General features: G+C 59.9%; 2 long non-coding RNA genes across 2 annotated transcripts; one reads left to right on the top strand and one right to left on the bottom strand.

The window, feature by feature from the left end:
• The first annotated feature begins 45,673 nt into the window (after window positions 1–45,673).
• Window positions 45,674–50,863, top strand: LOC116657895. Its single transcript, XR_004313060.1, has 4 exons — window positions 45,674–47,478; window positions 48,203–48,353; window positions 48,693–48,884; window positions 49,843–50,863. It is a non-coding gene; the product is annotated as an uncharacterized LOC116657895 (long non-coding RNA).
• A 253-nt stretch (window positions 50,864–51,116) lies between these two features.
• On the bottom strand, window positions 51,117–69,359 carry LOC116657894. Its single transcript, XR_004313059.1, has 2 exons — window positions 68,795–69,359; window positions 51,117–53,166 (listed from the first exon to the last, which is right to left on the bottom strand). It is a non-coding gene; the product is annotated as an uncharacterized LOC116657894 (long non-coding RNA).
• Window positions 69,360–69,811: the final 452 nt, after the last annotated feature.

Below are 69,811 nucleotides of genomic sequence, written 5' to 3'. Positions count from 1 at the left end.
GCTTGTGAGTTTCCAAGGGTTCTGCACTGAAAGAACAGAACGCATATACCCCAGGTGCGAACCCCGCTCTGCAGCTCATGAGCTGTGTGACCTTTACAAGCTGCTGGGCCTCTCTGTTCATGCACAACAGTCTGCGGCTGTTTCTGCACCTCATGGGGCTCTTTGAGGGTTCAGTGGGCTCACACATGTGCACCACTGGTGAGCTACCGTCCCACATGGGCTCTGCCTCTGGCAGTTGGAACTGGATCACATTTTGGCCACTTGCTGGCTTCGGGACGGGACCCAGACACTGCGCCTGTGTCACATTTGCTGCAGTGTGGCAGCTTTGATTTTCCAAAGGCTCCCTCCCACCCCTTTCCAGGCCTTGTTTGGCTCCTTGCTGGGCAGACGTTCTTGGAGAGCATCACTGATTTTTCCACATTTCGTAAACAGACTCCCCTCGTCATTTATCCCGCAAAGTATTTACTGAAAACTTGACTGGGCCGGAGGCTGGTTTCAAGGCTCACTGTGCTCACCTCCGGGATCTGGCAAAGCCCCTCGTCAGCACTTGGAATCACATAAATCACAAAGAGGAACGGTGCTTTCGGCGGATTCCGTCTCCAGGACCGCTCAGGCAAGAGACGAGGCTGTAAACCCTGCTCGCGCGGCCGGCCTGGCAACGTGCGAGGTCCGTGTGGCGTTCACAGCATTCTCGGGGGTCCAATAAGTGGTCATACACTTTAGCCTTATTTAGACAAGACAATTTTATAGAAATAAAACCGAGCTACTTGCCTCACGTGCCAAGATTCGATTCTCTGTGAAAAGAGGGAGGGTACATGGCGGTTCTTAGGAAAGAGGCCACGCAGGTCCAATAGACAGAGTCCGTTTCCCCCGGGAAGCTGACTGGGCAAGCCTGTAGATTCCTGGAATGTGCAAGGACGCACTGCCTGAAGAATGCTCTGAGAACCAGCCAGGGGCATCTGGGTCCAGGCCAGGGGTCCTCAGGAGAAGGGTGCCGGGCTGCCCTTGGCCTCTGGCTCAGGCCACAGAGGAGCCGCATGTCCCACTGCAGGAGCACAAGGAAAAGCTGGGCCTGTCTGCTGGGCCAGGGTCGCCCCCTGCCTTGCCTGGCCTTGGCCGGCATCCCCAGACTCGAGCAACGTAGCACAAATGAGAGTGACAGTCCCCACCTTCAGTAGGTGTGAGTCAGAATGTGACACGAGCCCAATGACACAGGGCTACCGCCGTTCCTCTGGGCCCCAGCTGCCCAGTGAGTAGGTGGTGCCCCCGCAGAGGTGCTGGGACAGCAGGACACAGCCCGGCGCTTGGTGCAGTGACGGGCGGGCGGCGCTCTCACTCGTGAGCACAGCCTCCCACGTACCATGAGACAGTTCTAAGGACCATGGTTGTCACTTCTGCCCTGGCTGATTCTCGAGGGAGTGACCCAGAACACGCCAGAGGCAGGAGGTGTCCAGGGTCCATAAGTCAGTGCCACAGCCACCCACCCCACCCCGCCACAGACGTGCAGAGGTGGCACCACCCCGGCATCAAAGAGGCCTGCCTGCCTGCCTGCCTGCCCGCCTGCTGCAGGGCCTGTGGGACTCGGGGTAGCAGAGCTGGTCAGAGCAGAGAGCAGACGGTGGGCGCTGCCGGAGGGGGCCCCCAGCCCGATACCCAGGCCGCCATGAGCAGGGCACGGGAGCCGTGTGTGTCGTCAGAGCCGGCGCTGAGATCTCGGCTGGTGCCCAGCGAGCTTTCCCCACCTGCCCCAGGATCTGGCTCCAGGTGGTCCCTCGGGGTGCGTCCGTCACGCTCCACACTGGGGCCATAGGCGGTGGGTGTCTGACCTGCAGTTGTGTGGGCGCCTGGTCTGGTGGAGGCAGAGGAGGCCGACGGGTGCACGCGTCATAATGTCACCCAAACAGCACCATCGGAGGCTCACGCACCCAGAGACGTGCCCGCCTGGCCCCTGTCAGGCCCAGATCGGAGCCTGCCCATCTCCCCCGGAGGCGGCTGTGGAGCACTGGGACCCACCAGTCAAGTAATGGGGTGTCCACTCTGCTGGGGGGGGTGATGAGGAGCTCCTCGGGCACCTTAGAGTCTGGTCTTTCTGGCCCTCTCTGCGATTTCACAGAAACCGGGAATCAGCCCGAAGCCTAAGGCCAGCGCTGCCCCGGGAGTTCTCCTCTCGTGCTGGCCCCGCCCCTTGGCTGCAGGTGGGTGACCGGACGCTCCGGTGCTCTTCGTTGTCCATCTGTGACTGGCCAGCGTGACCCTGACCCTCGCCACGCAGCAGGGGGCGGGCAGGCGGGGAGGACCGAAGGCCGTCAGCCCACGCCTCCCGCCGGGCGAGGGCGTTTGCTGGGCCAGCGGATGATGGACCTGCTTTGACACCCCAGGAAGAACGGGCAACCGAATGCCGTCCTTCTGAAAACAAACCAGTCTGCCTCCTTGCACCCCTCGGCTTGAAATGACAGAACCCGCCTTTTCCCAAGCCGCTCGGTTTCTGTGCGTCTCCGCCCCTGCGCCCGGGGAAGAGGCGTGGGAGTGAGGACGGGAAAGGGGGCCGGGCCGGGGACTCGGCTGTGACACAGGCAGGTGGGGGACGCGCTGGGGGTGGGGGGCCCACGACCCTGCCCCAGGCGCAGTGAGGGGAAGAGCCCTTTATAATCAGGCATTTCAACTGGGACCGGACTTTCACGACTGACACCCCAAAACCAGCACCGAACCCTGTTAAGACTGACGGGGGTCAGGGTACAGCGACCCGGGGTGTGCAGAGGCCCCAGCTCAATGTCCAGTGGATTCGGCTCCGGGGCTGCCCTGACCCCGGGTGTACCTGCCTGAGTTTGGGCGCCTTTGTCTAATTTTATTTCCCCGGTGGCTGTTCCATCATCCGCTTCGTCCCCACAGAAGCTCTGAGCTGTGTCTAATTTCCATCTGCAGCGATGAGTCACCCTGCCCACGCCCCAGCCCTCCCCAGCCTGGCCAGGGAAGCGCTCCTCTGCGGGACACGATCCGGCCATTTCGTCCGAGCGCCCTGGGTTCTCCCCCCTCTCTTCTCCAGTCCTTTCTAGAAGACAACAGTTGGAAAGTGGTTGGGTCCCCAGACCTGGGGGACGGTACCAGTGCCCTCGGGCCTCGGCCACGCTGTTCAGCATGCCCCAAGGCGAGACACCCCTCCCAGTCAGTGACAAAGGTCACAGCAAAGGCTCGTCACATCTTCCTGACATTGGCCTCTTTGTCTGCGGGAGGAGAGCCATGGCCCTAGGCTGGGTCCAGCTCTTGGACGTTTTTTGGAAGACCCACGCAGTGGTGGTCAAAACATGAGTTAATTGTCAATGTTTAAGAAATGTAAGATTTTACATAAGGGTCTGGGTTTCTGGCTTCTCTTGAAAACTCAGAGTGTCTGACAACGCTGGCCCCACTCTGACGTGGCAACCAGTGGCCAGGCCAGGGTCCTCTGGTGCCGTGTGCGGCTCCTGCAGCCCCGGGGGCCTCAGCCCTGCTAAATACCACCCCTGCAGCCCCCACCTTCCGTCTGCAGCCGCACAGCCGTGCCGCTGAAAGTCACCTGGGGCCCGTCAGGGTTCTGTGCGGATTCCTCTCTGCACGAACTGGGCTGTGGGGAGTCCTTCTAATAATAATGCCACACAAACCCTGGATGGCTCTCCAACAGATGCACTCACTCGTGCTTCGTACGGAAAGCTCAGCTGTGCATCGCTGGCAGTAAACGTCGGGAGACGCCCGGAGGCTGCCCTCTCCCGGGGTGAACCCGAGCAGGTCTGAGCCGGTGACGGCATGTCCGACCCCCTGGCCAGCACCTACACCGGGGCAGGCAAGTGACCCAGGCTGCCCTTGTGGGCTGAGAGAGCTGGGCACTTCAGGAAACTTCTTCTTGCCCTCAAAGGGAGACGTGAGAAATGGTCACCCCACCCTCTGAACGGTCTGAGTGCTGGTGTGCAAAGCTGACGGAGTGTAAACAGGGAAGGAGGCTGGGGCCTCAAAGGCCGAGCCCAAGATCACCCGTTGGAGGCTCCCTCACCCGCCCCGCCGGGCGTGTGCACCCGCCAGGACACACCAGGGCGCCCAGCCGCCCGGCCGTCACCTCCCCCTTCCCGCAGCGCCAGGGTTCTTCTATTTCCCACGGAGGCGCGACTCTGAGATCGTTTTTAAGGCCCACCCCTCAGCGGTCCTCCCCAACCTCCCTTTTTCGTGTGTCTTTTCACAAAGCATGAAAGCCCGCCCTCAAAAACGCTTTCAAAGAACTCACAGCAGCGGGGAGGGTGCAGCTCAAGGGTAGAACCCGCGCTTGGCAGGCACTGGGTCCTGGGTTCAATCCCCAGTCCCTCCACTAAAACAGAATCACAGCAACAAAGGTGGTGACCAGGACAAGCGCAGAGAGGGGGCAGCAGGAGATGGCCACCTGGTCACGCTCGGGCGTCACCGGCCTCTACCACGGCCTGGTTCGGAGCCAAGTCTCTGGCGTGAAGGGTTCAGCGAGTTCTCTGACCTTCAGGAGCAGGAGGGCGGGGCAGAAGCAAAATGCAGCCCCCAGCCATCAGTGACTCTGCCTGGCAGGGAAGCCAAGTCCTGACACCCGAAGGCTCCCCGCGCCCTGGCCCCCACGCGCCCTGGCCCCCACGCGCCCTGGCCCCCACATCCCCTGGCCCCCACGCGCCCTGGCCCCCACGTCGACACTGGGTGTGGTCTGCTTTCCCAGTCATACCCAACTCCCCACAGAGAGAGATGGGCTGCGGTGCAGGCCCAGCCTGGACCAGGTAAATTGGACTCGCCGGGGATGAGGCTGAGGCCCAGGTGAGGACCTGGGACCCAGGAAGGGAAGCTGAAGGGTAGCTTGGGTGCCCCACGTTGTTGGGACCTGAGGGTCAGGGGGACAAAGCCAGTACTGGGGTGTGGAGCGTCATCCATCAGCAAACAGTGGAGAAGGCTGGTCTCCGTCTGTGCATCGGGTCGGCTGAGGTCCTGCTGTAGACGTGGAGGACTGTGTCCAAACCAATGGGAGTAAGGGTATCCCTGGGGGATGCTTGGGGCGGTGGATCAGGGAGGAAAAGCGCTTCCCTGGGGCAGGAACAGGTGCTCCCCACTGGGGCCCTCGGGCTGTGTGAGCGCGGGCGCTCCCTGCCCTTGCAGGGTGGCAGGGAGATGGGGACTGACTGGAAGCGCCTTCCTGGGGTCCCTCCCTCCTCAGCAGGGCCTTCCGTGTCCCGAGGAGATTCCGTGAAGGCGGCCACGTGCCGAGTCTCGCCTTAGTGCAAACCCACCACGGTTCTCACGCCTGGTTCTCCCCAAAACCTCTGCCCGGCTCGGGCCTCTGTCTGGTCAGGAGGCCCAGGAGGACAAGCAAGCAGTGGCGCTTACGAACCGCCCTGGGCTTACCTAAAGCAGACAAAGACCTCGGGAAGTGACTCAAATGCCAGGAAGGAAGTCGCTTTTTTCCTAAGGAGCTCATTTAAAGCCAGGACAGAAAATGATGAAAGGCGAGCTGAAGTCAGAAAAGAAAGCACAGCGCCAGCAGCACGGCCCGCAGTGGCGCCAGCCCCGCCCCGAGGAGCTGGGGGGCTCGGCAGTGGGGGGCGGGGGCGGAGACCCTGTCTGGGAAGGTAGACCAGCTGACTCCCTCGGTGCACTGCTCCCTCCTCCTCCTCCTGGAAGCATCGGGCACAGAGGAGGGACCACGTGCTGACACTTGACGGTCGATGAGTTTCCATCAGCTGAACTCACTCACAAAACCAGCTCCCAGATCAAGAGACGGAGCCTCCCCGGAGGCCCTGGTGCCACGACCCCCCAGGGTGACCCCCGACTGGGACAGTGCCGGCGGTGACTCGCTGCAGTTCCCTCGTGGAGTCGCGGGGGTGCCCCGCCACCCGGCCAGGGCCTGTGGGACTGAGGCACGTTGGTGCAGAGGGCTCACCGACGCCTCCGTGCTGGCTGTTCCGCTGGGCGGATGTGCCTCCATTCTTAAGTCCACGCTGTTGATGAGATCCAGCAGTCAGAGGACTTCCTGTGCGTGATCAGGGAGGAACGCGTCGCTCCAGAGGCCCCTCTCCCACTGTGCCCGCCTCAGTGAGGGCGAGTCCCCTGGGCCCCCACGACGCCCTCAGCTCCCGGAGGCCTGAGCCTGGCCTGCCTTCCTGCGGAAGCCGGGGGAGCGCAGCTGGTGCGGGTGTGGGCGCCCCCCGCGTCTCGCGCCGGACCAGCTCTGCCCCCGCGTCGCCTGAGCCTCGACGCCTCCCGACGCCCAGAGCTCCCTCGTGCTGCCGCTGCTTCCCACTCACCGGCCGAACGCCCCCCTGAACCTCGCGGGCCTGGGTGAGAGGCAGTGACGCCCTCCCGGAGCTCCGGGAGAGGCTGGCGCTGAAAACAGGGTTTGGGGGCAGAGAAAACGCGGCTAGAGTCTGGGGGAGGAGGTGCGTCAGGGAGAGCCAGGGCCTTCGACCTGAGCTGGGGTTTAAAGGGCAACGTGGATGCTGACCAGACCCCTGCCTCGCTCGGCACCAGAAACAACGTGGACAGAGCCAGAGCCAGGCCCATCCTGGGAGTGGGGGTGGCGGTGCAGTCACGTTCCCCCCATTCAAGTGCCCACCCGCCCAGAGGCCCGGGCGGCGTGGGGGGGGGGGGCTGGGGGTGCAGGCGAGGGGCAGAGCTGAGCCCAGGGCCCGTGCAGGAAGCTACGCGTGTGATTGAAACCCCAGCAGGATTTAGGGAGACACAAGCAAGTGCGTTTCCTTCCTCCCCGGAGGGAGAGTGCCCAGCACATCCCCGGGGTGTTCTCTCCGAGGATAAACAGCTCCGGGTAAGCCTCCCTCCCCGCCCAGGCTTTGCCATCAGAAACGCGTCTGGAATTGCCCCTTATCAGCCGCACGGCTCTGGCACTTTCTCCCAAGTCTGCGTCAGCGCCCTGACCACAGCACATTCCTCAGCCAGACCCTGGGAACTGCTTTCTTGGGGCGGGGTGGGGGGGGCAGTCTTTTTCCTATTGAGATTTTGCTGTTTTTCTTACAGAAATGTAACACGGGTATAAAGCCAGCCTCGTGGGGAGGGCGCATTTTTGTTTCTGTTTGTCACTGGCTTTGGGTTTCATTTATGGTGTTGTTCTAACTAAGTAAGTGTTTTTTAACCCGTGCTCGCAACGGCGTCTGTATCCGCATCGTGCTGAGAGAGGGCTTGTCTGGCCCCACGCCCGCGAAGGGAACGCTCCCACGCCTCCGTGCTGTCAGCAGGCTTGCAGGTTTACCTCTGACGTTAAGCCTTCTGTTTCCCCGGGAGCACGCTTGGGTCGGGGGTGAGCCGGAGGCCCTAGGCCACGTCGCTCCCCACGCTCGTCCGGTGGGCTCACTGCATCTCGTGACCAAACCTTCCCGCTCTATTCATTTTAAGCGCCAGCTTTATTATACACTCAAGTCTGATGCCGCTTGAGTCTGCCTTTGCACTGGGTTCTCGTCACTGGCCTGTGCGTCTGTTCAAACCCCAACGCCACGCCCGGTGTCTCCCCGCAGTTCGCGACGTTTCGGGACGTCTGGATTTTAGATCTCGGAATCGCCTCGTGACCTGAATTTCCCTATTTCACTTCATGCTTTCTTTTTCGTAAGAACTTCTCAGAGATAAAAACCAGTTTATCCGGTTGAAACGAACTCTCTATTTTTATTTATACAACCAGAAGCATATAAATTAGCAAGAGAAGAGTCTCCAGCTGGTAATGTGGAGCTTTCTGTCCCAGAAGAGAGAACAGCTTTCCACACGGGCACAGGGTTGATTTTTTTCCCTCCATATTTTAGGTTTTTGTCACAAGGAACGTGCACTTTTATGTTGATTCCATGGTGTTTTTAAAATCACTTTTTTAAATTGCTGCCACAAATGAAATATTTTCCCGTTTTATTTTCTGGCTGATTTTGGTTTTTATAACGTTACTGATTTTGGCAAATCAGATCTGCGCCCAGGCTGGACTGCCCACCGGTCCTGACAGTCACTCACTTGCTGCTTGGTGTCTCTCGTGCAGAATCCGCTCCATCTGCAGGACGAGGCGGTCACAGCCCGCCTCTCCCAGTCTTGAATCTGGTGTTCCTATTCTGGCAAAGCCGCCTCGGGGGCTCTGGTAGAATCTGGTGGATGACGCGGCTTGGTCAGTGCCCTGCTGCCAGGTTTCTGTAAAACCGTCTCTAGCTTGTCACCGTGAAGCATGCATTTCTATCAGAAGCATTTTATCATGTTGTGGAAGCATGCGTCTACTCTCTTCAACTGACTTTAAGTCAGAATTAGGTTGCATTTTACCAAACACCCCTTGACCTCTACGGAAGTGGTGGTCTTTTCCCCTCTGACTTAGTAGGAGATGCTGGTGGCCCCCATTCCAGACCCCCTCAGGGTGGCGACCCCCACCCCCAGAAGGGCCCTCACCCCAGGGACCCTTCCCTGGGGATCCCTGGAAGGTGGGGCCCCGTCACACCGGGCTGTAAGGGGTACAGGAAGCCGGTCCCCTCCCTCCCACCGGGCAGGGAGTGGGGTGTAATTCTCACTCCACAGCCCCTGTGGAAGGGGCCCCAAGGGACCCCCTGTTCTCTCAGCTGCTCCCACCCCCTTCCAGCGTCTCCCAGGAGCCCCCGGGAGGAAGCGCCCCAGGCATCCTCGCCTCAGGCTCTGCCCCCAGGGCCAGGCTGAAGTCAGGGAAGAAGCTGCGTGAGCAGGGACGGCCTCCCCCTGCGCGGCGGGCTTGCCCTTCGGGGGGGGGGGGGGGGACCGGCTTCTCCGACGCTTCCCCAGGTTGCGTTTGCTAATGCTTCCCCCTGACAGTCCCAACAACAGGCGTGCGGGGACCCGCCCATTGTTCTCCTTCTGTGTTTTCTCAGGGTTTCACAACTTACACGCTGGATAAAGATATTCGGAAAGCTTTCTCTCTTTATCGACCTGGAAGCTTTAAAATGGCACCGGCGTCCCCTCCTACTTGAATCTGTCCCAGAGCCTGTCTGGACCTCGCCAAGCTGGCGGGCCTCGGTGACTGCCCACCTCCACTGCTTCAGGGTCACCTGTCTGGTGAGATATTCTATTTCTCCCGAGGTCACGAACATTTTTTACCTAGACACAGAAAAATACAGATTCTGTGTGTATTTCTGGAGTCGCGTGCATTCTGCTCACCTGCACGGGCTGACGCGCTGCCCCCGAGCTGCCCTGCACGCCCCGCTGCTGCGCGCGGCCCTCGCCCTCGCTGTGCCGCCGTGTCTGGCTTCCGCTCCACCTGCCGCCACGAGAATAGTTCTGTTGTGTTTTCTTAGTACGTAAAAAAAACGCAAAAAACACCATAAAAAAAGAATGAAGTAAAAATAACTCCAGATCCCACCGCTCTGAGATTCGGCCCCTTCCCCCTGCACTGAATTCAGCGCCGAGTGCCTGGGTCTCCTCCATCGCGGTCGGGGCTTCTTTAAGGGAAGACCCCACGGCGACTGAGCCAGATTAGCACCAATTTAGTGGCTCAAAACAACACAGATGGACTCACTCACTGTCCGGGAAGGCAGGAGGCTCCTGGGGCTACAGTCAAGATGACGGCAGGACTGTTTCTCCAGAGGCTCCAGGGGAACCGCTTCCTGGCCTTTCCCGGCCCCTGGCTCCTCCATCCTCAAGGCCAGTCATGGAGGTTCAGCGTTTCCCTCTCTCTCTTACAAGGACCTTGTCACTGCGCTGCACCCTCCGGTTACTGAAAACACTCTCCTCATCTGAAGATCAGCTGATCAGCAACCTTAATTCACCTGCCGCATGTTCCCCTTGCCCTGTAAGGAGACGCTCCCAGGTGTGGGGTTTGGAAGCCAGTGTCTTCAGGAGGGGAGCACTGTGTTGCCCGCCACGTCTCCCAGACATCTTTTCGCAAGTCCACTCCCTCACTCCTGGGGTTCGGGGCCCCTGACATTTGCTGAGCTGCACTGGGCCTGGGCAGCGGGTGCGAGCAGGGGACCCTCGGAGAAGTGGGCTGGGGGAGGGACACAGTCTGGAGGGAGTGGCCATCCAGGGCCCGAGCTTTGGGCACAGCCAGCCCCCCTCCCCCAGGGAAGGCTCCTTGAACCCCCTCAACAGCCGTCCTAGGGAGCTCTCTTCCTTACGCCCACGAGGAAGGAGCCGAGGCCCAGAGGGGCTCGGGGTCACAGAGACCCTGCCAAGAATGAAGAACCTGGAACTGAGGGCCGCGTCCTGAGCTCCCCCCGCGCGCTGGAAATACCCCAGGAACTTCACTCAGGGGAACCCTGCAGGAAATCACTCCTCTCCGCCCTTCTCAGGCCTCTCAGCCCATCTCCAAATATGGCACCAAACACAGCCGGGGGCAGGGAAGTCACTTCCTGGAGCACCAGCGGGTCACCGAGGGATGTTTCCTCGCAGGTTGCTGGGTCTCTGTGGGACACAGGGGGCGCCAGCACCCCCGACCCTCGACCTGCCCTCCCTGCACGCCAGCCTGACATCAGCCGCCCCCGGCTCCGCGCTCAGCGCAGGCGGAGGGCGGAAGGGCGCAAAGGCGCCCCGGGCCGTGCCCCTCCAGCAGGAACTCTCTGAGCAGGGCTCCCAGCAGGACGAGGCTCCGCTCCCAGGGTCACCCTCTGATAGCTGAGTCCCCTCCGCTCCAGTGACGACAGTGCCGGGCCCTGTGCCTGTGGCCCACGCCTGGGGAGAGCCAAGCCCGGGAGGCACTCCAGCCCGGGCTCCACCCCAGCAGCCCTCCGCTCCTGGCAAGGGACGCCCCCCAGGGACAGACCCCTCAGACACTCTCGCCGCCCTCCTTATCCGTCTCTGCCCACGGAGACTCCACCTCCGACTTGTTTTTAAGTTACTTGTTCTTGGTAGCAAAAAACGCCAGGCATCAGGCTAAAATCATGGCGGTCTTACTGACTCGGGGGAACTAGTCCCCCAGGTGAGAGCTGGGGGATACTCAGAGGCTGAGCCCCGGAGTCGTGGAAGGCTCCCCATCATTCCAGGAAAGCCGGCTCACGCAGCAGGGAGGTGCTGCCCCAAGGAAAGGTCAGGGCTCCCACAGGTAACATCCTCCACGAAGTTTGGAGGCAACCACCGGGCAGAAATCTGTCCCCAACTCATCTCTGAGAATCCAGGCTGACATGTGAAGGCTTTGCCCCGCTCCACGCCTGTGCCCAGGCCCACCAATTAGGGCACTGCTTCTGCTGTCTCCCCAAAGAGCACGGGGTCACAGAAGGGGGCGTTCCACCCAGAGCCTGAGCTCCCACCTCAGGACCACGCTCTGGGCACCTGGCATGTCCAAGGCCAGGCAGGTCTTCCCTGCCCAGCCCATCCATCTCCCAGCCGGGGGTCAGCCCTGGGTGTGTACGCCCGTAGAAGAGCCCTGGCTGTTTGTGGGGTGTTTGTGGGCAGGGTCTGCACACTGGGCCCCCTGGAGGTGCAGGATAGCGGGGTTGGAAGAGCAGGGGGGCCGAGGGCCACGGGCCAGAGCAGCTCAGCCCTCACTGCCAAGTCCCCCCAGGAAGAGGGGTCAGGAGCTCTAAATCCAGCCCTGGGTCTCCGGGCTATTGGGAGGGTACAGTTATCAAGATAGCAAGATAATCTCCATTTTATTCAACAGTTGGTTAGCTCAGGTTGGGAGCTAACGTGTTTAAACCCGCAGTAAATGGCCCAACCATCTCTGGGGGTAGGGTCACCAGCAGCAGGTGCAGAGCACGGGGGCGTCGGGGCTCGGAGCCCCCGCACAGCCTGCCGACCTCACCCGGGCTGGGGGCACCCGCCCTGGGGCAGCCCCTGCCTGCTCGGCACTTCCTCCCCAGGGGTCGGGTCCCCAGCTCTGGATGGACCCTGGCTCATGACCCCCTGTGACAGACGTATAGGCTTCCTAAGAAAGCACGGCCTGGAAACACCATTGTGAGTGAGGAGACCCGCGCCTCGATGGGCGAGGGCGAAGTTGCCCACAAAAACCAGCTGGAGCTGGAAACCATGGCGCACGGGTGGCCCCGTGGGCGCGGGCGCGGGAGGGACTGAGCGAGCCCGCAGTATCTGCACGCCTGGCCCCGACAAGGGTCCAGGGCGACCCAGCCTCCCCCTCCACCCATCGGCAGCGCCAAGGGGCTGTCGGTCGGATGACTCGTCCTCGCTTTGTCGGGTCCTGTCTAGAAACGACTCACTTCCGAGAAATCCCTTCCCTGGTGGTGAAGCTCAGCCCGGAGTTGCACAGAGGGATGCGCTTCCTTCTGCGGACAAGACAGATCCGGGCGACGGGCCTCCTCGCCCCCAGTTCTGCCCACGTGAGCACTGTGCAACGGGGAAACTGGTGAGGCAATGGTTCAAAGAGGTCTCGCTAAGGTCGTGCCTTGTGGTTGAACCGAAGTTACAAAATCGGCAAATGGAGTCACGCTGGTTTTGCGGCCTGACGTCTCACACTTCAGGAACGCCCCCCTCGGGGAATATTACGCCAGAGGCTCTCAAACACCAGTGTGCATGGGGGTGGCCAGGGTGGCTCCTTCAGAGGCAGATGCCACCCTCCATCACCGTGTGCGTGAGCCGACGCCCGGGGGCCGGAGCAACGCACCTGCTGGTCCCCTCAGCACCACAGGTGATGGTGACTGAAGCCGTCAGGACAGCCGCACCCCCAGTGCCCATGTGGCACCTGGGTGCGGGGCACGGGGCCAAGTCTGGGGGACCAAAACCTATGCTTTTGAGGTACCGTGAGAGGAAGAAGGTGGCCCTGGGTCACCAAGGATTCCGTGGTCCCAGCGTGAGCACTGAGATTACAGGCACCAGAAATGCTTACTTCTCGGTATGTAAGTTCATAGCGATACGATAGACTTAAAAGCCAAAGTTATTAGAAGCTGGTGGACAGGCCCTGAGGCTTTCAACGGCAAAGAAGCAAGTTCTGCCAACACTGTGGGTCAGCTCTGAAGCGGATCCCTCCCCACCTGCGCCTCTGGACAGGACAGCAGCCCTGCTGACACCTCGACAGCAGCGTGGGGGCCCCGGAGCAGAGGCCCCGCCGGCCACGATCAGGCTCCTGGAGAACGGAAGCCTGAACGTGTGCCGCGGGGGCAGCTGAGGTCGCGGTCACTCGTCACCCAGCAGTGGTGCTTCTGCCTTTGGGACATTCTAGAGAAACACTTCTTTTCTGGCCTGGTTGTATTTTTAAGAAATTAATTGAATAAAAGAAGCGAGTCAGGCACGTATCCTGCTTTCCCAACAACAGCTGTACGTTAGGGCAACACAGCAGTTGAAGAAGCCAATCTTCTCTCTGTGAAAATACACCAGCTGTTAAATGAAGCAGAAATAATAGAATTAAAATACCACTGTTTTGCTGGCCCTGATCAGGTAGTAGCAACGATCATCAATGGCTGTTAACGAAGAAAAAGGGGGAGAGAGAAACAGGTGGCTACTCTGTCCCTCCTGAGACAAGTTCCCTGCACCTGCCGGGAGGTGTCATTGCAGGTAAGTGACCACACAAGCAAGCCGCTCGTTCCCGAGGCTGACCCAGCCAGGAGCTGTGGCCACCGTTCGCAGACAACACAGCGGGCAGGAGGACATGGGAAAGCACACCAGGGAGGCGCAGCCTGCAGCAGCCAGCTCGTAGAAAACTCTGCAGGACCAATGACCAGCTTCCTTAGCCAAGCAGAGCGAGAGATGTCCACAGGTGAAAGGTGGCTTAAGAGACACGTCAGCCAATTGCCGTGTTTGGACCCTGGTTCAAACCGAGCTGTAAACACCACCCATGGGAAATCTGGAAGAATAGGGACCCCAGTTGGCTATTTGATGATGACGGTCATTTTCAGGTGTGTTCACACGATTGGACTGTTTACTTCCAAAGGGTCTTCACCCGTTAGAGATCTTTTCTGAAACACTTGCAGATACACTAGCATCCTTTCTGGGACTTGATCCCTGCGGGCTGGGGGCCGGGTGGGCTGTGGGGGAAACGGGGATGGCTGTGTGTGGTGAGCTTAGGAAGCCGGGTGGTGGGCACCTGGAGGTCATTGTGTCATTCCCGTTTCCGACGTCATTCCCCTGACTTTCACATACGTGACTGAAAACGTCCACGTTAGAAAGTTAGAATTGCAAGGACAGGAGCTGGAAGGCGCTGTCCTGCGGGACCAGAGTTCAAGGGACTATGGTTTCTTCTCGTGAAAACGTCCTCCTGCACGTGGATACGGAAGCGAAGGAGCAGCCGAATCTGCCCTGAAGAAGCACGCCTGCGGCCAGCCGACCCGGAGCGCGCTCAGCAGAGCCCGGAGTGCGGCGTGGCGGGGCCACGGCTCCGGCGCAGAACCAGGTCTCCTCCCGGCCTGCTGTGACTCCTCTGTTTCCTCCTCATCTAACCGCTCTGACTTTTAATGTGGCCTGTCAAGTAACAGCACGTCTCTGCAAAATCTCACTTCGGGATGAAGGGAGCTTTTGTTGAAATAAAAAAGGCGTTTGGGAAATGTCACGTTTGTTTTGGTTTGGAAGCCGAGTGCAGATTCAAACGCCCACTCGCTGGTCAGCGCAGCAGCGTGGGTGCCACGGAGGCAGCGCAAGACAGGAGGCCAGAGCCCCGGGCAGGGCGGGGCAGGGGGCGGGGGAGGGAGGCGGGATGAGGGTCTCTGTGCTGATCTGGGTCCACACCGTCCACTGCTCAACCCTGCAGAGCACGCGCCTACCTGGCCGGACCCTGGGCTCCCTCCCCTGCACGCCACCTCTCACACCCCGGACCCAAGGGCAGCAGCCCCCACGAGGGTCCAGGGCTCAGCACTGGGTATCAGAAAGACCAATCATGACCACTTCGGACACTTTCCTCTCGTGCTGGCCACAGGGAGGCACAGCAGTGGCAGCAAGCATCCTCAGTGAGAAGCCCGGCAAAGCCCTAGCTCCCTGCGCTCCAGGGGAAGAGCCCCTCGGAGCAGGAGTCGCCTCCCTCCGTGCTGCGAGTACCTCATCGTGGCCGCTTTCCATCCTCCAACGACGCTGCCAAGCACAGAGCAGGAAAGAGACGGAGCGAGGGGCTCACCTCTGGCCAGCAGGGGTGCAGGCAGGTGTCACCTCCTGAGCACCGTCGGTCCTGAAACAATCAGGACATCAGAAGTTTTCAGTGGTGAATATAACCTTACTCGGCTCACTCAGGTTACTTTTAATAATGGCTGTGTTCTTGCAGTTTCCCCCAAATTCGCAGTGGCCTCTCACAGGCGGGGGGCCTGGCTCCAGCTCCAGGGAAGGAGGCACCCAAAGCCTGGTGGGGCCTGTTTCAAGCGGAGTCACCTTTGGGTGGCCATGCAGAAGGGTGGATGCTTGAGCCTAAGACACCGAGGCCAGGGACACCTCCCTGCAGACTCCGGTGGGGGCCAGTGGCCCTGGCAGCCTGGCAGGGCCCAGGGACGGGGCTCGTCCAGTCACCCATTCCGTTAGAGTCAAGGCCAGGAGGTGGTGCGCCTTTGTCACGGCACCACAATACCTGCCCTCAGCGTGTCTGCGGGGCCAGCGGGGCCTCCTGGGCACTGGGGCATCTCCTGCCTGCACCACTGCCGACCACTGAGCGGAACGGGGGCTGTGCGGGAGGGGGCGACAAGGGCTCAGGACATAAACTAGAAACACACGTGTTCTGTGGCCCAGGAACCCGGAGAGTTTCAGGAGCAGGAAGGCCCATGTGCAGGGCTGGGCAGCGCAGCGCCAGGGCTCTGGGCCTGCCCTGCCCTCCCCGAGGGCTGCGTGCACTCTGCACAGTTGCCCTCTGGTCCAACATCACTTTCAGAGCGGGGAGGGGAGGGTTGGAGGAAGGTAAGGTCTCCAGTTACGAGGTAAAGAGGCCCTAGGGACGTACACAGCACAGCGACTGCAACCCACGCGGCTGCGCGGGACCAGGGGGGCGGCAGAGTCAGTCCTGGGGTTACCACAGAGAGGAACTCTTCTCTCTCTTTGTTGATGCTAACGGAACCCACTGTGGTCATCAGTTCACAGCACATGCAAATCAAGCCATCAGGCTGCACACTTTAAACTTACACAGTGATGATGTCAATTATTTCTCAATAAAACTGGGAAAAAATCTGCTTTCAGAAAGACCAGATTAGGAAGCAGACATCTGGGTTATCACAAACCTGGCGGTGACTTTAAAACTTTGGGGGAGGCTGGCTTCCACTCTGAGCCTCAGTTGTCAATGACACAACTCAGGTGTTAGAGAACCTGACTCCGCGACGCTCCGAAACCCTCGCTAGCCAGGCGAGGACAGGCTTTAAACCCGGCTGAGTCCAGACTCCTTGGTTATTCCCAGCCTCACCACCACTCACACCTGAACCACCTGCTTTTGACCTGGAGCAGGACTACTGAATCTCCCGGGGCCTCAGTTAGGCTGTCCGTCGGGAAGGCTTCCGTGGGTCCCATCGGGTTCCAGCACTGCTGGGTGGACGCAGCCCCGCGGACGTGATAAGCAGGGTGACTCCGCAGGCCCAGATCCCGGCCTGGAGGCAGGGGCGGCCAGGCCTCTGTGCACAGGACCGGCCACACGGGGACAGTCTGGAGTCAGTCACGTCGTGGCTGGAGAGTGGGACCCTCGGACCCATCACAGGTGTCGGGGTCCAGAGTCTGGGGGGAGGGTGGCTCCGAATCCCTGGTAAGCGGAAGCCCCCCACTTCCCACCCCTCTGACGTTCCTGAAATGGGGGCTCCCCGGCCTGCAGCCGGTCAGCGGGGCTCCCGAGACTCACACGCGCAAATCCACAACCACACACGCCTACCTACACTTCGTAGCTCCTGGATGATATTTGTGATTTAGCCTGTGGGTTTTTTCTTTTCTTTTCTTTTCTTTTTTTTTTTTTGGAGTTTTATGCATTTTATTTAGCAAACTGAGACCATAAACTTAAATGTCTTCTATATACTATATGCATGTATCCCAGAAGAAGCCGGACGCGAATGCTTGATAGAAAATGTTTTTCCATGGCTCCTTTATAAAACCCTGTTTCTCTGTGTTTTACATGCGGGTTGTGTCTGAAGAGGCCGCCAGCAGGAGTCGTCTTCTGCGTGCTGGTTTTGCGCCTCCACCTTCTGTCTCAGCCACGCTTCCCATTCTGTGTTCTCTCGAGCATGATGAGCTATTAGATCTGACCCTCCAGTGATGTGTGGACGTTCTCCTGCTCCAGGAAAGGTGACCTGTTTGAATTTCTTGAAACCCTTCAGTTGACCATGATAACTGTTTACACTGGGTGCGTTTCTGGAGGCAGAGTCACCAGCCACCAGCGACTGGCTTCAGTCAGCAACGCCCCCTGGGAAGCCCCTCGCCGTCACCTGCAGCCCCTCGTGGCCAGGTGGCTCTTCAGCTGACCGTAGCGGTTCTTTCCTGAGCTCGCGTTGCTTCCTAGTTTCACCTTCTTGAGCGATTTTGTCACTTTCTGGTGTTGCTTCATCGTCAAACATGCCGTCTGTTTCCAGGTCCTGGCGTGGCCTTTTCTGATGTGGAAGTCTTCCTCTTGTTTTTGACTTTCACTTCAATTTCTGACTCTGGTTTTGTTCTCGAGTAGCTGCTCCAACGCGTCATCTTCTATGGCTGCATCATCGATCTCTCTTCTTTCTTCTGATCTTAGTTTTTCTGTAGAAAGAGATTTATTGGCAGAATTCTTCACAGTGAACTTTAAATCTGTATCTGCAAATCAGTTAAACCTCGTCCAGGTTTAAAGCGAGGCGCCTGGGGAACTCTGGAGAACGCTTTCATTTCCGGGCCTTAATTCAGGGCTGTGTGAAAAAGTGGGTCAAAACTGAATGAGAAGTGGCGATATCAGATGGTCTCCAGCCGGCCGCGCACCCGCCTCGAACTGAAGTCACCGCGGGCCACGCTGGCCGCCTGCAGGCGGGGAGTCCGGGAGGACCAGGCCGCAGTCTGTCTCGGACACTTGAGCTCATGACAGAACTGGCTTTTCTCCTGGAAACTCTCAGTTGTGGTTTTTGAGCCGCTGCCTTTCCCGAGCCCGTGGGCCTCAACACTGGGTGTGAGGGATGCTGGTCTCCGTTTTGGGAAATCCTGGGGGTGCCAGCCACACCGGGGCCACACACTGGGGAGCAAGCTGCTGGCTGTGCTATTTTCTAACTAAAAAAGGAGACAAAAACTCAATTTTACCACGTTTGAATATATGGATTGACATTAGTAGCTGGTTGTCATTTATGAACAAGAACACGTGCACTGGGAGGGGTGTGAGAAACGGATAAGCAGAGGCGGCTACTCAGACACACTCAGAGCTCACACACACACTTCCACACTCGCTCCAGCTGGAGGGAACTGGAGGTCACTTGCTCTGACCCCCCATTTCACAAACACAAAGACTTGGGTCCAGAAAAATTAAGTGACTTGACCAAGTGGAAACATCTGGTCAGCAGCAGAAGCCAAACCAGAATCCAAGACGTGTGTGTGTGTGTGTGTGTGTGTGTGTGTGTGTGTGTGTGTGTGTGTGTGTGTGTGTGTAGAGCAAAACCAGTGTTCTGCACTAAGAATCCTTATCGAAACAAATAAACAAAAATGGGAGATTGTCCTATCCAACAATAATAATCAGGCTAAGCCAGCTCTCCCGTGACCACGTGACGATATGCTGAGCATAAATCGTGCTCACGAGGAGTGCACGCATGAGGGAGATGTCTATTAACTTTCAAGGTTTAAAACTTTGCCAAGCGACCTCGTTACATCTGATGCTGCACGGAAATCCTGGATCCACCTGCGGGGAACTTCTCTGGGTGGTGGCATGTGGGTGACGTTTTTGTCTCCAATGCTTCTGTCTTTCCCAGACTCTATAATAAGTGTATATACTACATTTTTAAAACTGGAGAGAAAATGAGAATGTGTAACTGGAGATTTTCATCACAGCCACTGACCTGGAGAAGTTTGGGGTGACACTGACCGTGTCCCAGGTTCTGGGCAGCTCTGCACACTCTCCGGTGCCAAGACAGGGCTGCCGCCTGAATCAGCCTCGTTCTCTTAACACCTGCAGATTTTGTTCCGCATCCACGTGTGTGGCGCACAGGAGAGTTCTGAGGTTGGAAGCCCCATTTTCCTGATTTCCTCCCCCACACTGTCCCCGCCCCCCCACCCCGTGGCCACACATGGCCAACCCAGCAGGTACTCAGCAAGCATCTGCCCCAGGCCTGGGGGAAAACGGTGGCCTGAGCCTCCTGACCTTGAATTCCTCTCTGTTTATTTCCCTGAAGCCCCTGGGGATAATCTGATTAATTCGACTAGAATTCAGTTTTCTTTAAAAAAAAAAAAAAAAAAAAAAAAAGCTGTCTATTCTGCTGTGCAAGAAGAGTTGACTACAGCCACTTCTCCAAAAGCTTTTTCCAGAAGAAACACTGACAGCCCAAACTGAGTAAAACGTTCTCTTGAGTTCCCCAAAGTGGTCCTCGTGGCCATGGAACAATTTATAGTTGGGGTGCCCACACTAACACTGAGGCTCTAAATCCAGGAGGCAGCGTCTTCCATAAAGCAGCCCCACTTTCCTTGACCTCTGATTATACTTAAAGTCAGTGTTGTGTAGTTTACAAAGAAATGAAGGCTCAGAGAGGTCAAGCAAGCTGCCCAAGGTCACACAGCAAATGCATAATGGATCAGGATGAAGCTCCAGTCTCTCCATTCCCAGTGTGTTGCTCTTGCCTGAGTTAGTTAAGAGGCTGGGCTTGCAGAAGAAAGGAGTCTTCGAGGAGTGATGTGTCTTTCAGAAAAATCGTGGCAGGGGTCTGGGTAAGAGGAAGCCCCAGAGGGCACCCGGGAGTGAACCATCGCAGAGTCCAAGTGAAGGCTTCAGAACAGCTTTCCTGTCAAAGGGAGCCTGGCTTTGACTGAAGCAGGGAGACTCTCAGGCAGCCCAGAAAACGTCAGGAAGAGTGAACGCAAATTTTAGGTCTATTGCACTTGACTCTTGAGCTTCTAGTGTTCCGGAAAAATGTGTTACAGCTCAGCTGTGACAGCAACCTGGATCCGGGCGAGAAACCAAGCAGCACTCAAGATTTAGAGAACTCAAGTTTATCACACCAACAGGCCCAAAGAAGTTAACACTTCAAGCTCTGCACCTCGTCTGTACGGTTACACAGGCCTTTATAGGCTGCCAGTTTTACACTTTGCAACATCGTATGCAAATAAAGTACAACAGAAGTTGACCAACCAGGAACAAGCTTTGTAGAAATAGACCAATCAGGAGTGAGAGAAATAACCAATCAGGAGTGAGCTGCATGCAAATGAAGTACTATAAATGGACCAATCAGAAGTTAGGGAAGTGGACCAATCAGAAGTGAGAGTAATAACCAATCAGGAGTGAAGGAAATAACCAATCAGAAGTGAGCTCAGGGAACCAATAGAATTTTAGGAGTAAGTTAGCCGCTTTAGAGGCAAAAAGTGCGATAGAGCTTTCCGGCCAGGGAACCGGATGGTGCCGGCAGGAGAGTAGTGGCCCTGCTTGGGGGTCCTGCCGGTCTTTTTATGGGGCTTCCCGCCTCACTAGCACCTCGCCCTCCCCACCCACCCCGAGGCTGCTCATGCTCCTCCCCAGGTACCAGCCCGGCTTTCCTCCAGGTGCAGCGTCGGCTCACCCCCGCGACTGTGGTTCCCACCGCAGGTCCAGGTCCACCTCCTGCCTCTTCACGGCCGTATCTGGTTACCAGCGTGCAGTCAGGTAACCCGCCCCAACGCCCTGCAAGGCTCTCCCACGAAAGAGACTGAACCACGACCTGGTGGTAGGTCAGAGCACCCCTGCACCCCCGCACCCCCAGCCCCGGGTTGGTGGGTGATGGAACGGTCTCTGGAAAGCTGAAGTTAACCTACTGCAGCTACGGAGACAAGGAACTAGATCCTCAGAACCAGCACATCTGGTCCCAGCCAGGGCCCGGCTCCCAGGTCTTCCATGTGGACTTGAATACCCAGCTTCCCTGGAACAAGGGACAAGGACGCATACTTGGAGACCCAAGCAGGGACCAAGATCTGAACATCAAGGCACCAGACACTTGACCACGGAGACCCCGCGTCTCAGGAGGGAGAGGCAGGCAGCGTCACGCCTGCTGTCTCTCACACTGTCCTCAGTTCCGTCCCTGCAGCCAAGTCCATCCTCCTACGGCCCGGAACCCCCCACCGTTCCTGCCGCGCGAATCAGAGCGAGTCTAACAAGACGCTCCAAAGCGCGGCGGCTCCAACAAGCCAGAAGATTCCTGCTCCCTGGTGTAACCGTGCGGTGGGCGCTGCTGCCCGCAGGGTCACCTGGGAGTCACCCGGGAGTCACCCTGGACACCCAGGTGTGTCCATCTGGATGCAAACATCCTCTTTGCTTCTCCTGGGCACCGGGGCCCCCCCTCCCGCCCCTTGAGTCTCGGCTGGACCTGGCGATGTGATCAACCAAGAGAATGGCTGATGTGGCGTCCGAGGACTTCCAGGGTGCGGTCTTGGGAAGATGACGGCTCTGCCTGGGCTTCAGAGGACGCTGGATCTCGAGGCCCTGAGTCACCTGAGGCAGCCGTCCTTACCTGGGTCCAGCGTCCTGCGTCCCCACCAAAGTGCCATTCGCCCTCAGGAGGCCTGGGAACACCAGGAGCCACTCCACCCACACCCAGGGGGACAGAACCTGCTGGGATTCCCGACCCCAGGCTGGACCTAGGATGTTTTAAGACCTTGATTTCACAGCAGTTTTTTTCTACAATAAAAATGTACGGACTGGGAGGCAACTCTGGAGAAACAGGTCCAGAACTGAAGGTTTTTTTTCAAAAACTGACTTCAGGGGCTCGGGTTGGACCAGGAAAGGTTACCCAGGAGCCTCGGTGCAGACCATGTGCAGACCACGTGGAGCCCTCTTCCTCCATGGCCTCACAGTCCGGGCTTGAGATGGCCCCACAGGAACGGCCAGCACTCAGAGCTGTGTGCTCAGTGGTGGGTCCTCGGAAACGGGGGAAACGACAGTGGCGGGGGCCGGACCAGGCTGTGGCTGGGGAGGAGGGACTGGGTTGGGACAGGATGTGGGGCTGCCGGAGTTACAGCAAATCCAAGCAGGTGTTGGACCAGCAAGGGCCTCGGTAAGTGTAAGGGAGGAGGTGAATGCGACAGGACGGGTGCCAGGAGACCATGGGCGTCCTCATGTGCCCAGCTGTGGAGTTAGGCAGACATCCTTGTCTGTCCCCAGCAGAGGGAGCTGAGCAGGGCAGGGGCCTGGCAGAAGCCGGTAAGATCCTGAGCTCCTGGGCTGTGTCTGCTCCATCGGGGGCAGGGCCAGGGTGAGGGAGGGTTTACAGTGCTGCAGGGAGCAACGCCCCATCCTGCTGCACCTGGGGGGGAGCGCTGGCCCTTCCATCCACTTCCTAGCAACTCCCCCCCCCCCCCCGCAGAGGATTAGAACCAGGAAGAGAGCAGTGAGGCCCGCCCAGCCCCAGAAGGAGCAGTGAGGCAAGAAGAGGGGCAGATGTGCAGGCGGGCTCCCCAGTGCAGCAACACGTCTCCCTTCCTGCTCTGAGCGATGCAGCCTCCACTCTGAGGACAATCGTGGAGGCTGAGTTACGCAAACTGTGGGTTCAGATCCATCTGCGCCCAGTGAGAGGACGAGAGGGACACGGCCTGCCTGATCCCCAGGCCCCTGAGCCCCGCCTGCCCACCCACACGGATGCCCAGTCCCCAGCCCAGGCTGGCCCGGCCGCCGAGCTCCTTCCCGTGTCCCCTAGAGCATCACACAGGGACAGGAGCAGATCCAGTGTGGCCCCAGCAGTGACCGCCGAGCTCTCCTGCCCACACCACGTGGCACCCCCCCCCCTGCTGCTCTGCCCCACTGCCTGCTGCTCTCTCTGCTCCCTGCTTCCCCCTACCAGCCAATCCCAGTGTCCCCACCCCCATGTCCACTTGTCACCACCCACACCACTCCCACCCTGCCCGACACACCTTCCCAGAACCAGCAAGGCCAGCCCATGTCTCCTCGGCTCCCAGACACCTGCTCGGGGCCCTCCTGCCCCTTCTCCTCTTTGCTTCCCTTCCAGGTGCTCTCTCCCCTGTTCACTGCCCACCCCCATCCTAGAACGAGGACCTTCATGGTGGCCCTAGACGCACAGGGGTCCCTCCTTCTCTCATAGACCGGAGGGGCCTCCAAACTCAGGGCCCCCCACTGCCGGCTGGACCTCTTTGGCTGCTTCTGTCCGGGGCAGCGGGGTCAGGGGCAGGCACCGAGTCAGTGCCAGGAGACGTTTGTTGGTGGAATAAATGGATCCCGTGACCTCCGTTGTGGCAGCCAGCCCCTCTCCTCTTCTCAGACCCCCAGGCCTGCCCGCTGCCCTCCCGTCGGTCCCCCTCACTCCGTGTCCCAGCACCACCCCCCACCCCCAGGACTGTCTTCTCTGGCACCTGGTCCTCCGTCCCTGGAGCCCTGATGCCACCTCCCAAGTGCAGGATGAGGGGTGAGCTGATGGATCAGCTAACAGAGAAGAAGACACAAGTGGAATTTGCTCCAAAGCCCAGAAGCCAAACTTCCCTTTGGGAAGTGTCACTGCAGACAGCGTGCAGGAGACAGGGAGGGCCCCTGAGCTCAGGTGAGGTTTGGAACGTTGGTCCCGATGCTGCCAGGTGTTGTCCTGCTCTCAGAGACCTCGCTGCCCCGCAGCCCAACGTCTGTCTCCACATGCTACCCAACAGTTGGCGGGTCCCTTCTTCCCAGGCCCCGCGCCTGCAGAACTACTGCCATGTCTCCCTGCTGCCCCGTCCCCTCCCACACACCTTCAAGGGTGTCTCCAAAGACCCGTCACCCTGGATGTCTGAACTCAGTGGTAAATCTCTTCCTTTTTGGAAGCTGGTGACACTGTTCATTTTCTCCCTCATAAAACGGTTGTGCGCGGCAGTATCTTATTTCCATTATATCAGTCAGCAATCGCTGTGTAACAAGCCATCCCAAAACTCAAGCAGCACTCTTTGTTGTTACAGCCCTGTGTCTGAGAGGATCAGGGTCGGAAAAACTTGTTTTTCAAAGCATGAGTGAGCAGCAGCTCTGCGACAAAGGGAGCTGTGTCCACGCTGCATCTGGGCCCCTCTGGACCCCGTCTCCTCGGGGGAGTGGATTAGGGGGAGGGAGGCTGGGGCAGCGACCCTGAGCAGGGCAGGTGGGGCAGCTCTCAGTCCTCTGGGAGGGGCCTCAGACCCAGCGTGCTGGCCCAGAGGAGCAGAGCCAGGTAGGCCCTCGCTGACCAACACCAGCGCCGAGCTGCCACTGGCCCGGCTCAGGGACACTTGCCAAATGAACGAAAGGTCGCAGGACCCGCTCTCGGGGGACGGACTCCTTCCCGCCCAGCCGTGCCCCCGTGCCCGCTCTGCGGCCGCACGCCGCTCGGAGGGGCCGCGCTCGCTTCGCCGCCCGCCGTGGCCACCTCAGATGCTTGGTGATTTGTGAACAAGGACCTTGACGTGCACGAGGCTCGCCCCCCAGTCCCTTTTCCGTAAACCGGGGTGGCAGCCGGGCGGCCTCTCGGGGGACGGAGGGGCAAGCGGCAGGCACGCGGCGGGAGCTGGCGCGGCGCCGGCCCTCGGCCCTCGGAGCGCGCTTCGCCGCCGCCGCCGCCGCCGCTGGGCTTCGCGCCGAGAAGCGGGCCTCGCTCGCTCCCGGGTGGGCGCTCCCCCGCCCTGAGGGCTTCCCTCCGGGGGCCGGGGGCCCGGAGCCCGGAGCAGCCCCGCCCGCGCCGGCGGGGCCTGGGCTCGCTTCCGCCGCCTGGGGGCCGAGACCAGGAGGAGACGGAACCCGGGCCCCCTGCACGCGGGCCCCTAGAGCGGTGGCGACGCAGGGCACGGGGCCCCCCCGGCCGCGCGGCAGGCCGGCCCTCTCCCTTTCTCGGGGCGCGGGCAGCCGTGCCGGGGGGGGCGGGGGGGCGGGGAGCCGCCATCCTCAGATTTCCACGGGGACTCTCCTGACAGTTCCCGGAACTGAGAAGCTGGTAGGGAAGGTCACGGGGGCGCGAGGTCCGGAGCGGCCGAGGTGGGGCCCCGGGGCAGGGGCTCGTCAGGCCGCGCGCCCACACAGCCGGCCCTCCGGGCTTCCGCAAGGCTGCAGAGGTTAGGGAAGCAGGGAGACGCCAGCCCTGCCAAGGGAGGGGGCCTTCTCTGCCCCCAGAAGCTGCTGCCTTCGCCCTGGAGATGAGGCTTTGAGAAGACCGCGGCAGCGTGAGGCCCCCACACACTTCCACGACGGCGGAAGCATCACCTTCGGCGCCCGGGGTGGGTGCCTCCCGCGGCTTCTCGGTCCGGGACTTGATCATCTTTGTGGGAGGGGGGCGTGTGGCTCTTGCGTGAGGGGCTGCACTGTGACTGCAGCGAAGGGTCTTTTTAAAGCCTGTTTACCTGTCGATCAGTTTATTCCGAGGCCTGGAAGAGGTGAGCCAGGGCTTAGGGAACATCAGACTCGGTCTTCGGTGTTTGTCTTGTTCGGGCGCCGCCGGCTCGGCGCAGTCACTTTGAACGTCAGGGCGTCGGCAGGAGGGCATGTTAAGTTTGCAGCACCCTTCCCTGGAAGGCGCAGGCCCGGGGCGGGATGTGGGGTCGGCTGGAGCCGGGGTCCTCCTCTGTGCTCCGTTCACGGGATGGAGGCAGTGTGCGGCTGACCTCCCTGAGTGAGGGTCCCTTCTCTGGAAACATTCGAGCCCTAAGCCAAGGCTGTCGGGGCTCCAGCTGCACAAAAGCAGGTCCTAAGACGTCAGGGACAGCGCCAGACCGCACTCCATGCCCGTCCGCAAGGAACACACTGCCAACGAGCAGGCCGGAAAGGCCATTAAGAATTCAGTTTACAACAGCACCAAAGAGACATTTAACCCCGGAGATGAAGGGCTTGGACGCTGGAAGCTACAAAATGTTGCTGAAAGAAAGTAAAGACAGATAAATGGAAAGACATCCAGTGTTCATGGATGGAAGACGATGTTTTTAAGATGCTCATACTACCCAAAGCAAGCTGCAGATTCAACATAATCCCCCTCAAAATCCTGATGGGTTTTTTGTAGAAACAAAGATTCATCCTAAATTTTATGTGGAATAAGGGACCCAGAATAGTCAAAACAATCTTGAAAAAAAAGAACAAAGTTGGAAGTATCACATTTCCTGATTTAAAAACCAACTGCAAAGCACTGCAGTGTGGTCCTGGCAGACAGACAGACAGACAGACAGACAGACAGACCAGTGGAACAGAATAGACAGCCCAGGAGTAAACTCACGTACGCGATCAAATGGTTTTCAGCAAGGGTGCCAGGATCACGCAGTGAGGAACCCAGTCTTTTCAACAAACGATGGGAAAACTGGACATCCACGTGCAGACACGTGAAGGTGGACCTCGCCTTACAGCACAGACAAACACTACTTCAAATGGACTGGGACCTAAAACTGTGAAACTCCTAGAAGAAAACAGGGGAGGCTTCACGACACGGGACTTGAACGTGATTTCTTAGACAAGCCACCCAAAGCACAGACAGCCACAGTGAAAACGAACAGCGTGGACTAGGTCAGAACGTAAGCACTCTGTGTGTCACACGCGGACAGTGAGGAGGCCATCTGCGGAACGGGGGGAAGCACTGTGCAGACATGACGTCTGACGGCTCCGTGCACGCGGGCAGGAGCACAGAGAACACTCTCTGTGGCCTCTGCGCGGGGGCTGGCCCGCCGCACATTCCTCTCCACCCTGGGCTTCTCTGTGCCCTGCTTTCCACACTCAGTGGGGCGACCTCTGCGGCTGCGCCGTGGCTGACAAACGGTGGGTGTTGGCTACTGTAGACACGCGGACCCATGTGCTCGGGGACGGGACAGGAGACGTTCCTGCGTGTGCACCTGTCCTGCAAGTGGCGTTGGCACTTGTAATTCTGGTCGGCACCGCCAACTGCCCTGAGAGAGGCTGTCTGCCCGCACCGCCCCAGCCCAGCTTTGTCCCCGGGTGTGAAGGTGCCCGTAGGTCCTGACCCACGGCCTGAAGCACCACCGGCTCGTTGCACTTTGATGGCGTTCCTCTCTTCTGCTGCGAGTGAGAGGCGTTTATTTCCCAGTTTCTGCCTCTAGCTGCCCTGCCCACGAGCTCCGGGGGGTCCGTCTTCACATCACTGATGTGTGAGGATGAAATAAGGACACTGCCCCCTTTTGAATTTGACGGGTGATGCCCGTGGCGGTCACACTGGGGATTCTTCTTGAATTGCGGTGCCTCCTCCTCTTTAAGGTAGAAGCCCCCCCCACCCCGCACTGCGTGTGCAGGCCGCGCGCTCCCGCCGCGCACTTAACTCGTGACCTTTCCTTCTAGGGCCTCCGGTGCCTCGTCGCGCTTCTCCCCCAGCTCCAAAGCCACTCACCTTCCCAGCCCTCCCATGTCTCCTTCTAGCAGTTCCGGGTTTAATTTTTAGGGGGCTGCGTTTTGCGCTTAACCGCTCCACTCGGGGCAGTGGCAGTCGGAGCGCCCCGCCGCCGGCTCTGCCCTCGGGGCCCCCCGGGCCGCCTCGCTCGCTGCCTGGGCCCTGTGCTGTCTCTGCTCGGCTCTGGGTGCGTGTCTTGCCCTGGACCGTTTCAGAGTTTTGGATTTCACTTCCGGTTCATCTTGCAGCTACTGCCCTGGCTGCGCGGCTCTGCGAGGGGACAGGGCAGGGCTGGTCAGTCCCCTCTGAGGACCGCGTTTCTGCTTCCCGCCTTTACCCAGTTGGAGTTCATTAGGTGGTTTTTAAAAACTCTTCTGCGTTTTCTTCTGCTTTAAATACGACTTGATGTTCTCAGCTTTTGAAGACGTCTTTCCAACCCCAGGGCTCGGTGCCATCACCTCAGGGATGTTTGACTTGTAACCAGGAGCTCAGAGACTGTTTACTTGACAGGAAAATCAAAAAAAAGTACTTTAAAAGTCGTTAAATGGGGAGGCATCAGCCGAATGACCTAATGTTATTCTCTGGAGCTGGGAGGGGTCCTCGGGGTCAGATATTCCAGGAAATAGCGCTGCCTGCCCCCACCCCCGCCAGGGCGACCTCGGGGGATCTGGGTCAGCCTGAGCTCAGCGTCACTGCGTGCGGACCGGACACCCCGGTACCATCCACTGACCTCCCCGCCCCTCAGCTCCCAGGGTGTGGCTCTGAGCCACCCTGAGGCAGCCTTGTCCCCGAGCCGTCCTGTGCCCTGAGACCAGAGGGGAGGAAGGCGGGAACTCGGCCCTAAACCTGGGCCCCGCCCTTGGGTTAAGGAGGCCCAGCCACAAGTGCTGGTCCCGTCCCTCCGCCCTGCCCGCCGTCCCACCCAAGGTGTGGGACACCAGCTCTGGTCCAGGGCCAACATGACGCTCCCTGAGCATCTGTGTCCTGGGCACCGAGGTGACAAGGACACCCGCACGTACCCGGCAGGCACCCCGGGCTCACGGTATTTTGAAGGCAGACACTTGAATAAGTGACAAAGGGCAGAGGGCAGTGACAGTGAAGGGAGGGACACTGGCAAGACAGGACTCGCTTCCAGGGGACCCTGAATGAGGAGGTGCAACCCAGCTGAGGCTGGAGGGCCCCTTAGGGGATAACCGGGTGGTTACAGGGGGTCCGCTGCCCCACCGTGTCCAGCAAGCCCCACCCCTGCTGCCCACACCCTCTCTGCATTCTCCAGATGGGCCCTCAGCAGCCCAGCCGCCCTGGGGACTTGAACCCTCATCTCCTGAGGGTCACCAGCCTCCGCACCGGAGCTCCGGGAGCAGGGGCCCCATGTGGGCACCTTTCATGCCAGTGGACGGATCGGTGATGTGCTGGGGACACGTGACAACAGACTGGGCCGCTCCCCACCTTGGGCCCACCTTCCAGCCAACACGCAGTGAGACTTGGGTGCGGGGCCTGGTCACCAGCGCTGCGAACACAGATGCAGAAAGGCAGGGCTCCAGGCAGTGGGGCACTGACACTCGGGCAGGGCGGGCAGGGCTGCCTGGGGAGGGGGCACTTCAGGCCCAGATGTGCAGAGCTGACGGAGTGGTCTGACCGGCCAGCCCCTGGCGGGACTTCTTTGCGCCAGCAGCAAAGCCCGTGAAAAGAACCAAGCTCCAGGCTCTTGAAATCAAGCCTTGTGGGTATCTGCTTCCGAACGCAGGAGGTGGTCACAGAGCGTGGGGAGGCCCTTGCGGATGGATCTCACGCTGGTGGATGCCCGTCTGGGAAGGCGCCAGAGCAGGGCTGCTGGCCGGACTCCAGACCCACAGAGGCAGCGCCCGGCCCCAGGCTGGAGGGCGTTCGGCTGAAGCCTGTCCCGGGAACGCGGCAGGGAGACCGGGCGCGCTTCCCTGGCCCCGCGTAGGCGGCCCATACGTGTTTGCTGGACAAGTGGACAAGCGGTCCCTCTCTCCTTCTGATGACACTGGCTTCCCACGCCGTGGCTCACACACTAGTGAGAAGCAGGGCTCACATCATCTGAACGCTGTGTGTGGTGGTGATATTTGCTGGTTCCTGGTGGTAAATTGAGGCAACAAAATGTGCCTCCTCTTGCGTCTCGGTGGCAGGGATTACGAGCCCCGAATCTGTCACCTGTGAAGTGGTCGCGCCCTTCTGGAGGTTGGGGGTCTAATGTCTCGCTCTCCTGTGTGTACTTGTGCACGTTGAGGTTTTATTTCAGCATTTATCATTTAAAAAGGAAGCTCTTTTCCTGAAGGTAACACTTCTGCTTTTCCTAAATCGCAGTCTGAAGCAGGAAACCTTGAGCGGCCAGGAAACCTCAGAAGACCCGGGACCACTGGAGGTGGCCCAGAGTCGGCCAGCCGCCCGGCCTGCCTGCCGGCAGCGTGGTGACCCAGGATGTCAGTGGGCTGGGGACCGTGTGGCCACGTGCTTTCCTAGGAAGGACACAGGAGTCCAGGCAAAAATGAACCTTTCGAGGGAAGAAACACCAGAAACTCACTGCATTTTGTGGGGAAACTTGAAACCGTTACCTTGATATAGAACGATTTTGAATCATCAGAAAGGTTCCATTGTCCTGGGACTCTGTCATGTGATAAATAACAAAGAGCGATCTGCGTCTCTGTGTGCGTGATAGTGCTCCTTTCATGAGCTGCAGAACCAAGCTCTGACGTTGTGCAAAGTTGTAAATCTTTACAGAAAGTACGTGACTTGTGGGCAATGGGAATGATTCTATTCAAACTGAAGGCCAGGTACCAGTAAAAATCTAAGCATTTTGGATCCTCAGAAGCTACTGAGACTGGGGGTAATTCCATTTTCAAGGAAGAGGGGGAAGGAGAAAAGGAAGAGAGAAAGAAGGAAGGGAAATACATAAAATGTGTGTGTACATGTATGTGTGTGCTTGAGTTACGTGTATACACGTGTGTGTATATGTTTGCACACGTGTCCATAGATGTTTTGTGTTCATGTGTATATATTTGTGTGTGCATATGTGTGTACATAGGTATATATATACATGTGCCCTGTGCACACACGTGTGTTGTGTCCATGTGTGCACATGTGAGTGCATTGCGTGCATTGTGTTCATGTGTGTGTGCATGTGTTGCTGTGTGCGTGTATGTGTGTGTGCAGTGTGTGTGTGCTTGTGTGCACACATGTGCATGCATGTGTGTCCGTGTGTGTGTGCATGTGTTGGTGTGTGCATGTGTGTGTGTGCTTGTGTGCGTGTGCACCTGTGTCTGTATACGTGTCCGTGTGTGTCCACATGTGTCATGTGTGCACCTTGGCGACACCATCCTGTCTTACTGTCAGCCCCGGTCCTGCCTGAGTCGTACCCACCGCCCTCCTCCTGGGCAGGGAGCTGGCCTGGCAGCCGGGCTGGTGGAAGCCTGGAGAGAGACTGGCCTCAGCAGGTCCGTGTCTGACTCCCGGGGCTCCATCCGTCGGGCTCTCTCCCACGATGCCAGTCAGACCTCCTGCCTCCTTGCCCTCAGGAAGGCTGGCATGTCTGGGGGCGGCTTTGATGGACTCACCTCGAGAGGCCTGGTGGCCCCGTAGCCGCCCACCCGCCGCCCGCCGGCTCACAGTCTAGCGTCCAGAGGAGCCATCGTCCCCGGCACAGTCAGACTCACCCCGGGGTGTCAGGGCCCCAGGTGTCAGCTGCTGGCCCTGGAGCAGACTGTCCCTGCGGGAGGTGGTGCCAGTGTCCTCCCAACCGCTCGGCGTCCACCCTGAACCCGTGCCCCCGATGCCCCCATCAGGGCCGTGGTTGGGGGGACGGGCTACCCCCGCAGCACGCGGCATGCCCAGGCCACGGAAACACATCCACCCTGTCATTTTTCTTCTTCAGACGGGTTTGCCAAAGTTTGCTCCCAGGACAAAGTCCTTTGCAGTGCCCTGGGGGACACAAAAGCTCCTTGGCCCCCAGAAACACACAGCCTCCAGGGTGGAGGTCCAGCCTGAACCCCAGCCTCTCCCAGGCTCCGAGGAGGCCCTCCCACCCCATGATGGTCCACGCCCTTCCTGACACTGACCTGGACGCCCCCTCAGTGGGGCCAGGAAGCAGACTAGCACCCGGTGGGGGTGACCCGACGGCAGGGGTGGGTCGGCTCCCCGGGGCTGCCCTGCTGGCCGGTCAGGAGGGTTAAGGCTTAGGATGGAGGAGTGCTGCACGGACCGCCCACATCCCTCCCGACCCCCGGGGTGGCTCCCGGTCCTCAGAGGGCAGCCCAGGGGCTGGCCCTGGGGAGGATTCGCAGCCAGCGGGTGCTGGAGGCGTGCAGGGCTCTCAGAAGGCTCGGAGGGCCGGAGGGCAAGCGGGAGGTGACAGGAGCAGGCGCGACCGCAGGCAGGTGGGCTGGGCTGGGAGGGGCGCCTTCTGGTTCGTTTGACCTGACACTGCACAATATAAAACAAGTAAAATAAAATTAAAATCTGAGCAAGAGTGCCCCGTGTATGAAAGCAGAAATACGCGATTTGTTTCCGAAAGGAAGTACTCCGGGAAGCCAGCTTTGACGGAGGCGGGAAAGCCTGATGTGGAGGGAAAGCAGGTTTCTGAAAGCCGAGTGTTAGTGAGGGTGAGTAACTCTTGTCTCACCCGGTCAGTTATGTGCTGACGGCAGACACAAACCGTTGCTTGCTGTTGGAACAGTTGTGAACCACATCGCTGACTCCCTGAAGGACAGTGAAGCTCGCGTGCGATGACTCAGCCAGCGGATGACCAGCGACTGTCCTGCACTGGCCGGTGTCTCACAGATGAACAGATAAGCGTCATCAAGCCAGTGAGAGCCCTACCCCAGGAGCTTGGACACAACAGACCCGTGTACGAGCCGGCCCTGGACCTCGGAAGAGCAGGTTGGCTCCCCGAGTCCCTCCACTTCTCAGAAGCCAAAGGACTCAGCGTGAGGCCTCCTTATCAGAGGCAAGTTGCCGCTGGGCAGAGCCAACACAAACCCTGAAGCCATCTGCACACACTGGTCCATTCAGGCCACACAGATTTGCAAAATCTTCCTCACGGCACCCGGGAACACCCGCTGCAATCAATCAAGCCCTCAGTTTAAGGGCCCCCCCAAAATTTTCATCACTTTTCCTGCCTTTTCTCTGCGGGCTCTGTGCTGGCCTGGGGGGGGCAGGTCTCAGGGGACACACAGACCCTCCGGGGCAGAGGCATGAGGGCGGGTGGTGGGGAGAGGACATTCTGGGGGGGAGACACGGGGTTGCGTTTGTCCTGTGGGACCGCAGAGGCCAGGGAGAGTCACACAGAAGGACTTGGTGTGGAGCTCCGGGAGTTCCTCCTCTCTCCTCTCCCTCCCAGTCCCGGTCACCCCGTCACCCCAGGCCAGGAGCAGGGAGCAGTCAGGGCGACGCCCTCCTGGCGCAGGGCCCCCCGCACCTCAGCAGCAGCACCGCAGGAGCGGGGCTGGAACAGAACCGCTTTCGCCTCTGCTGAGCCTCGGGGCGCTGGTTTACAAGCACGGCGAGGGGGCTCCCCCCACATGCGTGTTCAGTGCAGAGGAGCGGTGGGGGGCAGGACTCTGCATCCTGAGGGTCACCCCTCCCAGGAGGATGGCAGCGGCCGCACTTCAGTCGACGACCTGGGCGCGGTGCTGAAGCCATGTCACCTCCATCCCCTTCATTCTCTTGTCTCCAAAGGACGATGGTTGGTGTGGCTGGCCGTGCAGGGCACTGCGTGGCCTCGTAGCAAAGGACCACGTCCTGGAGCCGCGCTGCCGGGGACCAGCCTGGAGATGCTGAAGGAACCAGGTGGGCCGGTCTCCTGGGGCCCGTTTGATGGTGGGGGATGGAGTCCCGTCCCCTCTCATGGTCAAGCTTTGGGCAAGATCCTCCCCACCTCCCAGGATGAGGACTGGCAAGTGAGGTGTGCTGCTCCGACTCCCAGAGGGCAAGAAGGCCCCTGCGCAGCTGCCGGACATGGGGACAGGCAGCACCGATGCCCGGGATAAAACGGGGAAACGCAGCCCAGAGCAGTCAGATAACCTGCCCCAGGGCCCCCCGATGCCTCACCTGGAGCTCTCGTCTCCACCAATCGCCTCCATATCCAAACTGCACGTGGGCTCATTGAGCAGTGACCCCAGGGTCCCCAGGATCAGCCAGTGCCAGGTTCCCACCTGGTCGGGAAACAGGAGGGGACGGACGCAGGAGGGCGTGTGCACACTTGGTTTAGACAGATTTCTCTCAAAGTAGTTACCGTCTTAGAAAAATCTACACTCATGCTCGAGGGGCACTGAGCAGCTTTAAAAGCGATGACATAAACTTATCAACATAGAAAGACACGCTCAGTGCGTGTTCTACAGAAAAGCATGTTACAGTCGAGTTTGCCGGTGGGATCCTGTTACTGCACCAACACACGTGCTTGCACACGCGTGCACATCAGTGCCCAGGAAAGCTCCGTGTCAGCTCGTCAACAGTAAGCTGCTCCTGGTGGTGCAGTTTAGGGGCATTTACGTATTTTGTCTTGGCTTTGCCATCTGCGTTGCTGACTTTCCTCAGACAAACGTGTCAGTTGTGCAATAATTTATAATTTCTTTTTTAAATAAATGGAACCAAGTGTGGTTCTCGTCTGTTACTTGGTTAAAGAGGTGGGATTCAGTCATCTAGAACATTCATTTGTCCGAGAGATGACCCCTCCCTGGGACCGCCCCATGGTGAGACATTTGGGCCCTAGACGTCCTTTGCTGGCTCCCGAGCCTGGTGACTGATGACTATGACAAGGGTGACGCAGTGACTCACGAGGACAAGATCTGGAAGTTGTCTCATCGCCCCCGGGGTTTCGTGTGTGGTCTGCACCGGCAGGTCTCCCGGCCCCTCCCCTCCCACGGCAGGACGTCAGGGAGCCCGGGCGGGTCTGATGCAATGATGGATAGGACTCACCAGGGACTCAGTGTTTGGTTGTCAAAACACGAGCAGTGACCAGAGGCCAGCACCACGAAGGAAGGGCTGCAGGACCCCGTAGAGACATGGAGGGCAGGGCGTCATCTGTCACCTGGCCGCCTGAACACTGCCTGGTCACACTGACTGCTGAGCGAGGGAGTGACTGGACTGCACCCCTGCCTGTGTGGCCATTTCCTTCGCCACATGCCTGACTGGTGGTGAGGCAGCCTGCTCTGGCACGCTTCTGGGGACAGGGCACCACTACCATGTGTGGAAAGGCAGGGCAGTTGGACAGCCGTTTCTGTTAGAAAGACCTTTTCCTTGCACAGTCACCTCGATATGCGAGGGGGTTGGTGCCAGGACTCCTGCAGATGCCAAAATCCGGGATGCTCGCGTCCGTAGGCGGCCCTCCATACCTGCAGCACGGAGCCCACAGACACAGAACCCAAACACAGAACCTGGGCACACGGAGGGCCGACTGCTCAGAGGAGTGGTCCTCACACCCGGTCACCTGCAGGGCTTGTTGTCCCCCAGACTGCTGGTGCCCCACCCAGAGCCTCTGCTCCCTTGGGAGGCTGGGCCCAGGAAGCTGCCTTTCTAACACGTCCTTGGAGAGGTCAGTGCCCTTGACCAGCATCATGCTGAGGACCACGGGGTTCCCACCAGGGTGCTTCACATTAGTTGTTTGCCCCTACTTCCACCCCATTTTCAGAGCCCCCAGGGAGAAGGTGGGTCCCTGACCCAAAACAACACACACTCACACACAGAGGCCAGCTCGCCCTGCCCGTGGCCTCACCGAGCCCTTGGTCCAAGGTTGGTGGTGCAGCTGCTGCCAGGCTCCCTCCCACTGGATCACAGGCCCCCTGCCACAGTGACACATCCTTTGTCCTCTGGAGACTCTCCTGCCTCTGGGCTGGGACCTCCCGGCCCCCAGCTGGTCAGTGGGTGGCAGGATCCTGGCCCGCTCCCTACGAGCTGCTCCAGGAGGGATGAAGACAGCCCCTCCTCTGGGTGGGGGATGCCCCACAGACGTGCCCAGACGCCGTGGCCCTGCAGCCCGGCCCTCTGTCCAGGGGCACAGATGCAGGCTTGTCTTTGCTCAAGTCCTGGTGAGTTAGGGTGAGGAACCCGCTCCTCCTTCCACGCTGAGAGCTCAGGCTTGGGCTGTGGTCGGGAAGGTGTGACCAAGAGAAGAAGCCCTGCTCCCCACACGCCACACCACACACATGCACACACACATGCACACACACATGCACACACACATCGACAGATATACACATGCACACACACGCACACTATACACATACACGCATAAACACATATACGCACACCACACACGCGCACGCACACACACATTCACAAACCACACGCACAGCGCACACCCCCCCGGACACCCCGCATCTGGCCTTGCAGGGCCACTGGAACCTTAGGGTCAGCCCCAGCTGTTTAAAACCTCTGGTGGGGAGGGAGGCATTAGGCTTATTTACTTACCTGCTTATCTTTACGGAGCCCCGGGGACCAAGCCCAGGGCCCCAGGACCTACCACGGAGCTACGTCCTCCCCCCAGCCCCCTGCTTTCTGAGCACTGGCGCAGGAGCGTCCTCCCAGCAGGGAGGCTCGGCGGGGAGGCTGGGCCCGGAGAGCTGGGCGGAAGGCCCCGTACCCGGTAAAGCCGAGGCCTCGCCTCTGTGAGCCGCAATCAGCCAGGCCCAGGGCTCCCCGCCGCCCCCCGCGGACCTGACCTCGCCGTCCCGGGAGTCTGGTGACTCCCGCCTCCTGTGCAGGGGAGGAGGCCATGTCACCCGCGCCGGAGTGGACGGGCCGCACCGTGGGCCCCACGGCCCTGCCGCCCAGGACGGAGGGTCAGCTAAGCCCAGGGCACGTCTGCGCCCTCCCCCTCCCTCGGGCACCTCGTGCAAGACACGTGCCTTCAGACAAGAGGAATTCACTGCCTCTCACGAGGCGGGTGGGCCACCTGCCTGGGACGCCAGCTGTCTGGGGCGGAAGCCCACTGCAGCCCATCACCTGCCAGCACCTTCCGTGATGGCCAGACGCTGAGCTCAGCCAGAAGGAGCCTGAGTGAGGTCTCAGGACCCCCAAAACACAATCACAGGCTGTGTGGGCCCAGAGTGAAGTCGCCTCCCCACATTCCATCAGCCGTGAGGCCCAGAACCACACGGTGGGGACCACACGGGCGCCAGCAGGGTCTGATGGTCCTTCTCTCAGCTCAGATCTCAAAGTAGACCCTACAGTCCATGGAGGGACCGAGGCCGGGGATGTTGTCGGGGGCTGCCTGTCCTGAGGGAGGACGCAGACACCAGGAGAGACAGTCCCCCACCTCGGCTCCCCGGCAGGTCTAGTGAAGACCCTGGCTGGGGCCCGGGCGCGCCCAGTGCCACGGACAGCTGGCCCCGTCCCAGGAAGCACCCCCCTCACTGTGCCTCGCCATCTGACACGGCCCCCATCCGGGGCGGAGGGAGCCCGCTCTGTCAGCGGGGCTGCTGTCCAGCCCGGGCAGACTCTGAGGTCACTTCCCTGGGACTGGCTGAGAACAGCAACTCTTAGTCAAAGTCACAGGCGGTGGTGTCCCAGACGTCACCCTGACGTCCGGGCCTCCCTGGGGACAGGGCCTTCCGTGCAGGACAGCCCCCCACCCAAGCACAGCACCTTGTCGGGTCTGACTAAACGCTTCCGAAGTTAGCCTTTGGAGACACGTCTGGGTTAACAGGCATTAATCATGTCCCTCTTAAGTAAAACAGTTGCGCCAACCTGTGTTTTCAGTTAGGGATAGGACCCAAGCGCTGGCACACACAGAAGCCGCGTTCGGTGAGTGCTACGTTACTGTTTTGGAAAAGCTGCGTGTTCTCAGGCCTCAACCCCAGGCCCCGGGCAGTGCCCGGGACCTGCCTACGGGGCAGGGGCAGTCCGGGAAGAAGGGTGCAGTGGACGTGGGGGGGCCCTCAGCAGCTCAGCCCTCTGCCAGGATCCCTCCAAAGGTGGCTTCCCCGCCCCTAACCACACACAGAAAACACCTTGTTGTGGACACTTGAAGTCTACCCTAGAATTCAAATGTTATGAAACTTTTCGTGGATGACTCAGGGATGTGAGCAGCACAAGGAAGAGCACGTGGCCCTGAGTCTCCGTTACTTGTGGTCAAGAGAGGACGCCCAGGAAGGCCCGGCCACCCCACCGACACGCAGCTCCACCGACCTAGCAGCCATTTCCGTTTCAAGAAATGGCCAGAGTATTTCCTGGGTGGAAACACAGTTGAGCTGATCCAGAGCGACGAGGAGGGAGGAGCCCTGGGCGGCCTCCTGCTGCCTCTGACGCTGCTTCCAGCCCAAGTCCCCGCCCCGAGGAGGCAGGTCCAGAGGGCAGCAGGGGGGAGGCCAGCCCGCCAGGGCCTTCGGAGCACAGGGGACACGGCCGTTCGGAGACGCGCCCACTTCACACCCAGGGAGGCCCCATCTTGTAACCCTTCTCGGTGGGGGAGACCAAACCCAGGGACCACACGCCCCCACTGCCCCACCCCCGGCTGTGTCTCCTTGGGTAAGGAATCAGCTATTACAATTCTCCACCAGGTGTGGAAGCAATTCTGGAAAACCTGCTGTGCACCGGCGCCATCATCTGGGGACAATGCGAGGCAGGGGTGTCGAAAAATTGAGGGCATGCACATTGCATCAGTGTCCAAAATTTGCCTTTGGCCATATTTACGTTTTAAAGAAGAAATGGAATCTAAAAAATAGAAATCACGTTTTTAAAATTGTTTTTTGGCAATGTTTCATTTTAATATCTGGGGCTGGAAGCTGTTAAGCTGTTGTCGCATTAAGAGTGACTACAACTTGCGTGCGGGTGGTGTGTTACCCCAGACTTGGCCCTGGAGGCAGCCGCTCCTGCAGCCCGTGCAGATGCGAGCTGGGTGGGAGGGAGCCCTGTGCTCCGAGGCTTCCCAGGACAGGCTCTGGGGTGAGCAGTAGGTCCGTCCCAGTATTTGAGCACCCGAAGCAGTTCTTTCCTTTGTTAACTAGCGAGGGTGAGGACAGAGAGAAGGGCTTCGTGTAGCATTTCCCCTCTTGGGCTGGAGTCCTCCGTGACCAGGAAACAGGAAGGGGGTGAGGCCTGTTTGGAGCCCGGGATGCAGAAGTGCGGGCAGGGGGCGGGGAAGGATGTTCGCAAAAGGGCTCCCGAGGCCCCTCCTGGCCCAGGAAAGCAAGCCGCAGGGGTGTGGGGCACCGGCCTCGGGACAATAGGGGAACCCCTCCCAGGGCTGTTTCCCAAGGACAGTTTACAGTCCCCATTGTTGGCCTTTCCTCTGGGTGATGAGGCACAGAACGGGGCAGGGGTGCCCTGCGTCTTGTCACCAGTTTCAGTTTCCGGCCCGGGCACAGCAGCTCTTCCAACCGCAATGCAGGGGGCCTGGCGATGCTGGCCCGCCGGCCCCCCAGGGCTCAGCCCAGTCTCACGGGGCTGGGAACACTCTGGGGTGTCTGCAGCGGAGGGGGCAGGGTCTCTCTTCTCATGGCTTATTTCTGAAGCAGCTTCCCTGTGAAATTCAAACCAGAGAAGACTTCCTTCCTTGGCCGGGCATCCTGCCTTTTGAAGGCGGCTGGTGGACAAATGCCTTTGCCGCAGAGAGGAGCATAAATGAGTCAGGAACAGGAAGAAAAGTGGACGTCCATCCGTCGGCGAGACAGACACAGGCCCTTAATAAACGAACAGGCTGTCGATGGAATGTGTTCACGTGTTGTGATGAATAAGGCTTCACACCACCTGAATTCCTCAGAACAAAGGGAGGCTCGGAGGGGGACCCCAGCGGCAGGACCTTCCTTCCCTCCTGTCCCCCCACCACCCTCAGGCCATCCTCCTCTCTCCTCTCCCCAGTGTCTGTCCCCACACCTGGCGGGTCAACATCCAGCCCTCTGGGGGGAGGGTGTGGCTCAGGGGTAGAGCGCATACGCATGAGGTCCTGGGTTCAATCCCAGTGCCAGCATTAAACAATGAATGAATCAATCAATCAATCGATTGAATTCCCTCTCCCCAAATAAATAAAGACAATGAAATATTTTTAAAAAATAAAAAGCAAACAAAAAAACCATTGAACCCTCTGGACCAAGCAAGGGCTGAGGCTGAGAGCTAACATCAGAATTCTCCTTCTGAGGCCTGTGGGGTAGGGAGAAGGGCGGGGGGCATAATTTGGAAATGTCATTGCTCGTGTGAGTAAATCTGGTTGCCATAGCAACAAGGAAAGGGAAGAAAAGTGCCAACCAGGGGGCACCCCGCACTCACAGAGACCCTTCCACGGGGGTCGGAGTGCCCTCTGGGGCCTGGAGGCCCTGCCCCGTCCCAAGTCTCCCCTTGCTCCCCACAGGGCTCAGGGCTGTGTCGGGGGGGCTCTCCAGGGTGTGACCACGAGGCTGTGTCACCCAGGAAGCATCCCAACCTAACACCGCCTCTGTGGCAGGGGCGGGGGGCGGGGGGACAGCTCACAAGCCAGCCCTGAGACAGGGGCTAGGGCCAGGGCTAGGTCTAGCGTTACCCTCCAGCCCCCGCCCTGCTTTCACAATCAGGGGTTCACTGTGTTCGGATGCCAGGGTCTCCGACCAAGGGGGAGTTCCTCATGACTGTGCGGTTCAGAAGGTGTTGGGCAACCCCAGCACGATGAGCCCTAACACAGGAAGCGTCTGCCGAGGTGAGCACAGAGCAGGCCTTTGGCCTTAGAGGACACGGCCTCCCCGAGCCCTCAGCTTGAGATGCCGGCCTCCCCGAGCCCAGCTCTCTCCCCGCTTCCCCTACACAGGCCTCTCCCCCACAAAGTCCCCACGCGCGCTGATCCCCACTGCAGCATTGGCGCTGACAGGAGCCGCTGGGCTGGCTGGGGCAGCAGCCTGATAAACAAACCCTGAGACACCCGTACCCTCGGGCGGGGAGCACCTCCTCCCAAGGCCTTCACAGCCCAGGCAGAGAGAGCTGGGCACGCACACCGCGCTGGTGCTAAAACAGGGCGAAGGAGCCTCCGGGGCTGCGGAGGAGGGGGTGGGCAGCCTCACAGCGGCAAAGAGCGAACTTGGGCCGTGAAGGGCAGGAGAGGAGAGGAGAGGCCAGGCCAGGCCAGGCCAGCCCTGCTGAGGGGCAGTCGGTGTAGAGGTGTCACCTTGGGAGAAGTGAGGTCAGGCCCTGGCCTCTGACCTTCTGGAGGAAGGGGGCGTTTTGATCACCCCCAGCGCTGGAGCAGGTGGGCCCCCCTTCCCTCCCTCGTAGCCGGTCTTGTTTCCCCTGCACGCGTCACGTCTGTAATTTGGAGTCACTGATGCAGTTGCGTGTTGAGCGCCTGTCTCCACGACCAACAGGACTTGTCACCATGAACCTGAAACACCTGGGCTGCTGCCTTCCCCGCGGCCTCGCCTCACCTGCCCCATGGCCAACACAGAGAGGAGGGAGGTCGGGTCTCTCCCTGAACTCTCCAGGTGGATAGACCTGAACTCCCAGTGGCCCTGGCCTGCTCCTGGGGCAGAGCAGCCTGGCAGAAGCTGCAGCAGACGGGGCCCCAGGGCCCCAGCGCAGGAGCTGTGCGTCAGCACCCCCCAACCCCGGGGAGGGACCCACTGCTGTGAATGCCCTCAGCCCTCCTCCCCACCTGCCTCTGCAACCTCCCACTGGCCCTTCCTTCTCCGGCTCCAACAGCACAGAAGGCTGAGCCTGGAGCAGAAAGGCACTGGGAGGTGGCCCTGGGCCTCCTGACTCGCAGACAGAGGGGACCGTGCCCTCTGCTGGCTGGCCTGTGCAGAGCTGGACATCAGATGCGGGGTCTTGAGCATCTATCTGCAAACCCGACTGGCTTAGAACCCCTGCTCGGGGCAGGCAGGGCGGCGGGCCGGCCGGCCACACATCGACTCACCGCACACGTCCCTCACCTCGTTAGTCTGGCATCACCTCTCTCACAAGCCTCAAAGGAGAAGCAACACTGATCCTTTATAACCAAAGTGCCGACATTTCCCGAAACGGCATCACCCAGCCCGTCTGACACTCCGTTACACACGGTGGTTTCCCAAAAGTAGATCCAGCCTTTAAAGGTCAAGGCTGAGCCCAGGGCGAACATTCAAAAGAAGCCATGAATCTGACAGCTGGTCCCCCAGGGGCTGCAGAAGTGTGGTGACCGCCCGCAGCCCCCAGCGGACAGCTGTGCTGGGAAGGCGGAACGGGCTGGGGGCGCCCATGAGGGGGACGTCCATCTATGGGGGGTCGTCGTTGTCCCCGGAGCATGGAGGGCAGCAGAGTGGGCCAGAGGTGACGTAAACGGGCCCAGGGACACAGTGACCTGGAGATTCAGCCCAGAGGCACGTTCGGTCCTGCTTTCCTCAAAGCCGTGAGTCTCAGCCGGTCTGCTCACCAGAATCACTGGCAAGTTTACAAAATGCTAGTGCCCGGGCCACGCCCCTAGAGGCTGGTTTCTCAGGCCTGGGGCGCTGCCTGGGCCCACAGATTTCACCCGGATGATTTGAGGGCACTGCCCCGGGAACCTAACGCTGCCTCTGACCGGGCTGGGTGACGCCTGCCGGCTGCACGTTATGGCCCCGCGGCCACAGGGACCACGGCCTCCCGCATCCACCGTGCACGCGACAGGACGCGGGGCCCCGTGCTTCTCCTCTGTGCCGTGCTCTGGAGCCCGTCTGGTGGCAGATAACGAGCCCCCCCCCTCCAGAAGTGGGGGAAGGAAGCTCAAGCGCATCCATCAGAGTCCTGCCCGGGGAGGCCGGTGAGCGGGGTTCCAGGGCCGCGTGGCCCCCACCCCCCTGCAGAGCGGGGCTGGCCGTGGGCCCCCACCGCCATCCTGGGCACCTGGCCCTGTGGAAATGCCTCCTTCCCCGACTGTCTGCAGGGTCAGAGGCCACCTCCCCACCCTCCCTTCCCAGGTGGCGGCAGGGCTGCCGGTGGGCTGTGCCCAGGTCGGACCCTGCAGCTCTCGTGTCCCCAGCTCGGGACTTTTCCAGGGGAACCAGGACCCGCTGAGAGATGCAGCACACACGCCTGAAACAGCTGATGGATGAGTGATCGTCCTTCATCCACTGGACCAGGTGTTCTGGTGCCGGCTTTCTGGCTTCTCCCCGGCTTGTCCGGCTTCTCCCCGGCTTGTCCGCTACCACCCGCACCTTCTGTCCTCCCTCCCTGTGTGTCCCCTACTCCCACCCCATTCCACCCCCGTCCCAGGCCTTTCAAAGAGGGCTTCTTAAACTCGCATTCCAGCTGCCTTGGCCGCACGCTGAGGCTTTGAGGCGAGAGACTCAAATTTCTCATCAGAACCAGTCTGAGGTGGCCCCTGGCACACGAGGGCAGGGGCTGCGTCCCCTGTCACCCGGGCCCCCACCGCCTCCCCGGGGACCTCGTGCCTCCGGCTCCTCCGCACACAGACCCCCGCCGAGAGTCGGGGCCAGGCCACCCCCAGCCTCTCCGCAGCCGCGCTCAGCGGAGGTGAGCTGCCGGCTCAGGAAGAGGCCGGCGTCTGGGCCGCCGCCTGCTTCCGGAAGGCCCGCATGCCGTGTTCTGTGCACTTCAGAACAATGTCTGGAAGCGGCTCTTTACTTTCTCAAGGGTTCTTACGTTCCTGAACTTCAACAGCGTGGAAAATTTTACTCAGCACCAAAGGATGCCGGACACGGGGGCTTGAGTGCCGGGTCCATGCCGACGTGGTGGTTTTACCTCTGGACGTGGGAGGCTTTGAAGGATGGTGGCCACGTGTGTCCGGGTGCTGACTGGGGCCACAGAGACCACAGACAGAGTCCCCGAGCCCACGGGATTGTGCTCGGCAGGGGTGCAGACAACAAACCAAACACGACCGAACGGGGAGAAGCCGGATGGCGGCGGTGGGACTGCGCTGGGCGGCAGGGGTGCCAGGGAGACAGGGTGGCCCCTGCCCTGCAGCCGGGGCACTCGGCTGCAGAGACCCTGGGCAGGGCTTCTGTGGTCGGGGGGAGACGAGGCCAAAAGGGTCCTCCTGGGGTGGGCGGTTGCTTTATTTTATTTTGCAACTAACTTTTCAACTTCACAGAGGTTCTATATACACGCAATAAAATATACCTTACAGTGAACTGAAGGGGCAAAACCCACAAGGGGACCAGCAAGACCTCCCAGGCAGGGCCACTGCCTTCCTGCTTCCGCGCTTCTGTAAAACGGCTTGCTTCTGGGAAAATGAAACTTACCCCTAAAATTCCGTGGGTTCCCAAAAGCTCACTCCTGATTGGCCCATTTCTAACACCTCATTTGCATATGGCACAAACTTAATCAAAATCCAAAAACCTATAAAAGCCTGTACGAACCTACAATCGGGGTCCAGAGCTTGGAGTGTGAACTCCTCTGGGCCCGCTGGTGTAATAAACCTGAGTTCTCTGGCCCTCCGCGTGTCACTTGGTCTCTCGACGGGATCCAGGTTGCTGTCACAGTACAATTCAGGGAGTTCTGACAAGCTTATGCTTTGGTGTAACGCCCAGCCTGATTAAGATACTGACTATGTCTATCACAGCCAGAAGTCCCCCACGTTCCCTCAGAACCATCCAAGACCCCCCGACCAGGAAACCACTCATCTGAACAGAAACTGGGTCCAGTGAAAATGAATCTTCTTAGTGCGACACAGAGGCATGTGTGGGTGACCAAGGGGAGGGGACAGGAGCTCAAGCAAAGCAGGTGAGGAGGGAAAGGTGATGGCAGGTGGAGGAGGTGGCGGGAAGAGGAAGTTACAGTGGCAGGAAACCGCATGGAATCGGGGCCCAGGGAGGAGGCGGGGGCGAGGAAGGGCGGAGCTCCCAACCTCAGACACAGCATGCGGGAGATGCTCTGAGCCCTCCAGCCACGCCAGGGTACCGGTTCCAGAAGTCCCCAAAGCATCTCAAGGTTATAAATACTGACTTTTCCTTCTCAATAAAAGCAACTTCTTTGGTGTATAGTCAATACGTCGGCTCATGCCCCAAGTCCCCCCGGCTGCCTGAGATTTATGCCCCTCCCGCCGAGTCTGCGATTAGATCCCCGCTCTGAGTTCTGCTCCTGAGAACCCGGCTTCCCTCATTCCTCCTCTTTATTCCGCAAATATGACGGAGCACCAGCTGCGCACCAGACGTGGTCCAAACAGCAACAATAAATGGTAGAGAATGTCTGCCCTCACGGGGACAGAGGAGGAGACAGACAGACAGCAAACAACCAAACCAAGCAGAACGGATTCAGTGTAGCGTGGTGAGAAGTGTTGAGAGGAAACCCAGTGTGACTGCTGAGGGTGCATAAGAGACGGAGCTCATAGCCATCCCCTTCCTCCCTCCCCCCTCCCCCCTCCTCCCTCCCCCTCCTCCTCCCTCCCCCCTCCTCCTTCCTCCATCCCCCCTCCCCCCTCCTCCTCCCTCCCCTTCCTCCCTCCCCTTCTTCCCTCCTCCCTCCCCCTTCTTCCCTCCTCCCTCCCCCTCCTCCCCTCCTCCCTCCCCCCTCCTCCTCCCTCCCCTTCCTCCCTCCCCCTTCCTCCCTCCCTTCCTCCCTGTCCCTTAGACTCCAAGCCTCCGCCCCCTCCCTCCCTCCTGTGCTGCCTTATGTCCGCCATGCACGTCTCTCCACACCAAGCAGATCTGTGAGCACAGCTTTTCTGGGGAGCACAGCTGTCTCCTGTTAATCTCCCCAAAAAACATCTTCTCTATAAATAATTTGGGCAATTGAGTTGTTTAGAAAACCTGAGGGTTTGCCGAGAGTAAACATCACATTGTTCGCATTTTGACTGGCATGATTACCGAATGAGTCCTGTTTCCCCATCTGATTGTTAAACCTGATACGTCAGCTTATTTTTGTTAACAAAATTGCTGGGTTCCGCCTGCTACGTGATGTTCAACTGAATTAACAGAGACTGGAGGCGAAATCTGGGCACAAGGAGCCACCGGGCTCACAGCAAGCTTCTATTCACAGACTAATTAAAGTGGCCGTGATGGCTTTAGGAAACTGGGCTCCTCAGGATGTGCAAACGAGGCCTTCTGACTCGGGAAGAGCTACGAATAGCTCCCTTTGGCCGCACCGCCCATCACACTGCTCAGCCCTCAGGAAAATATTTTTCTTTTGAAGCTTTCTAAGCTGTTTTTACTCTGTGGGGCAAGGTTAATAGAAACAGGCTCTCTCCTCTCTTCACACTTCCACGTTTCCCCAAAGGGTCCTTTGGAAAATACAGTGACACCAAACGAGAAAGCATCACCGTGGCCGCCCTGCCGTCCGTGGGTGTGGGGACCGGCCCCCCAGCTCTGCTCTCTGGGCTGGACACTGGCCTGCAGTGAGGTCACGGGGTGGACTTGTCTGGACCGGTCAGCTCGCAAGCAGGCTCTCTATAAATCCTTGGAGATGTTAAGGGAAGTACTTAAAATGTGTAAATAGGGCCAAAAAGTGGGTGGCACCACCTTTAATGACCCCACTGGGCGATGTTCGCCGAGACCACCCAAGGAGGCTTCAGTTCCCTGGGGGGGACAGAGCTGAGCTTGGCCAGCCATTTCCGACGATTTGAGGTTCGACCCTGTGAAATTACATGGTCCATTAGAGACCAAATCCAGTGCAGATGTGTGTGATTTCCGCTTTGCAGGAAATGAGCGCGGATGCTGCAGACACGCCGCCCCCGCGGGGCACTAACTCGCCAGTGCCGCCCCGAGGCAGTGAACTCATCTCCAGACAGCACTTCCAGCGAGCTGGAACCCGGACCCTCGCTCAGTGTCTCCTGCTTCCTTCCACTAGTGACCCAGAACAGCGACTTTGAGAGCCAGGGCTGGGACCCAGGACACCAGCTGCTACCGGGGTGGAGACGGCCTTTTGTTCCAGGTTCCTGTTTCCGGACACAGGGCACCCCGACCTCAGCGGGACTTGCTCGCTCCCACGGCCCTGTGGGCCGGCCCTCTGGAGCCTCTGCGGCCGGTCCGCCTGGGCTCGTACCTGCAGCTGCATCGCTGGTGGCCTGAAGGGCCCGGATGGCCCTGGACGGCCCCGTCACGGGGCTGGCAGCTGCCACTGGCCGGGGCACCTCGGCCCTCCCCCCCTCCCCCCCCCGGCCCTCCTGCAGGCCAGCCCGTTTCTTCACCACCTGGGGGAGGCCTCAGGATTCCAAGAAGGGAGGGCGGACACTTCAAGGTAACTTGAGGTCTGGACTCTAACCACGTGCTTGTAGAGAAAGCAGGTCAGGAGACCCACCCAGAGTCAAGAGGTGGAGAGGTCATCCTCGTCCCTGTTCTCCTAGAAACGGCCACGACTCTGCGGGCGCGGCACCACGACCATGCCGACTCGCTCCCGCCCGCTTCCGCGCAGGCGGGCCGGGGTCTTCCACCCTCTCTCTTTCCTGCCTCTGTTTTAGCCCCATGAAGAGGGGAGGCCAGGGGCCCCTTGGAGGAAGCAGAGTGATCTCAGTGAGAGGGCAGACGTCACCCCCAGGCCGGCCCCGGGGGCAGAGGGAGCCACAGCCTGCCCTCCAGGTCAGCAACCAGGGTGAGGGCGACACTGGCTTCAGGGGTCATCGGCCTCGTCCCTCCCAACCCTGGGAGGAGCAGACCACATGCTGGCCCAGCCTCAGGGCCACACCGACCACGAGGACTCCAGAGGCTAACCTGAGGCCAGGGTACACCGCTGTCAGTGCGGTCCCCGCAGCCCTGGAGGTGGACATGAGGCCTGAGGGCCGACTCTGGAAGGCCGGCCGTCTCAGAGCAGCCTCATCAATCTGCAGATGCCCCGGGCAGCATCGCGGGGTCAGGGCTTCCAGGGTTGGTGACCATGAGGAGCTGGCCCTGCTGTCCCATGGCTCAGAACAGAGCAGCGTGTCTGCCTAAACCCAGGGGCCCTGCACCCGGTGAAGAGATGGTGTAGACCTGCTTGAGCTGCCTCGGAATCCTCTGTGGAACAGAGACAAGGAGGGAGGGATGGGGAGGGATGGGGAGGGAGAGGGAGGGAGGGGAGTTGAGGGGGAGAGGGGGAGGGGGAGGGAAGGTGAGGGAGGAGCCTCCCTCCCTCCTCCCCACCCCCACAGCTCCCTGCCCAGCCACACGTGTGTGCAAGTCCAGGGAACGGGATGGAAGAATGAGCAATGCAGGGCTCGGTGGCCCTGCACATCCCGCCCCTCACGCCCTCCTGCCGGCTGCTCTGCTCCACGTGCTCTCCTCCCTGGTCCCTGCAAGATGGTGAAATGACCCTCTTGCCCAACGTGCCTGATGGGCTCACCCACCATCAGGCCACCAGGAGACGGACTTCCTGATGACACAACCTCTGCGCAAGCAGGTTGGGACCAGGCACCTCTCCACAAGACCCAGCACAGAGCGGCCAATGAGAGGTTACGCCCGGGGCACAGGCTGAGGTGGAAAAGGGCGCGGCAGGGAGGGGGCGCAGGGCTTGCGGGAAGGGGTCATTTGTCTTGACGGGGAGGCTGCTGAACGCAGCAAATCACGGGTGAACCCACGCAGTCCCAGCACACCTTCCTGCCACCCCCTCCAGGGTCAGGCCTTCCAGGGAGCAGGCCGCCCGCCGGTGCCGCCACCCAAGGCTCGGTGTTGGATGTGTGGGTGCAAAGCGGACTCACGGGACCCTGGCCCCCGAGGTGCGGCTGAAAGCACAGGGCCTGTTACCAGGTCCAAACTCGTTCTGCTCGCCGCACCACAGGCCAGTAAATCGGGAGATGAGGCGTTGGGACAAGGAACAGCGACTTTATTCAGAAAGCCGGCAGACTGAGAAGATGGCAGACTGATGTCTTGGAGAACCATCCTGCTCCAGTCAGAACACAGGCTCCTCTCACACAAAAAAAAAAACAGGGCAGGGGGTGTGGTTGGTTGCTGCAAACTTCTAGGTGTTGGAATCCCTTGTTCCTACAGCCGTCCGGGGGGTCAGGTCACGGTGTCCCTGTAAACCTCCAACAAAACAAATGTTATTCTCTGTTCTGCAACTTTGTATCTTTACGTGAGCGCAGAGCGAGCAAGACTAAGCCTGGGGATCAGGGCACAGTGGCCAGAGCGAACCGAACAGCCCCAACATGGAGTCAGATTTGTTCTCCTCTGTTACAGGCCACGTGCCCTCCTGCGTGGGAGGCTGTGTGAGCCGGTTTCCCATCGCGAATGGTGCTCATAACAAGATAAGGCAGGACGTCTGTGGTGTGTGCAGGTCAAACGAGACAAAACACAGAAGGCGCAGGCCAGTGCCGGGTGACCATAGAAGGTGAGCTGCTGTTGGATTAGCTGCTGTTTATTTCTCCAAAGGAAGAAGGGGCTGTACCTTGGAGGCGTATAAATAAAGCCGTGGACACCACACGGCCCTGAGAGTCTGGTGAGGGGTGTTTGGCGCCATCACACCAGCCGAGGGTGCAGCAAGAGGAATGGGGCGCTCCCATGGGGGGCATCGCACGGGACCTGGAACGTTCCCCAGCCCTGGGATCCCAGCCCTGCCAGTGATGGCTCCTAGACTGGGGGGGGGGGTCCCCAGACATGCCCAGTCACCACTTCCTTGAGAAACCCTAGCGTCTCCCCGGGAAATCCACTTTTCCACTTCTGCCTGCAGACGAGAAAGGGGCTGCTGCAAACTGTCACCTTCCTGCTGGCCGCTCACCCACCATCAGGCCACCAGGAGACAGACTTCCTGACGACACAAACTCTGCGCAAGCAGGTTGGGACCGGGCACCTCTGTGTGTGAGGTGCAGCATTCTCTGCTCCCACGAGCCGGCAGCAAAGGCCCTGCTGGTGGTTCCAACAGGTACTCTCCACGGCGAGCAAACCCGCAGATTGTCCTCGTCTTGAAAATCAGGAGGTGGCCCTGTTCTCCCTCCAGCGCTAATGGGCCTGGGTTCTGGGGCCGAAGCCAAGTTCTGCCAGCCATGAACGGAGATCCAGTGGGGGCCAGGGGATGGGGTCAGAGGACGGGGTGGGGTCAGAGGACAGGGGACGGGTTCAGAGGATGGGGGCAGGGTCAGAGGACAGGGAACAGGGTCAGAGGATGGAGGACGGGGTCAGAGGACAGGGTGGGGCACGGGGTCAGAGGACAGGGCATGGGGTCAGAGGATGGGGAACAGGGTCAGAGGACAGGGGACAGGGTCAGAGGACAGGGGGCAGGGTCAGAGGACAGGGGATGGAGTCAGAGGATGACGGATGGGGTCAGAGGATGGGGGACAGGGTCAGAGGACAGGGGACGAGGTCAGAGGATGGGGGCAGGATCAGAGGACAGGGAATGGGGTCACAGGATGGGGGTGGGGTCAGAGGACAGGGGGCATGGGGTCAGAGGACAGGGGATGGGTTCAGAGGATGGGGGGGTCAGAGGACGGTGGCGGGGTCAGAGGATGGGGGCAGGGCACAGTGGGCAGACACTGGTTTTGCAGCGTGGATGATGTCCCAGGAACACCAGCCCCCACAAGTGCATTTAGACGCTATAATTAACCACTGGAAAAAATAAATGTAATTTTTCCAGATATTTTTCCTCTCAGCAGAAATCCAGGATGTGTTTTTCTAGGTCCCTTCCCTTGAAGTGTGTATATTTTGAAGGAAACTTTGCCCGTGTGTTGCTTACTCGTGTTTCACACAAATGCTCTCAGGGAGTATTTACTCGAGGCCCCAAAACAAATTCCATTTGTTTGTGTTTTTAGAGAAACTTCCTAAACTTAAAAACAGGAAGTCCTCGCTGGTCGGGTGTATGATCGTAAGCTCTGTGGGTTTTCTAGGTTTGAGATTAGGTGTCCATGACGGGGCAGGAGGGATTTCAAACCACTGCCACCCGCATCGGCCATGCTCACGGGTGGCAGTGCCTGGAGGGGACCAGGAGAGGCCAGGCCTCGTGAAAAACCGGCTTGGACCCACAGCCCTGAAAGGCTTTGGCTCTGAATGCCCGTCCTCCTCCGCCAGCCTCGAGAGGGAAGGGACAGGGCATCCTGGAACTGCCTCTGTCAGGTGAGGCAATGTGTCCTTGCAGCACAGTGTAAGACAGCTCTGCCTTGGCGGGGCCCTCCTGCTGCCAAAGGGAAGTGGGGAGGTCAGCGGGAGGAGGTGACGTGGAGGTGAGGGACTGGGGGACCGGGGCGGCAGGGGGTGCCACCCCGGGTCTGACCTGCTGCCCCCATTCTCCACCCGAGGCCTCAGTCCTACCACCCGTCAAATGGGAGTAAATGCACCTCCCTTATAAATATACGCGCATCAGAAATGGCTTCCACAGCCCCTGCACGTGCCTGGGGACCCGTCGACGGGCACCCTCAGCAGACAGCACAGGAGGTCAGGGGCGACCTTCCCTGGCCGTGTGACTGGGTGGCCACACCTGCCCTGACCAGTGTACCGTGGAGGTTCTGGGTCAGTTTCCAGAGGACGCTGTGTAGACATTGACTCTGAGTCTGTGTCCATCACCGCTCAGCTGGATTGGGGTCCCCAGAGTGGGGCACGTGACCCGAGGGGGGTGCAAGAATGTCCAGCGAGGCCTGGGGAGGACACAAGGGCTTGCTTTATGAGAATGTCTCCAGATGTGAGAAAGTGCATCTCGCTGTACTTGGGGTGAGACTGATCCCTGCGGAGCAGCCAGCACTGCAGCCCTGAGCCACCGGGGACAGGGCGGGAGGCGGGGGTGCGGGAGCCCCAGCCCGCAGTCTAGCCACTCAGCCTCCGTCCAGCGCTGTGGTTTGTGTGTACCTGGCGCACCGGTGGGGACCCAGAGGGACCTTGGCAGTACTTTGATGTGAGTCGGGCGTGGCCGTGCAAAGCTTGACGCCACACGGCTGGTGGGGACCGGTGCACACGGACCAGCGGTTCTAGACACCCGGTGGGCGGCCCTCCTGCAAAAGGCAGCCTCTTGTTTGTCTACACTGTCCTCTGCAGACAAAGGCTGTTCATCGCACGCAGCCTGCCAGGGTTTCTGAAAAAATAAACCTGTGGATGCTGTCTTTTCAAGGGAAAAGTGATGTTTTCAAAGTGGAAGAGAAAGAAACTCATCTCATAGAGAGACTGAAAAATGTGGAGTGTTTTCCATCCTCAGGAGATTTTATTACGGGAAACAATTGAAGCACGTTGCCTTAAAAGCCACCATATGTGTCCACCGAGGAAACTTGCGAACAGAATCTGGTGCCTGTGTGTCTCCAGCCAGGGCAGGGTCCAGAGAACCAGAGCCCAACGTGCCCCAAACTTAGAAGCTTGAACTGCTGCTTCAGAAAGTCCAAGCAAGGGAGGGGGTGCAGCTCAGTGGTAGAGCGTGTGCTTAGCACGCACAAGGTCCTGGGTTCAGTCCCCAGTCCCTCCATCAAAAAAGGAGAAAAAGGAAGTCTGATTAAGATTTCTAAAACTGATGGTGTGTATTTAATCATATCAATGCTTCCAGTATCACTTTAGTAAGGAAAAAAGAGATTGAAGTCCACAATAAAAAATTAATGGAAATTATTTTAACTATTGTTTATATTTCATCTTTGTTGCAATCTTTTTATTTTGATAGATACTCTGTTATCCAGATAATGTGCCCCTTCAGTGTCGTGGGTATGGGATGTGTGTGTGTACACATGCACACAAAGTCTGTTAGTATTTTTGGGTTGAGTTTTTAGATTTGGGGGTATCTCCCTGGTCCCCCTGAGTAGGAGGCCCACGGAGCCCCAGCCCACCCCCCAGCGGAGTCCCCCTCTGCCCACCAGCCTGCACCTCACCTGGGAGCTGGCCTCTCTGCTCCTGCCCTGCTCCTGCCCAGCCCCAAAACGCACGGAGCCTGTCTTTTGGCAGAAAGGCCAACGTGGAAATGGCACCTGAGCGGGAGCCTCGGACGTGAGCCAAAGGAAACAAGTGCCTGTCCCTGGAAACCAGGACCGGGAGCGTGATTCCTTGGGTGTCTACGGGGGCAGGGCACACGCAGGTGCACACACAGGGCACACGCGGGTGCACACGCGGGTGCACACGCCACTTGACAAGTCCAGTGAGCAGATGCTCTTCATCACGGTTTTAATCGCCCAGAAAAGTGACGCTGGTGTGCGGTGTGGCAGAAGGAAAACAAGAAGAGAACGTGAAACCTGAAAGTGTACAATCTAACTCGGAAGGAAGAATGCCTTCAGACATCAGGGAGTCAGAACAGGATAAAACCTTCCTGAATAAATAAAGTGCACCAGAGCGGCAGGCGCACCCCCAGAGCCAGGCCAGGCAGGTACACGGCTCGGGGGGCAAAGGACGCCCCCAGGTCGGGTGACGGTGAGCGACACCTGGCTCTCCGTCCCATCGCGGGGCCAGCTCCGCAGGCCCAGCGGTTTCTGCTCCTGAATACCCCTCTCCCACCCTTTCCCCCCACCTCCTGCCTCCTGGGACCGCCCCAGGGCACCTCCTGCCCCCTCCCCGTCCTGCCTTGGCTCTGCTCTCAGGGATCTAATTAAACACACGTGGTCTGTCTGGTGGGCACAGCCTCCCGCCCAGGGGTCTGAACCACACGTGCCTCTCTCCTTCCAAAAACTGTAGCTTGTGCTGCCTGTGGCCTCGTGGTCCCGGGCTCTGCGTCTTCCGGAAGCCTGGGGACGTGGGGGAGCAGCCCCGCCACCAGCTCCCGTGCGTGAGGGGCCGAAGAGCCCGTCTGGCCCCCGCAGGAAACGGCCCCGCATCTGGGGCACAGGCTTCCTGCCGCCGGCCCCTCCGTCCCCGGCGCCTGCTGTGCCTCCATCCAAGCCCGCGGTCTTCCACCCTTTACACAACGTACTCGGGGGCAGCTGGAGCTGCACCAGCCAGGCCCAGGGTCCCCGTGCCAGTTAGGGGTCTCCGTGGGCTAGAGCGCCAGGCAGGCCAGCCTCCGCCGAAGGGGCCCATGCGGAGCAGAGCAAAGCGGGCGCTTCTGAGCTTGTGCGCTGGCGCTGCCTCCCGAGCGCCCTCCTCGTGTCGCCGTGGAGCCGCCCTCAGAGGGTCGCTGCAGAAGCTGGGCAGGTGACGGCCGGGAAGCGGCCCCCACAGGACGGGGCGCCCGGGGATGAGAAATAGCCGTGCTGGCTGCCGGCCCCGGTCCCAGGGAGGAAGCAGCGTGGACGAGACTTCAGATTCCGGTCCACACGCTGAGGAGGAAGCAAACACGCTCAGCATCACCTTTTCTCTTACTCATTCGTTGTTACTTTTGTGACCATGACCGTGTGTTGGGCACGTGCGCCACACTGCCCATTTGCTCCTTTTCTCCCCGAAACGTCACCTCATTTATTCCCTGAAACAAGCCCTTTGCGGGGGTTGTATTGATACCCCCACTCAGCCAACGCGTGTGCCCCCCACTCACCGACACCCACCTGTGGTGACGCCCATCGCAGTGCAGTCTGTCCACAGAACCACCCCGGTGACGCCATCCCGCCCCCCCGCACCGCGCATTCCCTGCCAGGAACACAGGGACCCCTGCCAGGAACTCACACCCTCCCCACCAGGAACTGCCTGGAACTGGAGGAGAAAATTCACCCCTTCATTTTTCCAAATAAATGTGGGTCAGTTAAGTGACCTCGGGATGAATTCTGCCAAGAGTCAACTAGCCCTGACAGCGGTGCCCTTCGGTCCCTGCCCCGCTCCTGGGAAGCGGGTGGTCCAAGGTGACTCAGGGGACATTAGCACAACTGGCGAGGAGCCAGGTTCTTGTCTCAGGTTGGTTTGGGCAAAAGCCAACTTCTGCCCCAATTCATTTTCTTCCAGCAACAGATCGTATGTATCCCCTAACTCGGGCGTGTTTACTGAGAAGAAACAGGCTGTGTGGGTGGAAACAGGCCGCCGCACCCACACACCAGGCCTTAGGGCACCTGCCTGCGGCCGGCCTGGGCGGGGCCGGTGCCGCAGCTCACACGGGGGGGGGGGGGGGGGGGCCGAAGCCCACCCGTCTCCCATCCACACACTTGCTCTTGTTTTTCCTCCTGTAACACCCCACCCAGGGCCTCCAGGTTCTGGGCAGACGACAACGTGATCATCATCGTGGTTTTTTTAAACAAGTTGGCAACAAATAGAAACGAAGATTAACCCAAAAACCAACCGATTTCGGATAAACAGAGACGCCCCTGCAGGGACCCCAGGCGGCGCCTGCCGCCGGCGTGCTGCTGTGTGAGCTCAGTGCGGGCAGGGCCGAAAACAGCCCGTGCTCCGCTGCAGGCGGCCACACAGAACAGACGGGCAAGGTCCCCCTGTGCAGCACAGGGAACCACACTCACAGGCTCGCGGGGACCTGTAATGGAGAAGAACGTGCACGTATCCATGTGTGTGTGTAACTGAATCCCTGTGCTGCACACCGGAAACTGACACAGCATTGTAAATCCAAAAAAATGCAAAAAAAAAATGTTTAAATGGTGCTGAACTTCACCCTGTGGGGTTTTGCTGTCAGCCGAGTCCTTAAGATCTAACGGGTAGCTTTAAATAAATCCCTCGCTATTTTCAAAACACACACACACACACAAATGGTGATGCTGTTGTTTGATGGGGACAGAGTTTGGGGGAGGACGAGAAACGTCCAGGTGTGGGTGGTGGGGGTGGCTGGGCAACGTGAACGTGCTTAATGCCAGTGAACTGCATGCTTAAAAACGGCTGCGACGGCTAAATTGTACGTTCTGCACCTTTTACCGCCATGAGAAGAACACAAGAGGTCATTCGTAAATAATCTGAGGTACTTTTCTGTATGTTTGAAATACTTCATAATATAAACAAGCACATAAATAGATACATAAAAGTGAGTATTAAAATCGCAGTGCTGACCCCCCCACCCTAAAGATCCCCGCAGGGACACCAGCACGTTCCAAGGCAAGGATTCTCGGGGAGGCCCGGCATCCGCGCACTCGCGGGCATTCACGCGCAGCCCCCAGTTCTTTCCATCACCCTGGTGGGAGGTGGGTCACGGCTCAGAGCGGGAGTGCGGGGTTGACTGTGTCCGAGGGGAGCACGAGGGCCAATGGGGACAGGAGCCCCCACGCCCGACGCCCCTTCCGTACCTGGCCCGTCCTGGCGGGTGTCCTCATTGGAGCCAGGGGACAACTGACAGTGCCCAGCAGCCAGGCCCGCGCACCTCGGGCCACTCGGACACCCACTCAGCCCACCAGCCCCCACAGGACCGTGTGACTTCCCCGGCTCCGAGGCTTCATGAAAGTACTGAGGAAAATGCCTGAAAATGGACCCGAGTTCAGCTCATGTGTGTGGCCGTCCCGCTTGTGGACAAGAGCTCCCTGGCTCGAGCGTCTCCAGGCCACGCAGCGGCTGGGGGGGTGGAGGGGCGTCGTCCCTGCCGTCGGGTCCAGACCTGGGGTCTCTGGCCACACTGCTCCAGGCACCTGGTCCCCGAACCCCCCGAGCTCCTCTCGGGCACCGTCCACCCCTGGCTTCCAGACTGACCGTCACAGGACGTGGGGAGGAAAAGGCGAGTGACAGCTGGAGCCCCTGCTGGCGAAACGGCACAGAGGGCGGCCATCCCCCTGCGGACACTCGGGGCCGACCCGGCGGCCCTGCCAGCAGCTGCCAGCTGGCCACGGGCTCTGTAAAGAGCTGGTGTGAGTGGTCAGGCTTCACGAGCCAGTCGGTGTCCGTCACACTGGTCACCTGCCCCAAGGCGGTGGACGTCGCGGGGGCCAAGAAGACGGGCTCGTGGCTTTGAACTTTCCCGTCTCATGTGATACTGACACACTTTTTCTGCTTTCCCCCCAGTCATCTAAAACTGTAAAGACCTGGGACTGAGCAGGACCCCCGGGGGCCTCCCCAGGACAGACCCCACCCCCACGTCCTCGCCCGCCTCCTGTTGGCAGGAGCGCTGTGGCCTCCCGGGCTGCCCCCCAGCGCAGAGAGCCGGCCCAGCAGTTACTGGTGAAGACGAGAGCCTCGGGACCCCCAGCTCCTCCCGGGAGGACGCTGGTCCCCGGGCCGGGCTGTGGACACTGAAACCTCCACCAGAGGGAAAGGGCGAGTGCACGATGACCAGACCGTGGCCATGACACAGCTGCTCCACCTTGAGCAGGGCGGAGCCCGCGGTTTGCACGATTCTGAGAACTGGCCTCAAGGAAATGGGAACAAACCGGCCCCGGAGTTGAAGATGAACTGTGCTTAAAACAATCAAGTTGTGGCTGACCCGACCCCCGCAGACCCGGAGGACAATCAGCTTGACCGTCAGGGCTGGCCGCGCTGCCCTGCGCGTAGCCCCGGCCGACACACCTGGAAGCTGCCCGGTTTTCCCTGTGAAACCCTTTTCCCTCTAACTGACAACGGGGGACGATTTAGGGGACGCCAGTCCACCATCTACCCATCTGCCAGCTTCCTGAGAAAAACTTCTTTTTCTGCCAACCCCGTCTCTGGAACGTTGATTTTTGAGCAAAGAGCAGCAGAGCCTGAGTTCGGTTCTGGTCCAGCTGGGGACAAAACCCCGGGCCACTCACAACCACATAGCAGCCAGATTTGCTCCCAGGGTCACAGGCTGCCGACCCCTGGTTTACCCTGGAGGCGACACCACGAGATGCCTCGGCGGCGGCGAGGGCTGTGCATGTGGGAGGGGCAGCCCCGGGGAGGGGCGGGGAGGGGAGAAACGCAGCCCTTCCAGGGAAGCCACCCGCCCCTCCATCAGGCAGCTCGTTCGCTCTCCACTCTTTGCAGCGGCTGAAGCATCCGCGCTGACGTGGCCGCCTCTGCCTGGCTCCCGTGGGCACCGGGTATGTCCCCCACCACCGATGAGGCCACTGCCATCACCCTGATCTTCTGAGGAGAAAATTGGGGCACAAACGCAAGAAGGAAGCCGCCCAAGACCACGTGGAAGGCGGGGCGGGCACAGCGTTGGGTGCAGGCATCTGGTCTCAGCCTCAGCGCCCCTCCCCCCGCGTCCACCGGCCGCTGCAGGGGTCTTACCCAGAACATTGGTGCCGCCCACCCCCACCCAGGGGTCCAGAAAGTTCTGTTTCTTCTCTCCAACAGGCTCCTGCACCCCCTTCTCCACATCCACAGGCCCAACAGAGCACATGGAATCCACGCCCGGGCTGCCCGTGCATGGAAGCTGCTGCTCCGGCCGCTGTCCGAGTGACCACGTGTGCCCAGCTCAGTCACACGCACACACACACACACATGCTCACCTCCCTGACCCTCGGGTCCCCCTGGGCTGGGTCGAGCCCCATTGCAGGGGATGGGTAGAGGGTGGAGGGTGGATGGGAGGCATGGCCTCTGCAGAGGGAGGGGTTAGTGGGACATGGGGGTCCAGTGACGTCCTTGACCTGGCTGGGGCAGCAGGGGGAGGCAGGCAGGGCTGGGGTGGAGGCCCTAACACACCGTCATGCGCCGCCTCGGCTGCTGCCGCCCCGGTTCTCACCTGCACACCTGCAGTCGCCCCCCCCCCCCGCTGCCGCCCGGTTCTCACCTGCACACCTGCAGTCGCCCCCCCCTCCACTGCTGCCTTTCTGTGGTGCCTGTTTCTACGTCCATCATAGACACTGAGAATTCCCTTGGTCCCCCACCCTCCAAGACTTGGATTTTTGGACTCTTTTAGTTTTTGTCACTTTGCCAGTAGTGGAACTGCATCTCTGCTGTGATTTGTTCTCTGCCTCTTCTCCAGGCTGTGGCCAGCAGAGACCCCACAGCTGTCCTCGCTGTCCCGGGCCTTTGCACCCACCTTCCCCTGAGCCTGTGTGCTCTTCCCAGGTGTCCGCACAGCACCTGCCTCTCATCCTCGTCCTCCCGTCCCACGTACCTCTGCCTTTGGATCCCAGATAGAGGAGCACAGGGCTTCTCTCCCCAGATCACACGGGAGCCCTCCTGGGGGCAGCGTGGCCTCGTGTCTGCCCAGCAGCACAGCAGTACGTCTGTGCACACGCAGCGCGAGGCCCCCAGCTGCACGGCTGCCGGGGGAGGACGAGCCCCGTGGCCCAGGGACCATGACGCTAAGTGTGTGTAGAACCAGGCGGGTCTGTGCCATCAGTGACCATAAACGCAGGGCACGGGACTCACTTGAGAATCGCAGAGAATGACCAGAACCACAGTGATGTCTTTCTCTCGGGACGCGTGTCCGTGGAAGTTGGAATTCTGGTGTTCTGAGTCCTCATGTGGCTGAACTTGGCATTGACTGTTTCAACTGTGTGTTGTTGTTGACAGCTTTCAGAAAACAAGACTTTCCTTTTCTGTGAAATTGTTCGAGGTGAGGCGAGAGCCAAACTGACCTGAAGGTGTGGACCTCCCGCATCTGGGGGTCACAGGCTGGGGGGACTCAGGATGGGCAGCCGTGCAGGGCGGAGGGCTGAGCCGTCTCATCACAAGGGAGGTCAGGCCCCCCGCCCCCCCGCTGCCCACCCTCACTCCCCTCAGCTCCAAGGCCGTCAGGTCAGCCTGCCCACACTTCCTCTCCCCCAGTCCCAGTCCCAGCCTCGGTGCTGCCAGACTTCTGCAGAATCCCCCAGGCCCCCTCCAGTCTCCCCCAGAGACCAGAAAGACCTTAAACACGAGTGGGAATGTGACCCCTTCCTTAAAACTCGGGGTGAATCATCCTCTGTCCCTCTCAGAGCCTCTGCGTGTGCCGTCTCCAACCCAGGACCCACCCCCGCCCCATGGTGTCCAGCCCAGAACTGGCACCAAGACTGCCCCACGGGAGGGAGGGTGGTGACTCCTTGTCTGAGCACCTTTGGTCACTGATAGTATGAATCTGCAGGGCGTCCCCCTTGCTGGCCGGCCCCTCAGTGGTCTCAGGTCGTGGGCAGATGCTCCCAGTCCCCGCTCTCTGGGGCTGCCCCTCTCTGTCCTGCCCCCTGTGCGTGTCTGCTGGCCCCTGTCCTGCCCCCCATCCCACCTCCTTGCCCAGGTCACAGAGGACATCACCAGACTGAAGCAGGCCACGGGTCAGCCGGGCAGTGCCTTGCCTTTAAGGAGCCCCAGCGGCCTCTGCCCAAATCCTAATGGCTGTTGGATTCATCAAACACAAGACAGTGGAATTTTCCCAGCAGTGTGTTACGGAGAACTTCTAAATCCAGCGGTATTAACAGTAACGCATGCTGAGAGCTGGGGCTCGACCCCACTCCCCAGTCCAGAGACAGGGACCCTGGGCCATGTCCCCAGCTCCGTGCTCCTGTGCCCTTGGGTTTGGGCCCTGCTCACTAAGAGTGGGAGGAGAGGAGTGCTTTCTAGATGAACGAAGGAGGCTGCATATCCCTCAGGCGCCCAAGGGGAGGAGAGGGGACCGGTGGAGGGGACCAGCGCGGGCGGGGTGCAGGGGTGCTTCTGCGTAACAGAATCCCCACGGTGCCCAGAGCCCTTGGCGGGAGGGGCAGGGCTCCGCACGTGGCCAGCGCCTGAAGGCATGTGCTGGGGTCACTCGTGGGGCTGCCTCGTGGCTGCGGCTGGATCGACTTCTCCCCAAGGGGTCTAGGTGGGGCCGCCTTTAAACCAGCACGCCCTGCCTCCTGCCTCTCCTCCAGCCCCAGGCAGCTTGGCTGTTGTTTGCAAAATCAGTCCCAGGGTCAGGACCTTGAACTTGGGCTGGAATCTGGGGCTCCACCTTTTGGCAGGGCACCATGGAAGTGGCCTTTGGTCCACCCAACGGACGTTCTGCCTCCGAGCCTGTGTTTTCAGAAGGATCTGCTGACTTCGGCGATGGCCCTCTCCCGGCCGACAGCGGCTGGGTGTGCACCAGAAACTCTTGGCCCATCTGGTCGCGTTTACCGCTGACCCACACACGTCGTTTTCCCCAATTTGCTCTAAAGCTCCTGAGAAACATTTTCCCTCCACGGTCCCCCGCATCAAAAGGTCTTATTCCTCAGCTGCTGGAACCACGGGCTTCTCGGGGACGGTCAGCACGGCTCACATTGCAGAAGGACGCACAGTGACCCACTTAGTGGGAACGTCAGTCTGACCAGACACCCCGAGCAGGGCTCGGGTTTCAGTAAGGCTGCTGGACCCCGGAAACAGAAGCAGACGTCTTGTCCGGGGACCCATGTGTCTAACACAGCCTTGGGCATGAAACCCCAAGGGACTCGGGTTTCAAGTCACAATACTGACAGTTTAGTCAAGACCTCAGAACAACACGTTCCTTTGATCACTGCTTTAGTGACTGGTTTCTGATCCATGGGAAACCTGGAGTCCGGGAGGCCTGGGCGTCCCCCAGTCCTGGCCGGTGAAGCCAGAGCAGAGGCTCCCAGCCTCCGCTCCCCGCCGGACGGTGTGGATGCGACTCCGCCTGGTGGACAGTTCAGATCCTGAGGGTGCGGAGCTGGGTCCGGGGGCCTCACTCCCCTCAGGAGCCCCACAGGCATGTGGTGCCCCCAGACCCCAGGCTCGTGGTGAGGGGGTGATGGGAAGGCCCTGACCTCGGAGGAGACAGGCTCCTCTGGGCTGGGACGCAGAGTCTGAGCCCCCTCCCGAGCCTGGCCCCGGCCCCTTCCTTACGGCCCTCCTCCAGGTCCGCTCAGGCCGCTGCCACGAAGGCTCACGGGACCTGGAGGTCAGCACAGGATGCTCCCGACCCCGGGAACGGCGTCTTCAAAAAATACATTACAGAGAAAATCTACATTTTCGTAGCAAATGTAGGAAATGACGAGAAGGGAAACCAAAAACCCTGCGATTATCTGTGACCCCCCTCACACCACTCATGTTCTGCTGTTTCTCTCTGGTATGTGTCACACATACGCCTGTGCATCACATTTTTTTACAAAAACAAGTTTACTCTGTAATTTCTTTTTCTCACCTAGAAATTTATTTTTTAAGTCAGCACCTGAACGTGTTACAAAAGAGTCAAGCGATATGAAAACAAAGAGCCCCTCCCCGGCCCCCGCGCCCCGGGCCCCTGCCCGCTGACCGCGGGGCCGGGAGCCCCTCCCCGAGCCCGACTCCGCTGCTCTGGCGAGGGCGTGGCGCGGCGCGGCGGGGCTGAGCCCAAGGGCCTCGCGGTCTTCGCTGTAATGAAGGCGTTCAGTGGTTCTCGAAATAGTTGTTCGGATTCGTTCTCCCAAATTGTAACAGCTGTCTTCCCACGCCCGCTGACACCTGCGATCCTTCTGTGTCTCCGTGTCTGCCAGCCCGCAGGCGAAAGCGTTAACTCCCGGTTGTTTTAGTTTGATTTCCCTGAAGGGCGGCGACGTTTACGTTGGCTGGGGAGCGTCCCCTGCCGTGAACAACCTGGTCACATCCTGGCCTCTATGCCGTTAGCCTTTTAAAATGGTTTTGGAACTTCCTTCTACGCCTGGTGTTAAACTTCCATGCGATCTGCGTGTACATACGGCGTTTTTCTCCCGGCCTTTGCACCTCTTAAAACTTCACTTATGATGCCTTTTTTCATTGATTTTTAAAATTATTTTTATGTCACCCAAACTTTCAACTTCCTGTAATAATTTTGAGAATTTTGCCTTATTACATGAATGTTATATGCGTACCAACTGTAAGTTGGTTTTTATATTTACTTCCTTCTCAAAGATATATTCCACAAATGCGAATTAAAAGAGGGTTCTGCCTTCGTCCCAACGGCGTATCCGAGCGTAGTAGTTGAATCCCAAGCGTCGTTACTGAACGAAGTAGAAGTGCTCACGTATCTGAAAGGCTGCGTCCCCACGTGAGGTTACGATTAGTGCACTTTGTGCTAAAATCACGTTCTTTTTTGGGGGGCGGTAATCAGGTTTTTATTTATTCAGATGGAGGTCTTGGGGGTTGAACTCGGGACCTCGTGCATGCGAGCCACGGACTCTGCCACTGAGCTGCACCCTCCCCCTTAAAACCACCTTCCGTTTGCTGTGTTCTCTTGAGTGTCGTTTCCACGTGTTGCGTCCAATGCCTGACCCTTGTGGTGCTGCCCTGACGCCCGTGGCCTTGGGGCTCCTCCCTCTGCCTTGAGAAGGTTCTGATGGTCAGAGTGGGTCAGACAAGCAAGCGCTAACCCCAGGCGGTTCCTTCTGACTCCGCAGACCTGGGGGGCTTCTCTTTGTAACCTGGGACGTCCTTTTAGACCACCAAGGACATTCGAAAAGGCACGCGCCGGGGAGGGCAGAGCTCAGCGGCAGAGCGCATGCTTAGCACGCATGAGGTCCTGGGCTCAATCCCCAGCACCTCCTCCCACAAAAAAAAAATAAAATAAAAAAATAAAAAAATCCAAAGGAATTTTAAAAAGAAATTTCTTTATAATAAAAAAAACTTTTTAAAGGTCATAGGGCACTGTGTCTGGCTTGTCCTGGCCATTCCTCGGTCTCCTGGTCAGTGAGGGACCCCCACCCTGGGGGCGAGGTGGGCATGCAGACACATCACCTGAGTCCATCTTCACAGCGTGTGCGGGGTGAGGACGTTACGGAAGCGTAAGTCCCACGTCACGGGCGGATCTCTGACAACCTGGTCACCGTCTAGCAGCACGCGCCCCGGGCGCCTTCCGGCCGGAGGGAAGGGGCGTGTGTCTGCTTAGGCACAGCTGTGAAATCGAGGGTGCAGCTTTGGGAAGGCGTCTGGGAGAGGGCGTCCGGAACGTGAACAGGTGTGTGCAGGGGGCTCACAGCGAGGGAGACGTGATCTGGAGTAGTCAAAACCCTCACTGGGGAGGCGTTCTTTGCGACTCCACCCCCAGCTGCGGTCCGTGGGGAGACTCAGCTGGTCTATGTGTCTCCAGCTAAATTTCATCCTCTGCAAACGAAATGCTACGTTGGCAAAGGAGCCTTGCTTTTTGCCATAAATAGATGTCTGAAAATTTGCTAAATAAATCCTATTCTGAATGCCCGAAGAAAGCTTGCTGTTTAAAAGTCCCATCCCATAAAAAGCTCACATGGTGTTCGGATGAGGCTGTCGCCCTGTAACTAGGAATAAAAGGTCCGTTATCAGAATCAGTACCACTCGGGTCTCAGCAAACTAAGAAGGTGGGTCAACACAACCTGCCGGGTTGAACAGGAGCGCCGCTGTGCGCGCAGGTGGGCGTGGAGCAGCCGCTCAGAGAGAAGCAAGTGCGCGAGGCAGACGCAGGGGCCCGACCTGGGTCTGTGGACGGAGAGGCTCTCCTCTGGGGATGAGATGCTATTGATACGCTGCGGCGGGGACAGTTAGGAGCAACCGGGGGCCTGAGGGAGCAGCGTGATGAGTAGTGTGACGAAGAGCTGGAGGAGCTGGACAGGCCAGGACGGGAGGGCTCACGTCGGCGCAGGGAGCTCGGCGTCCGTGGGGGTTGAAGCAGAGACGCCAGCAGGAAGGTTCCAGCACGGCCTGAGCAGGTGGGCTGGTCAGTGTCTTCCGGTGGTGCTTAGCAGTGGTGAGTTCCCTGTCCTCGGAGGCATCCAAGCACCCAATGAACGTCAGTTAGCAAAAGTCCCAGCTTAGAGGGTCAGCATTTTCCAAACCTCTCTGCAGACTCTGTGTGGCTCCCCTGAGAAACTTTTCAACAGGACACAACACCAAGCCCCATCACAGAAATGCTGATGCGTGGTTTGGGGGGAAAAAAGCCAGTGGTGCTGGTAAATGTTAAAAAAAGAGCTCTCCAGGAAACAAAAAAGTCCTGATCTGCAGTGTAAACACTCCTGCCGTGCCCAGTTCCCGGCTCCCGGGGTGGTGTCCGGGCTGCGGGGGGAAGTCCTGGCAAAGACGGACTCTGGAGGAGCGTCACCACGCCCAGCCTCTCCCTGTCCCCCCCACCTCCCAGCCCCACCCTGGAGCTGCGGGGAGCTCCGTCTTCCCGGTGGGGAGACAGGGAAACCCCACCCCTCAGCCGTCCGTGAGCGCTGCATGCCGGGGGTGAGAGGCGCGTCTCCCGGGAGACCGGAGCCAGGGGTGCGACTTACAGTAGGGACACAGGACAGATGTGCAGACGCCTCCCCGGGGCGGGGGGCTCGGCCCCCTGCGCCCCTTTAAGGGTGAGGGGCTCCGGTGGGAGGGACCCCTGAGGGCCTGGCAGATGCCACCTCCGCCAACGTGTCGGGGCGTCATGTGCCCCAAGTTCTGATAAGAGAAGGCCCTAAACTGCACTGTGCTCCCCACAATGCAGTCCTGAGGAAACACCAGAGAAGCCGGACTGGGGCGCTCTACAGAATTCAGAGCAGAATCGGGGGCCCTCAGATGTTAAATCCCGGGCACTGGCAGCCTGGCTCCCACCAGCCTGGGGCCGGGGTCCCTCAGGGGACAGGCTCACAGGCTCCGAGGCCGCTTCCGCTGGCCGGGCCTCGCCCGCCGCCTGTCTGACAGGGTGGCACCCGGCGGGTCTGCCCCTCCGGGGCCGTGCGCGCCGCTCACACAGAGCCCCTGGTGCCCGGGTCCAGGAAGCGCCCTCCCTCCCAGCCCCGCAGGAGGGGCGGCCGGGGCGGCGGCCGGGCGCGACGGAAACGCGCCCCAACGCAGGTGTCGTGGGAAGGAAGGTTTCCGGCTGCTGTGACCCGACGGGGCTGCGGCCTGACAGGTCATCTCCAGAGACTGCTGAGTGCGGGACTTCGCTTCCCGGGGCTGCCGAGAGAAAGCACCGTGCGTGGAGGGAGACAGGGTTAAAGCAACAGAAAATCCTCCTCTCCAAGTCCTGCGGCCACAAGTCGAAACCCAGGTGTGGCGGGGCCACGCTTCCTCCACACCCTGTCCCGAGGCTCCTGGGAGGGGCCTTCCTGCCCCTTCCAGCCCCTTCCTGCCCCTTCCAGCCCCGGCTGCTCCTGCACCTGACGGAGCACCACTCTGACCTCCGCCCCATCCCCGCACGGCCTCCTCCTCTCTGCATGTCTGTCCCCGTGTCTCTTCTCGAGAGGACACCAGTCACCCCGTGGGCACCAAGGGGAAGGGTGGGAGGGATAAACCAGGAGTTTGGGATCAGCAGACACACACACCGTATATAAAACAGATAAGCAACAAGGACCTACTGTAGAGGACAGGGAACTGTATTCAATACCACGTAGTAAACTAGAATGAAAAAGAATGCACGTGTGTATGTATGACTGGATCGCTACGCTGCACACCGGGAATGAAGACAACACTGTGAATCAACTCTCCCGCAATTACGAAGAGCCTGCCCTGCCCTGGGTGACCCGTCTTCACCCGTTACGCCTGCAGTGACGCTGAGACAGGACCTTCTGCTTTGGTCACAGTCGGAGGGTCTGAGCTTCTGGGTGGACATGAACAGGGAGGGGTGCTCTCTGGCCCAGGACAGCAGGGAGCTCAGTCCGACGTGGAGGCAGTCCACACGAGGCCACACAGGTCACAGCAGGGGCCGACACTCTCAGTGGGAGGGGACCGAGGTGTCCCAGCTCAAAGGGAAGCAGTGGGGACCCCAGATCTGACGCCCAGATTCCCACCCAGGTCCTGCCACTGTCAGCACTGCTGAATCCCGCCAAACCTCAGCTGCCTCACCTTCAAACAGAGTCACCACTTACAACGCGCAGGGGTGAGCGCTTTGGTGAGCGGCGGTCCCCTCCAGGCCAGCAAAGGAAGGACTGCGGGAGGACACCCGGAGCACGTTCCCTCACGCAGGCCATCCCGCTTTGCCATCAGTAACGAGAGCACCTTGGGGAACACAATCCCCAGCACCTCCACTCAACAAAAGATGAAAATTCTCAGCAGACACCGTACTCCCCCTTGGCTCTCCCAGAGCCCTGTGGTCCTGAACCGGCCACACTTCCACCCCGGATTGACAGACAAAAATCTGAGTCTTGGAGCAGCTGCCCAGGGGGTCCCGCTAAGTGTTGGAGCCAGGACTCACTCCAGCCCTCCACCCGGGCTCAGCACCCCTCAGCCACCCTGTGCTACCCAAGGGGTGGTTCTCTGCTGCCAGATTTGGTCTGAAGGGGAAACAGCCCTCCTGCCCTGCAGAAGGGTCCCACCAGCACCTCCCCGCACAGGGGTCACCTCACAGGGTCCCAAGCTTATCTCCTATGTCAGCACACACATTTGCATCGGAGGATGGCAGGCCGGGGGCGGGGGGCCCCTGCCCAGGACCGTGATGCAGTGGGCAAGTGCAGCACCGGGTCAGCCCCGCGCCATCCCTCCCTGTAAGCGGGGATTGTCGCCCCATCCAACTCCCAGACTTTCTTCAGAGGAGAAAGGACCACGTAAGACGGAGGTTGGCCTGAGTTCAATGGAGAGTCCAACGCTCTGCTCCTGAGACACCTCAGGGCCCGATGACCAAAGCCCAAAGCGCCAGGTGGCAGAATCCTATGCAGTCGGCAGTCCCTGACGCCGCCGCCCGGTCCGAGCCCTCGTGTAAGGGGGAGCGCACGGAGCTGGGCGAGCCCAGAGCGGACCCCAGCCGGCCCGTCCATCTTTCGGTGCCTTCTGTCGACACAATATTGGGTGTCGACAGAGCCTGGGCGTCTCCCTGACCCCTGTGAAGCCATTGTAACTTCAGAGATGTGGAAAATTCACTTGCAAGCACAGCATTTTTGACAGTTCGGGAATCGCAGCGGGAAGTGACTCAACTTCCTCCGGGACCCGGGTGGTCACAGCACAAAGGTGACAGCTCCATCTGCCAGGAGGGGGGCGGCCGCGGAGCGGCTCGGCAGAGGAAGCCACGAAACGGCCCGGGGACGAAGGCTTCCAGACCAAGGGCGCGCTCCAGTCCAAGAGCCCAGCACGGGGGAGGGGCACAGAGCCCGGCCAGAGCCCCCGCGTCCCGGGGAGACCCGGCCAAGGCTCACCCAGAAGGCGGGGCCGCGGGCGCCCGCCGGCCCGCCACCGCGCGCGAAGCTGGAGACAGAAAGCAAAGCCTCTCAGCTCTGAAAGTAAACCACATCCAACCTAGAATTCTGCTTTTTCAAATTTTTAAAATTTAGACTGTTACAGCTGACCTAGACTCCTACACACAGACGATCCACTAACGACGAGGGGAGAACACAGACGTTTCAGACAGGCGAGACCTCAGAGGCTCCCCTTCCCTTCTCTCTTTCTCAAGAAGCCTTTGGAGTCTGTCGCTTCACCACACTGAACCCAAGGAAGGGAGACTGGAGTCCAGAAGCCAAAAGCCCACACACGGGAGCGGGGCCCATGAACGCGCGGGGCGGCCGCTGTGCGCCCGACCGGGACCGCAGTCGGGGCGGAGGGCTCGGGGCTCCAGGAGAGGCTCCTTCAAGAGAAAAACTTAAAGGGCATCTAAAGTGGTGGCCGACCCGCGGTGCCTTCAGACAACGGAGTGTGAGTCGGCGGTAAAGGGAAATGCGCTCTCAAGCCTCAGAATTCATGCAGGGATCTTGAATGCGTGTTTCTAAGTGAAAGAAGCCAGTTTGAAAAGGCCACTGTGGTTCCAACTACAGGACACTCTGGACAAGGCAGACCTGCAGGAACAGGGGAGGTCAGGGACTGCGGGGGGTGGGGAGGGGCCAGCACACAGAGCACAGAGGATTTCAGGGCAGAGACGCGAGGTTACTGAGCTGCGGGCCTGGGCTGGGCGAGCACCCCCCTCACTGTTTAACCACCGCTGACCCTGGGTTCTCTGGAAGCCGAAAGTGCGGGTCCTCCCCGCCGAGTACACGCTGCAGTGCACCTGTGGGCGCACCTGCCGGCTCTCGGCGCGACCCCCAACGCCGGTCACAACAGCCTGCACGCCTGACATCAGGTACCCAGGGCGGAACACCCACGGAGGGGTCACACTGTGGCCACGTTCAAATCCGTCTGTTCAAAATCTCTCCTTAAAGGTGCGTAAGAGAACAGGGCAGAGGCCTCCAAGAAGGTGGTGTGTGCGGGAAAACGAAACCGGGCGACCCGATGAGGGAAAGAAGTCTTCTGGGAGCCAGATGAGCCGGGTTGGGGGCAGAGGGGCCTGGGTCCCTGGGGCTGGGGTCCGGGCGGCGGGCCCCCGGCAGCGGGAGGGCAGGCCCGCCTGGCACTGACCACCAGCCCCAGGAGCCCCTCATGGGCGGCGTTTGCAAAGCTGTGTGCCGTTTCTGCCCTTGGGTTTCTCCTCTCCCTGAGGGGCTGAGGAGACACCTCCAACTGAGGGGTGACGGCCGGGCTGAGGCGCGGAATGAGGGCGCTGTTCACTCCGCACCACTCCCGGGCTGCACACCTGCGGCCAATACCGACAGGGGAGCTGGAAAACACAACACCCAACCGTGAAGCGTGTGCAAGGCAGAGCCCCACAGGCACGAGGTCGCAGCTCGGGGCCCGTGCCTGCTGCCCGACGTGTCCTGCACGGAGAGGCTCTGCGCACCCCCCCCCCCCCGCGCGGAGCAGGGCCCCGAGAGGGTGGGCGCCCAGGGCTCATTCGCAGGCTCACGTTGAAGCGTGATGCCTCCCCTGCTGTCAGGACGGAACGCTCTGAGCAGCTGGAGCACAGTTCTGCTGTGACAGCCGGGTGGGTGACACCATGTCCTCCTTTCAGAGACCGAGCCCCGGGCCCTGGGACGGTCCCCCCGGCAGGGAGGCCACGAGGAAAGCCCTTCCGTGGTCAGGGCTGCCCCACCCAGCATCGCCCAGGGAGCAGACACCACCAGCATGAGATGGAACAGCCTCAGCGGACCAACCCGTCCCGGGACCAGAAGACCAGCTCAACAAGGTCCGGGGCTGCGTGCCCAGATGCAGACCCTCGGCTTGCGCTCAGCTCAGCTCTCAACATGTGACACGTCCTCCGTAAAGCCGAGGGGCAGACCGCCCACTCAGCGGGGGCTCGGTCACGGACGCCAGCACTCGCTGTTCGCAGGTCTACTCAAACTTCCCGAGCCTTTGACTCAGCCCCGGTGGCTGCGCGTTCCTAGAACTGCGTCGCCTCCCCTGGACTGCCCGACCTGCTGGCGCGCGCTCGCAGTCCCCCCGCAGTCCTCTCACACCCGCGGCTGGGGGCGGGGTCCCCACACGCACCTCTGGTTTAGTCACCCGAGCCTGCATTTCTTGCTCAGTCCAGGTTTGTCAGCTTTGTTGAGCCAGTCAGAGAACCAGCTTCCGGTTCTGTTGTCTTTCTCTGCTGTTTCCTTTCTCAGCTTCATCCGTCTCTGCTGTGGTTTTGATCTGAACTGGGACACAGTGAGAGCCTGCTGTGTGAGCCAGCGGCCCGTTGCCCGGATCGCCCGCCCCGGGCCCTACCGGCCCCTCTGCTTCCTCCGTTCCGCTGCCTGCACAGCCTCAGGCTGCCTCCCAACTGGCCACCGAAGAGTGGCAGGTAACTGTGGCCAAGGAAGTTGGAACGGCGGGGCCCGTGGAGCTGGAGGGACCCTGGCCCAGGTGACGTGACTTCTGCCGGGTTCCGGGGGCGATAACGCTGCAGAGACAAACACCACAAACCTCAGGTCCTGGAGCAGGAGCGTGCTCACCCCCGGCTCCCTTGGAGGCTGCTCCCGCAGTCCTGCGGGGCGGCTGTTGTCCGTGCAGGGACCTGATAACTCAGCGGAGTCTTTTGGTGGCCCCACTGTCCCCACCCGCCCGCAGTCTCCTCAGTGGCAGAGTTCAGCAGCCTGGGGTCACTTCCGCCCATGTCCATGCGCGTCACCAGGAAGAAAAGGGGAACTCGCTGTCACACGATGACACATGTTTTCCCCCAAGTTAACCTTCACATGAAACTCCAAACTGGGTGCTTCTCTGTTTTAAGAGGGACGGGGGCACAGTCCTGCTGAAGGCTCACCCGCTCCCAGAAGGACCAACCTCAACCTTCTGTCTCTAAGGAGCAGAGGGGGCAACCTGGTGACAGGGTCCACCGCCCCCCACCCATTTGGCACATTCAGAAACGACTGCAAAGCCGGGGGCTCCTGGCCGGCACACAGCGTCGCACTGGCAGGGGCGGCTGGTGAGTCCGGTAGACTTCTTGCCCCAGGGTGGCCGACAGCACTTTGTAAAGGACAGCAAAGCGGGAGAAACTGCCCTCGTCGTGGACCGCAGACACAG

This window comes from Camelus ferus, chromosome 19 (assembly GCF_009834535.1).
Source record: "Camelus ferus isolate YT-003-E chromosome 19, BCGSAC_Cfer_1.0, whole genome shotgun sequence".
NCBI lineage: Eukaryota > Metazoa > Chordata > Mammalia > Artiodactyla > Camelidae > Camelus > Camelus ferus.
Note: the sequence above shows the minus strand (reverse complement) of the source record. Positions and strands in the feature narration are given on the sequence as shown.